We start from the raw sequence: 72,089 nt of genomic DNA, 5'->3' as shown, positions 1-72,089 counted from the left end.
ATATCGTTAATGGTAGAACTATTTTTTTTCCTGAGAACATGCAACAGCGTCCCTTTCCTTAGAATTGAGTTTTGGATATATGTCTTCATCAAAGTCATTTTCAATTTCATGTTGCAACCTTATGAAATAAAATAATCATAAATCCTACTTATTAGAAGTCAAATGAACCGGCATAAATTTATGCTAAATGTGATTTTCTTTCCATAAAAAAGTATAACAAACAAACTATAGATATTATTGAATTTCCGAAACAAAGTACCAACAACAACGTAGAATTTGTATTAGTTCATTTTCGGCATGTTCAATGTTCAAAGTCATGTTTTTCTCATAGTCTATTTTGTCACTCAAAAATTTATTTACTCGTTATCAGTTTGTACTTGCTTTGAATATATTAAAAAACAAAACATACGCATACATATATAGCATATGGAATTACTATGGCCACTGTTATGTGTCGCGGAATTACTCTTCCATTCATTTTAGTTTTAGGTATAATCTCTACTTTGATAAATAAATAAAAAAACAATAACATAGACTAATTTAATAAAGATATCATTTCATCCAAGGCACCATATTTCAAAGCACAATTTGGAAGTGACAAATAATCGGAACAAGAATATTATTGAAAGCTACAATGTAATATATATATATATATATATATATATATATATATATATATATATATATATATATATATATATATATATATATATAATCTGGGTATAAGGCTAGTATCTGTCCATTTGATAGATATTCATGTTAAAATAATGTTAGGATTTACTAATTCCAAAGGGCATGTGCGTCATATGGGCTGGATAGTTTTCTTACTGCGAATCGGTGCTTTTAGGTATAAATAAAAAAGTAATATGGAGACTCAGTTCTGCCAAACTTTATCTTTTATACTCGGCTAAATGCCCAAGTCCAATTAATAAATAGGATTATTACCATTTTTTTCTATTCTTGTGCATATATGTAATATGTTTTATCAAAAAGACATTTCTACATAATTGATAAATGTGTACTATTACCTTAAGTGTGTTTGTAACTTTGGTCCATTCGAGGTAATTATATAAGTTTTCATTTAAAGATTAGAATGTGTTTGTATTACTATTAGAATTACAATCGCACACAATTCTTGTATCTTTATATTGCAGAATTAACAAAGAGTAAACTTCTGCGAATGAAAATTTTAGAGTTGTCAAAACGACAATTTTATACACGCACTTAATCAATCTTGATGTTGGATGATAAGACATATGTGATCAAGAAAGTGTTTGTTTATTCTGCCCAGAAATTTGTGTCATGTTTGGCTGTTAATTAGTTCCCAAAGCACAAAAAATCTTTGCGGAATCATAGTGGCTATCAATCCATTTAGTCAAGATTTTTGTATCACCGCAATCCTTAAGAAAAACTAAGGAAAAGAAGAAAAAAAAAAGACGGCCAGAAATCATTTTCAGACAAGAAAAAATTTTCTGGTGGGGACGAAAATATTAATCGGTTCTTACGCACTATGGTTGCAAGAGATGCCATGGCATTGTGGCAAATGCCCTAGGGAGAGGTCAACGGATTGGTGAGTTAGTTAGAGGGATTCCACTATTCCTACAATCAGGTCCACCATCACTAGTTTTTTCTCACTATTTTGAATTGTGTAAATATTAGAAGCATTGTGAAGAACAACAAAATCAATTTAATGCAAAAGAGAGAACGAGACAAGAAAGAAGTTCATTAAACGGTGATACTTGGACAGATTTAATAATGTAGAGATAGACAAGATCTCCCATATAAGTAACTAAAAGTCAATCATATTAATTTGAGAGTGGTTCCTTTGACAATGATAAATGTTTGTATTTCCGTTTGTTTCGCATCATCTTATTTCTTTTATGTTGAACTATTTTGGAAAATGAACTTGCAGAAATCAAAAACATTACGAATGTGTCTAGAAAACTGTTGAAACCTACACATACACGGTACTTACCTTCAATCCAACAGTGATATCTCTTTGTTTTCTGTTTTCGAATTAGCAAACAGATGATTTTTTTTGGCTTTTAAACAGTAATCTAAACGCACTTTATATGTACACTTTTTCCCACCACCCCATTATGTATATGTAACTTCTTTTTTTTTATCAAATTTGTCTTTTCCTTCATTTATACCACCTTAAATTTTGGTAATTTTTCTTTAATTTTTAATATTTACTTAAATAATTTTTTATTTTTTTGTTTTAGTGTTTGAAAAAAATATTTATTTTCAGTCCCTAAAATTTATAAGTCAATTCACTTTTAATATCTAACAAAGAACTAGAACATTTGTTAAATGTAAGAATTAAAAACAAATACATTTTCTATATAAAAAAATAAAGCTTACAAAATGTATTTTCAAATACCAAAAACATATTTATGTCTCTTTTATGAGAAACATATATTGACTCTTTTAAAAAATTCCATGTGTTCAATATCATTGATAAAAAAAATAACAGTTCATATTGATCAGCTTAAATAGAATTATTTTTTACTTGTAAAGAATATATATAAAGAAAATATTACTAGTTAGTTCTCTTTGTTTGTTCAAAGTATTTATGCTATTTTAAATTTGTCAAACTGGGTCCAGATTTACGTGTACAACAGAACGTTGTGATCAAGTCCCCACAATGCTATTTTGCAGTTAAAAGAAATATTTATATTATTTTCCTCTGTTGTTGATGATAACTCTCACGTGCTCCCAAATCCTTTTTCGGCCAAATACTCGAGATCCCTGTCCCATGCACAATGAAAACTATAATTATGATTAGTTCCCAACTTGCTGGGTGTATATATGTCAAACTTTTAATTAAGGCCAGGATAATGAAAGGAAAGGAAATGCTTTTGAGTTGGACGTTGAAACATCAAAAATCAAAACTCAGTGTTTGTTTCATCTGTTTGTTTTGTTTTGATTCTTTTCTTGTTTTTAATCTTCTTCTTTTTTTTTGCCGAAGCCAAACAACAGGATAACTGATGTGCACGGTTTTTTATAATAGTATGATGAATCCTCGTAGATTCTTTACGCATATTTCTGTGAATTGAGAAATTAATCATATTATTGTATGACAATAGTTTAAAGAGAATTTCTCGAATTTAGCATTAAGATTAAATGCAAAACCTTTTTATATATGCCCCCATTCGACTCCTTATTTGCATTCTGTGCTCATCTCTACAAGTGTAGAAATATACAATATTTGAGCTTTAATTTGTACTATTAGCAGAAATCAATTGAAAAAGGACGCAAATTTAGCTATACTACCACTTAAAAAGTATACTTGCACAGATTACCATTAAAATTATAGTTAGATCACGATATTATCCACTCAGTTGCATGAGAAGGTTAAGTGTGTTGAAGATCATTTCCGAAGATCAATATTCCTTCAGTTTTTTTTATTTGACAGATTTTGAAAAAAAAAATTCTATTTATACGTGGTTGGCATATGTGGTAAGTAAAGTTTAAGATTACATTAATTATTATTTTCTTAATTATATTTTTATTTTATCTTATAATATTTAATTAGTTTACACATGTATTTATTGTGAAGTGAGAAAAAAATGAATAAAATAAAAAATCATACAACTATTTTAATTGAATCAAGAAAATTTATTGTATTTTATGATTTCTATCGAACAATCTTAGATGACAAATAAAAAAACAAATATAGTAGTTCAATAGTCTCATTTACTTGTGATTGCATGATTTGAATGTAAATATTTTTTTAAAAGGTTAAATTCATTTGATCCTTATAGTTTCACGATTCTTATCTTTTTTGTTCATATAGTTTAAAAGTGATGTTTTTAGTTCCTATAATTTATATTTTAATTCTCTTTTAGTCCCTATAATTTTGAAAGTTATTTTTTTAATCCTTATAATTTTTATTTTAATTCTCTTTTAGTCTCTATAGTTTGAAAGTAATCTTTTTAGTCTTTATACTTTATATTTTAATTTCATTTTAGTCCTTATCATCAAAATATGAGTAATATTATCAATTACAATTAACTATAAAAATATTAGCAAGTAATTCATAACTAATTTATCGTAGGATAATTTGTAATAAAAAAATAATTGATAATTTATAACTAATTTGTAGCTAATTATTTTTATATTTTTTTTCGTAGTAAGAACTAAAAGGTAATTAAAATACAAATTATAGAAACTAAAAATACTACTTTCAAACTATAGGAACTAAAAGAGAATTAAAATACAAATGATAAGGACTAAAAATAACATTTTTAAACTACAGTAACTAAAAAAGAATTAAAAAATAAATTATAAGGACTAAAAAAATGACTTTCAAACTATAGAGATTAAAAAGATAAGAATCATAAAACAATGAGTAATTTAATCTTTTAAAAAAAAAAAGGAGAATAGGAAGAATCAAAATTAAAAAGAAAATTAATAAATTTTAGATTATTTCAACTTTAATGACAAATGTTAACCAACATATCTATACTTTATACGGGCTATATGTTCTAAAAACTGAAAAGTTAGCTTTTTAAGTTATCAGTATTTAGTAACTAGTTGTTTAAGTAACTAAAAAATGTAAAATAAAAAATAATAATAAAACAATAATTTATATAAACAGGGTAATCAAGAAATTGAAAAAATATAGTAAAAATAAAAATCGAAAAAAATATGAAAAGATAGAAGTTACAAGCTAATATTACTTTAAAAACATTATTTCAAATAACATTTCAAAAACGTTAAAAACTATTAAATTTTTTTTTGCCAAACAGTCAAACAAGTCTTTCAGAGCTAGTAAAAAAGTTTAAAACTAACTAAAATATCTTAGCGGACATAATCACTATATACATATGAAAATATTTTAAAAAAGAAAATTGGCACATGACTTTCTTAGGATTTCTATAAAATAAATTGTTTTCAAATAAAAAAAAATACATGTAACATTCTCAAAATAAATTGATTTGATTGAAATATCCATTTATTATGTAATTATAATAATGATTGTTAAAAATAATTGATGTAATAATTATAATGATTAAAAATTATTAAAATAATTATTATTATATCTCAGTATTGATTATAAAATAATCACAAACAAATTATATATGTTAACGACATATTATCATGAAAAACAAAATAATATGTATAAAAAGAGAGTATGGGATTTAGTAAGATATACGATGCTAGCTGCTTCATTTTTGCATATCCTTCGTTTCTGCATCCATTTAACCTCATTCTTGAAAGGAGCTAGGTTGTTCATTTGCATTTCATATCTATTTTATATATTTTCTCTCATTTTTTTTCAAGTGTATTATGAGTTAAGTTTTTTTTTTTTACCATTGATCGGTTTTATCATTTTTCTAACACTGATTTTTTTATATTATTGATGTTGCATGTTTCATTTGCTTATAATTTAAATTATATGTATATTGGTTAAATACAAACATATAATAGTCTCTTCATTGTTGAAATCTCTTTGTACAAAATATCTGCTTTGGAATTACAAAATATTATAATAGAAATAAACTTAATAAACCTTATTGATGTTTTACGTTGAATTCTTTATTGGTATGACATGGTTGTTTTTTAAGCTTAACTTCCAAATTAAACAGTAATGGAAAGTAATATAACTTTCTTTGAAAAAAAAACATACTTATATCTTTATTATTTAAAAATCACACAATCACAAGATAACATCATAAATGAAAAAAATCACAAATTTATTTAACGTAGTTAAAGTTCTTATTCCTATATTCACAAACTTCTCATAACAAATTTTTAAAATAAGTTAGACAAACTTACAAATCTTTCCTCCACGTGATCTCATCTCTCACCTAGGATGGTGCCATTCCTTTTACGCTAAGTAATTCTTTTCCATTTTAAGAACTTTTATATATAGACCTAACATCATGATCTTAAAAGATGAAAAAAAAATATAATTTATAGAATTTATCTTTAATTCTAAATAATATCATAGAAATAACACTATTTTTTTTAAAATCTAAACAATATCTTAGAGATTTAAAATTGCAAATTTGAATTATTTCTCAACAATGCTTCCCTCAATTAATTTTTTAATTTCATCTTCAATCTTCTTGGATATTCATCACGTCCCTTTGCACAAAATCTTGTATTTTTCTCTATCCACATGATGACACTTCTTTGTATAGTCAACTACCTCTATTGAAACTCGCCACTTGACTATCACATTGTCAAGTAGACTTTCGACACAAGGATCCCGCACAGATTCACCATCAACTTTCTTAAGCTTCTTCAATACTCTTCTCTCTCTAGTTACCAAGCCACAAGATCATTAAGCTCTAATGTCAATTGTTACAAAAACACATTTATATCTTTATTACTCAAAAATCACACAATAAAGAACAAGAAACAATACCATAAACAAAATAAAAAAATATTACAAATTTGTTTAATATGTTTTGAGTCCTCATCCCTACATCTACCATCTCCTCACAACAAATCTTTAGGACAAATTGAATAAACTTGCAAACCTCCTTCCCTCCCTCCATGTGACCCTCCTTTCTAGTGAGTTCCTCTTCTGGATAATTTGGAATTTAATTTGAAAGCCATATTTTGACCCGGACGTTACGGCTATATCGGGAGTTACTCCACATCTCCCTCCAAGCCGTACATACAACTTTCATAGACTATGACTTTCCATAGAAAGCTTTCATATAATATTCACATAAAGCCCACATTGAAAAGACGTTTCTATAGAGTGGATAATGTACCATGTAATCAATTTTTTAATTCATTATTTGAGTTTCCTATATTTCAAAAAATGATTAAGGAAGGCTAGGTACCATGGTTCTTGAAGTAAGAAGCATACTCTTTTATCACTACATCAAAATGTTCATTTAAATATTTGGTGCAAAATATAATATTAATATAAGTTTTATGCAAAAATAATTCAAAATTCAAATTTTATTCTTTTTTAATTTATTATATTTTATAATCTCATATAAATTCTTTTAAAATATAATATATAAGATTAAATTATATTTTCACACAAATTATAATATGTATACTTAGATAAGCTTTATTTTAATTTTATATATTATATTTTTATAATCTTATATATTTTTATCACTCTATTCAAAACTTATTTTATAAATTAAATATATAATATAATTTTATTTTCAATGTATATTTTTTTACATAAATTATAATTTCATAAAATGATAATATTTTATTATCTTTTTAATATTTATATATATGATTTAATGACAATATTTTTTACCTATATTAAAATATTCTTGTTATTTATTATAATATTATTTTTTATTTATATTTAACTTTATTTGATTAGATACAATTTTTTTAAAGAATTAAATTATATAGTAAAGATACACAATTAAATAAAATGAAAATATTTTCTATTTTTTAAAATATTTATGTATGTAATTTATTGATATTATTTTTTATCTATATTATAATATATAAAATAAAAATAAAACTTATATAAATATGTATATTCTAATTTATGTGAAAATAGAATTTAATCATATATATTATATTTTAAAAGATAATATATAAGATTATAAAAATATAATAAATTAAAAAATAAAATTTAAATTTTAAACTATTTTTATAAAAAAACTTATATTAATATTATATTTTACACTAAATATTCAAAAGAGTACTTGAGTACACTGGTAGCAAAGTGTATTCTTTACTTCAAGGATTAAGATATTATATTTTAAAATACAAAGGATACTCAAATAGTAAATTAAAAAAAGTAAAAAGACATAGTACTATAATAATAGACAAATTAGGAAAACGAGTTTTACAATTAAGCGTTAAAAAAATATCAAATATTCAAAATTTATACATATAAACCTCAAATTTTTTATTTGTTTAACCCGCTACCCGATTTCATTCATCCAATCTCTATGTTTTCAAGTTGGGTTTAGTGCTTTCGGTTTCGGATGGGTCGAGTGATTTTGCTCAGTCCTATAAGCATATATATTAGTTTCCTCACAATGAAGATGACTTGGTCACAAAGTTTTGGTTTTTCTTATCATATATTATTGACTTGTATCTATATTTAATTTTGAGCTATATTTAATTTTATGCATATTACAGTGATATCTCTAAGATTTAATTATTTTACGAGAATTTAATTTAAGCTTTTCATAGAAAAATAAATATTGAGAATTTTTATTCCTTTAAATAAGTATAATCAACTAGTCTCTCTTGAAAACATGATAAGATAATGAAGCAAAATCTAAATTAACATATATAGAGTAATTCGTATCCTTTATAAATTAATTTTATTAAAATACTTTAACTTTATTATTATATACTTTTAATATCTAATTTAAAATATAAATTCAAATAAAATATTTTTTTGTTAACCATGACATTAATACGAAGTAGTTTCTGTTTTCGTTGGAGATTATGAGCATACATAAGGTAAATAATTTTTCTGAATCACCATTTAATTAAAAAACACAAATCATTATTACCCGTATTAATCATTATAGATATATACTCACTCCAGACTTAAATATAAGTAAATTTAACTAACAGACATATATGGATTAAGAAATTCAAGTAATAATGTTTAATTCAAAAAATTTCTTTTAAAATATTTTTTTCTTCTTAAAACACCCTTCATAGTAATGTTTGTAGAATAAATATAAATGATTCACGATAAACAAAATTTTATTAAATGAATGACAGAGTAAGAATACTATTATTAAATAAAATAAAAATTAGTTATTATTTATTTATATTAAGGTCTAAAATTATTATTTTTTATTGCTTATATTTAGATCGGAGGAAATATTTCTTATTTACTTATAAAAGAGAGGTACCCTAGTCTAAGCAAGCTAATGACCATCAATGGTTTGTAGTGCCTATAAATAATGGGCGGCACTTTTCACTGTGATTTGTCGCAAGTAATTTCCTTCTCATCTTGTATCTTAAGACTAGTCTATATTTGTTTGAAATTATTTTCCTTTAGAATCTGTAAAGGCCGGGAATAAAGAATGGCAAAAAATTTATATTAATAAATGAAGAAAACAAAATCACATAACGAAACCAAATATCATCTACAATTTTTAGATTATTTTCTCCCTAATTAGGACCTTTGGTAGAGTCATCACTTTTTTTTTTATATCGGTAAGAACCATGAGATTTATAATATTTACTCAGACATCCTATTCAATTAAATGACTTAGGTCTCCTTGATGGTAGAGTCATGACCTGATTATGTACTAGGATTTTCTCATAAATAAATTAAAGCTCTATAAAAAATATTTTACGGTTGCTGATTTGTGAATTCAAAGATAATAGAAAGTGGTAGAAGGTTTTCTTTTAACTTTCCCCCAATAACTTGTAAGGTGTTGATTGATAACAAGTGGAATCTTATCTTTGATAAGAACATCTATACTAATTAAAAACTTTAAAGGTTCTTGATAATTTTTTGATACTTAAACATATTGATACTTAAAAGAATGAGTATATTATGCTTGGCTTGGTTTGGAGATGGTAAGCATGGTGATCTGGTGCAGCACCTAATTCAAAATGTATGTTCATGGTTGGGAAGAAAAGGTACAAAGGCTCGGAGAATTGTTTGGTATCTCTGGCAGCTTAGGAATAGGCTTGTTTTCAACGATGAAAGACTGGACTCTGATTGGAAAAAGGATAAAAAAGAGAAGTTACATTTTTCAAATCTTTCGACTGACATTTTTAATAAACATTAACAAATTAATATTTATCAATAAAAAAAAAAGTGTCGAGCTCATCAAATATTGGTCGTGGGTTTGGATTTCATGCAAATTCAAAAAACTGCAGCTTTTCTACCAGTGGAGTCACTTCCCGAAGATATATATATATATATATATATATATATATATATATATATGGTGGTGTGGTCTTTTGTTATATTTGGTTTATGCTGTTATGCTAGCTTTTGCACCATGGCTACCTGTTTGTTGTTGCTAGTTCTGCCTTGTATTGGGGGTTGGGGTACCCTGGCATGAGGGGTATCCCTTTTCAATGATATTCTGTTTAGCTTTTTTTTAAAAAATGCTTGTGAGAAATAGATATAATTTGAAATGAAGATGAAATTAGAAATTTGACCCAATTAAGTTTAATATTAGGGTGCCACAAACGACTTATTATATTTGTCTTCTCCATCTTCTATTTAAAATTCAACTTGTTGGACTATGAAGAAGTAAAAAAATCTTGGTGAAGATTAAAATTAACGCGTAGCATATGAAAAAGAAAATCAAAGTATTACATTTAATCTAATTAGGATTTATTATTTTTTTGGTCATTTTTTGAACTTCCGTTTTTAATCCTCATAATTTATTGACTACCTTTACTCTCTCAAAATGATTTTCACTCCATTTTTAGTTCCCCAAAAGTTTATATAATACGGTAATCAATTTATTGAATTTTATGGATTTTTTTATAGTTAAGGAAGCTGATTTGAACATTTAATTTAAACTTTCATTTTCTTATAATTTTTTTGAGTCATATATAAATAATTTGTTCAATGAACAAACAAGGCTAGCGACAATTTCTTTCTTTATGGTGTCAATTTTGTCTCCAACAGTCCAATGTAAATATTGATGTCCAAAATGATTAAAAGTATGAGAAATATTAACAATCGTAATACTTTTTTTTTTATATTTTACTTGATTCATTTTTATTGTTATATGTCTATTTCATTATTATTCAATTTGCTTGTTTTTCGTCCTATAGTTTGGCTTTTTTTATCTTCTTTTTCTAACACTTTGTTTGTTTCCACCCAAATTAGCCAGAGGGAGATTATCCAGCTAGCACAAAAAATTATTGACTTAAATAATTTGACATTTGAGTTTAATCAAAGTTTGTTCAATTTTTAACAATGAGTGACAATAAAAATATCACTTTATCTAAAAAAATGATCCGACCTACGAGGAGACATCCTCTTGATTATATATAAAAAAAAATAGGGAGACTATCCGTAGAAGACAACCTAAATTCGATCCATTCTTTGTTTGTCTCGTCATCCAAAACAAATATTCAGATGCTATTTACTCATTTGAATTTTGTACTTGGAAGTTTGTTATATCTTTCGATAACGCATGGATAACTTTACCCTTTTTAGATGAAGGTTTTTTTTTTTGGTATTCTTTTAGATGAAGATTTTTACTAACCATGTAAATGAGCAACGGACCATCTATCCAAAACCTATACAACCTGCAGCAGACTTAACAAAATCCTACGAGATTTACCGCATAAATACGAATATACGGATACAAAAGTTAAAAATTAAAGTAGTCTTTGACAACAGAGTCATTATACCAGATTTCATACAACACATAAAAAGAGTTTTCATGTTTTGAAATGATGAGTACATATCATCTATATTGTTACGTATTTGAAAACATAACTAAATAAAATAACACTCCAAAATTCAAAATTCAAAATTCAATCAAACTTAACATTTGAATTCAAAAATTACATTGTAGAAACGACTTAACCAAATTCACTTCCGATCTAATAAAATCAATAACACGAGGTAGTTAACAATTGAATTTCAAAATTAGCCTTACGACCAAAACACTACTCATATAACGAAAACAATAACACTAGGTAATTAATAACAAACGAAAAATTATTAGACCAAAATTTATGATAAAGAACTAATGACATTCGACTACATATAATCCTGAACTATGAAATAATTTCTCTCGTGTCATCATCAAGATAAATCGAACCATTCAGGAACTAGCTGGTTGCAAAGGCCAATGTAGGTAGAATAAAGAAGGTGATCTTTGGAGCCAGTTCGATGGATGTTGGAGTGCTTGAGAAAATATTTGAGATGATCGAGCGTGCAGCAACCGATCATTTGACCTAGCAGCAAGAACAACCAATTAATGGCCCTTTTCTTTGTCCCTGCAAGGAAGGGTTGGGCACTGTTTTCTTTTCCGCAGTGTTGGCATTGTGGCAGCACAGGATTCATCCAAGCCTCGGGTGCCCTATCATGCATGCTCTCTTTCTCCCTCCGAATAAAGTTCCACAATTCAGAAAACTTGCTCTCCAGATCAAGAACCATCTCGAACTCGTTCTTGCACCTCTTGCACTCCAAAATCCCTGTGATGGACACAATATTGTTCTCCAAGAGGTACTTGCGGCTGTGCACGGTGGCGCGCCGGTCCGTGGCCCAAGGAAAGGGTGGAGGAACGGTTTCGCTCTTCTCTGATTGGGAACGGTGGCGGCGACGGCGAGAACGTCGTCGTGACACGGCGGGTGCAAGAGCATTCACACGCACGTTAAAACGATATTCTTCCTGCTGCATGCTGTTGTGGTTAGAAGCAGAAGGGTAGGGCACAAACATAGGATTAGGGAATGGAATTTGCATTTGCGTATGCATGGTTTGGGGAGGAGGGTTTGATGGGGGAGAGTTTCTCGCTCTCTTTGGACGATTGCATGAGAGAGACAAAGTGAGCAAATCATCATCATCGTTGTGGTTGGGGTTCTGCATTTCTCGGCTTAGGCTTGGAACAAGAATCAGTGCACAGAAAAGGAAAATGAGTGGTTTATCTATGACTTGGAGAATATATATATATATATAAGGACGAATTAAAAAGTGACTTTTAAACTTAACTTTTCATTATAAACTGTACGTGGCTACTTATTTGTTGTAATAGTATACTACCTCAATTCCCTGCCATAACCTTTTTAAATATTTTAATTTGTATAAACCTATCAATTAATTCTTTGTTTTTTTAAATAAAATAAAAAATAAGTATACATTAAATTTTTAAATAATATTAAGAATTATAAATTTAATGTCTCTATAAAGGCACGGGTGACGAGTTAGTACACTGGGTCAATCTCACATTATTTGTAATTGATATTTGAAAATATAATTTAAATGACATATATAAAGACATTTTTTTATTAATTAATATTTTTTACTTTTTCCCTGGTGAGAACATCTTATGTTTTAACTAAAAGTTGTTGTGCTTCAAATATTTGGACCCAACGATATCCTTACGAATTATAAGAATTTTTTGAAGTTAGCATGTTTAAACTAGTAATTCAGGGAAATCTTATTATTAGAATCTTGAACGTATTTCTCTGTTTTAGACATGTTCTAAGAGTGGCTGCATTTAGCTTCATATAAACCTTAGGTATTAGAATAATTTGGATTGCATGAAACACTGAGATTAATACCATATATGTGCTTGTTAACTTCACTTGTTTGAATCTGTTTTTTTTTTTTTTCATGAATGCTAAAAGTATAGTCTGACCTGATACCCTTCTTAAAAATCTTCTTCATAATAAATATTTAATATTTAATATTTTATGGGGTAGGAACGTAATAGAGAAAGTTAAAGAAAAAAGAAAGTCAATCAAAAGAATGAGGAATATAAAAAGGCACATGACTCACACCATGGAGTTATGGAGCAGTAATGTGTAATCAAAGTCTGATAGTTTTAAAAAAAATTAATTGTATCCAAAAAATAATATTATATATTGGTATCCAAAAAATAATATATATATATATATATATATATATATATATATATATAGGTCGGCCTATCAGGCTTATAAGGCTTTTTAATAAGCCTAAGCCTCGTCTATTTAATTTAATAGGCTTTTAAAAAAGTCTGAGCCTAACCTTTTAATTAAATAGACCAGTTCAAGCCGGACTTTATGTAGACCAGGTCGTAGGCCCATGTAGGCTGACCTGACCTATTCTCACCCCTAATTGTGATGAGTTTTGTTTGCGATTTATACTTGACAACAACTATGATTTGTGAATTCTACATTTTTCTGATTATGTATGGAGCCTTGCATTTTTAGATTGAAATAGACATGTTAACTGAATTATGAGAGTTGGAATCATTCCATTTGCATTTTTAGAAATTTTATTATGAATGTTGAAAGAACGAGGTGGGTGATGAACATGGGTGCTGAAAACTCTGTTTTAAGCTGTGAAAAAGGAACTAGATTTGAAGCCTTTGTGTTTGCTGTACAATATTGGAAAAATTTCCTTATGTTTATGCACGCAAGAAGTGAGCCTCTCTCAGTTTATGGTCTCAACGACTCAAGTTTTTATTTTTGAATTTTTCCCCCTCCTAGACTACTCAATTGAATTATGCTTAATTCTTAACTAGTTATTCTGTCAGATACACCAATTGTATTTCTCAATTAAGCAATAAAATTATTGCATTCTCCTTGATAAAGTGTATTTGTAAACCCCCATTCCTTTCCTTGTTGTCCTATATTCATGCCATTTCATAGTTTTGCCATTCTTAAGATACTATTGAGTCTGTGAATAATTTTGTGTCAATGTTGTATTCTAAATTTCAAATTCTATGATTCTTAGAGTGACTCTCTATATATATATATATATGTTTATCTTCAATTGTTAAGTTTCAGAATGTGGGAAGAGAGAACAAAAAGAATGTTGAAAAATACCCAAATCTCACATCGACTGTCTCACTCTTTGGAGTGTAGTAACTTCACTTAATGCTTAATGTCAATTGATTTTAAGATGAAATGTAACATGGTATCAGAGTCAGATTCTGTTCCTGGGACCTTATTTCCGTTGCGCGCATGAGGGGGTGTTTTTAAGTCCCACATCGGCTGCCTCACTCCTTGGAGACCAATTGGTTTTGTTCCTGGGACCTCGCTTCCGCTATGCGCGTGAGGGGGTGTTTCCAAGTCCCACATTGGCTGCCTCACTCCTTCAAGACCAATTGATTTTAAGATGAAATCTAACAGAGAATGATGTACAAATGAGAGCTTGAGTATATGACAGAAAGGAGGGTCATTTTCGGTTGTGATCCATATCCAATCCATCTCACCTTTATAATAACGAGATAAAAGACAGTGGAACGAGGTTACTCTCAAGATAAATGCGTGCTAATCCTTTTATGGAGAGACGTGTCCCTCATGAGAAAAATGTGTTATTCCTATATAGATGCATACCAACCCACGTATTAGAGAGATGATGTTCCCAATAAGCTAAAGGTACCAAAACATACGTAAGTATATAGAAATTGAAAAAAAGAAGAGTAAAACCATCAAGTATAATAAAGTAACATACAATGCATGCATATAAAGAGAGGATTGTCTAACCCTCTCATGTGATTTGTGGCTTGTTGTTGATTATGGTAAATGGTTATAATACTATACTTTTGTGAATGATATGACTACCCTACTTTTCTTTTGTCGTGCAATTCATCTCCTTGTTGGTTGGTTGTGATTATCTAAAGTAGTATTATCTATATAACTAATGCCATCGTATATGTGTGCTATTTTTCTTTCATCGTTCTTGTCATACTCTCACAAAAACCTCATGACTCCTCTCTTCGATCTTTCTCTATGTTGCTTGGTTTACTTTCATGATGAGTAGCAAGAGGAGTGGACAAGAGTAAAGAAGTGCAGTCTAGTGGAACTGTCCTATCAGGTATCCGAGAGCTTTAACAACTTGTTTATTGTTTTAAGATTTCATTGAACCAATATTTTTCTTTTTTGAAATTATGTACTTAGAGACACAACTGTTATCAGGTACGGCAAACAACAATTCGACTTTTTATACTGCCAACTGCATGCATTTAATTTAATTTATTTTTATTTAATTTAAACGCTATTATTTTACTACCACAATGTTTCTTTCTTTCACAGGAATTTTGTACATATTTATCAATCAGACAGGTGTTCTAGCTCCTGACATGAGGAGTCCTTACAGCGTGCACGTTTAATTTTTTCTAAATATTTTTATAACATTTTCTAACATATATTTTGTAAATTAATTTTTTTAAAATATATTAAAATATTATAGCTTATAACAATTTGTAGATGATAAACTTAATTACTGGTACAAGACACATGTTATTAGATTAGTAAACATATAAAATGGTAATTTCCAAAGTCTAAATTTGATCACTTGTTAGGAAAAATATATTAAGTCATATATTAAAATACACCAATCAATAAATAGAAGAGTAAAGAGCATGTCAAAAGACAGTTTATGCACCAAAAGATGTCAAAAGAGCATGTCACGAATGACTCTCTCTCTGTTTCTTTTTAACTGTCGTTCTTCTTTTCTTTGGTTCCTTAATTTTTAATACCATTGCAACAGTGTAGTTTCCTTAACATTGTAGTTTTGACGTTTGAGGCATCCTCTGTTCGTTCTTCTTCTACTTAATTCCAATGATTTAGGTGTGCCTCAATGATTTATGTTGAGGAAACACTAAAAGGAAGTTCCTTAATTTCAATTATACTTCATCATTTCATAGTTTAACTTTAAATAACTAGTACTTATTTGTTCTCTCTCTGATACAGTGATAATGCAACGAACTTAGGAAACGTTTCATGTTTTTCTTCTCGAAGTTTGCCATTACTCATTCTATATCAAACCCATACAAACTTATTTTTGCTCAAGGTTAAAACCTCCGATGATTAATTTGTTTCACCGCCATTAAACATTAATTTTTTAACACTTGCGGTTTAGATTTGTTAATTACAAGTTTGGTAGTTAGATGGGGCCTTGCCTCATTGGTCTAGTGCCAAACACGACCCCTGGATCCAACCATTTCTGGTCAACAATGTCAAGAGAGTTGTGATCATAGTGTGGCGGTAAATCCTGCATTCAGTTATTACACAGTGATTTTGCTAAGTTTCAGGCTTATTCATCGCTCTGAAGTCTCAAGTTCTAAACTTATAATGTTATAGAAGAACCAATGGACTTTTAACATTCCTGTTGTACCTCGTGTATTCATCTTGGCCATTCTGGTCTAATATCATGTCCGGTGGTTACTATGAAAATGAGAGAATTATACATGTATGACAGGTAATAGAAAAAGAGAGATAAAAAGAAACAGATGGGTGTAAATGTGATGATTGGAGTAAAAATGTTTCCACCAACCGTTACTTTTTTGTTTGAGAGGAAATTCAATGAAAAAAGAAAATTTTAAATTTGAATTGAAGAAAAAATTGGAAAAAAATATTTTTGAAAAGTCAACTTTTCACTCATTTTGATTTCTATTTCTCTTCTGTCAAATAAAAGAAAATGTGTCTGTTAGAGAAAGCTTGATTTTTGTATTGCTTTTATAATGTTGAAGTATTCTGTGTTCTGTTTAGGAAAGTAGATCAAGTTACTCGAGGGCTAAACATGCCAAGCTGATTCATCTCTTTGTGGGAATAGGATTTTCCAGAGAGAGTGATCAAAGAAATTGATGAAAATGGTGTTTTTTTTGCTCGTTTAATATATTCAATAACTATTACTAGTTTTTTTTTTTTTTTTTTGCTGAATACTATTACTAGTTTACTACTACTAGTACTTGTCTTGAAATGATAACATTTTTGGTTTTTGTCCGTGGTAGGAGGAGATAATGAGGAAGACTGGAAGACGTTATGGAAACTCTGCTAGCATTTACTGCTGTGAGTAAATACTTTTAAGTCAACCAACGGGTTTCCAATTATTTCAATTTTTAAAGTTATTTTAGTTTTCACTTCCAGCACATCAGTGCATTATATATGTTGATCCTGTTGAAGTAGAGCAAATGCATGAACTACAAGTAATAACAAATTGCCATTACAGAGAAGAATGTGAAGTGCATCAGGGATTCATGGTAGGAAAATTATAAGAGTAGGAATGTATCTCATGTCATTGGATTACCAACTACCACTATTGCATTACCAGATAAGGTCTAATTTAATACCGTTCATGTCATTTCTCTTAGTGGGTAACATATATTGTATCGATTGTGAAAGTATAGAAGTTTGCAGCTAGAGGATAGATATATTATAGGTCGTGTTTGATTATATATATATATATATATATATATGAAGCATTTATAATAGTAGGCTCTTTTTTACAAATTAAATGCCACATGAATAGAAACTAGAAAGAGATGTTTCTTTGCAGATACATATTGAATCTGGATGGCCTTGTTTGTTCTGCTGCAGATCGAATTAACAAAATCCAACGATTTTCCACTTGAATATGAATATAGATACAGACACAAAGGTTAGTAGTCTTTGACAATAGAGTACTCAGTATAGCACTTTTCATACAATACATAAAAAAAAGGTTTGAATTAACCAAGCTATGAAATGATAACGATGTCATAGGCTTTTTCACCAAAATAGACGAATTTTTTACACAAAATATATTTTTGGGTTGGTCTCAAAACAATGTATATATCTGTCATGAGTGATTCTGAACACGTAGTGTTGGGGTAGCGTCAGTCATAGAGGCACTTTCAGGTCAACTAGCCACCCTAACCTTCTTCTCCCCTTTTATTTTTATAACATTTTTGTAAATTAATAAATGATATTCGGGTAAAAAAATAATTAGAGACTAAGTCTTATAAAAAGGAATAAATAAAACCAATAAAAATTGGTATATATATTTATGGACTTGATCCTTTAAATTTTAAGAAACACAATCACGATACTACCAAATCGACAACATCATTCAAGTATATTCAGAGTGACCCAATTATTGTCCACGAAATTGATCTCACATAAATCATAATAATTAGTCAATGTAGTTTGCATGCATTTTCTGATGGTTAGTTTTCGCATTTAAATTTATCAAATTTTAACAACCTATAATATATATCTTCACTTGTTTCACATATACATATAAATTATTAAATATAAATATTATAATTTGTAACAGCACTACTTAAATACTACAAATAAAGACAACAAGATTATAAAAAAAAAACAGGGAAATGAATAAATTAACGAAAAACAAAGAATGGACAAACCAAAAAGTAGTGAAAATACCTATGAAGCACCGACACTAACACGATATAGACACATGAATACGTGTACACAGACACGATATAAACACGTGAATACGTGTACACAGACACGATATAAACACGTGAATACGTGTACACAGACACGTGGATACCTGTTAAACACATTAAACTCAATCCGGACATGGGCACCTGTCAAACACATTAAACTAAACTCAATCCGGACATGGGCGTCGCTGAGGGACTAGAGTGTCCGTCCGGACATAGTCGGTGAGGATTGGAGTGTCCGTACTTTATAGAAAAATACAAATAATTAAATCTAAACTGAAAAAAATAATACTTAAATAATTTCTCAAAAAAATCAGACAATTATATTTAATTTTAAATATATTAAAAAATAGGTAAATAGAATGAATTATTGAAGAACAATGAAAGTTAATATTGAAAAAAATTATATAAAAAGTTAACTAAGAAAATATCTAAAAATTAACTAAAATTATCTAACCAAAAAATTAACTAAAGGCTATGATTGTTTCGACCTAAAAAATTATAAAAAAAGATTCAGACAATTATATCTAATTTTAAATATATTTTAAAAAAAATAAACTTTCAATAAAAAAAAATCACTTATCTCTTACAGGCGAGAAGGTGGAAGCCTACATAATGGCGTCTCCCGGTGAAAAACCCCAATGTCGTATCATTACTTAAAGCATGGTTTTAAATAGGATTCCACAATTGTTAAAATCAACCAATTTATATGTAATTATGGCAACATTAATCGCATTTTTGTGCCCGTAATTTAAAACCATGGCTCAAAGCAAAAGTAAATAAAATAACACGTCAATCAGACTGAAAACAGAAAATTATCATCTGAATTAGAAACTTACAAGGTGGAAATTAACGACTTACATTCAGAAACAAATTCACTACTGATATAACAAAAACAATATAGCAGAAGGTAAAAACAACTAGAAATTATTGGGTAGTCTCTAATTAGAACTTATGAAAGAGAACTCAATTATCACATTCAACTACTTATTAGTTTGTTGAGATTAGTCGAAATGGTGATAATCCTGGATTTATTGATCGGCGACAAGGACGAGGATCAAGAACTGAAGCACTCAGGAACTAGCTGCTGGCAGAGGCCCATGTAGGTAGAATAAAGATTTCGATCCTTGGCTCCAGTTCGATGACGGTTGGTGTGCTTGAGGAAATATTTGAGATGATTGAGAGTGCAGCAACCGAGCATTTGACCTAGCAGCAAGAACAACCAATTAATGGCCTTTTTCTTAGTCTCTGCAAGGGAGGGTTGGACGCTGTTTTTTTGTCCGCAGTGATAGCATCTTGGAAGCACAGGTTTCAGCCAAACGTTGGGTGCCCTATCATGCATGCTCTCCTTTTCCTTCTGAATGAAGCTCCACAATTCCGAAAACTTGCTCTCCAGATCAAGAATCATCACGTACTTTCTCTTGCACATCCTGCACTCCATGTCCCCCCTGATTTTCAGAATCTTGTTCTCCAAGAGGTACTTTCGGGTCTGGACCGTGGCGCGGCGGTTCGTGGCCCAGGGGAAGGGCGGAGGGATGGTTTCGCTCCTTCCATCGCGGCGGCGAGAACGCGACAAAGAAGAGGGTACATGAGCATTTGCTTGCACGTGATCAACAGCAGCATTCATGTTGTTGTGGTTAGAAGCAGTGTAGGGTGCCAACCTAGGGTTAATGAATGGATTTTGCGGTTGCGGTTGCATGATTAGGGTAGGAAGGTTTGATGCTCTAGTTGGATTCCAAGAGAGAGAGAGAGTGAACAAATCATCATCATCATCATTGGGGTTGGGGCTCTGCATTTCTTGGCTTTGGGTTTGGGAAGAATGAGTGTGCAGGAAAGGAAAATGGGTCACAAGTGATTGATTGTTGACTTGGAGAATGTATATATATTTATAAGGACGAAGAAAGATAGCATTGTATTAATTAGTTGTTAATTTTTTTTTTTAATTTGAATAAGATCTTGGAGCTAAGTTAAACTAAGATGTGTGGTTGTGATCGAATTATGAAAAATTGAAATCTTTCCTTATATGTCTCCGCTCTCTCCGCTAAATCTTAACAGTATATTTGAATTAAACCACTTTGGTTAAAATCAGATTATAACAGCTCATTAATTAACTTAACTTCCATTCGGTGTATGCATGTAACCCTACGATCTTGTTCTCATAGACTCAGTCTCGTCTTAACTCCTATTTAATTTTTGGTTCTAAAATAATTTTAGTATAAATACATGCAATGCACAGAACAGAAGGCATACATACACTATGTAGGGCTGTGACATAGTCACTCGTAATATTGTCTGTATGCTACGGGTTCAAATACACATTACACCACATTATGAAGTATTAGTGTACAATAAATATATACGGTTGGTATGCTTCACTTTCCTGACATGCACCTACTGTATTTTTCTTTGTAAATTTAATATATATCAATCAAACAATTTAAATGTAGCTGAATATCAAAAAACTAATTTTATATATATATATATATATATATATATATATATGTTATCTTCAAGATTTAAATATCTTCCCTATCTATGCTTTTAATATCAACAAAACAGATTAACGAGGTATGATTGAATATCAAATATTAAATATACATTTATCTTTAAAATTCAAACATATATACTTTTAATATGTATATGATATATTCTCTTAATACTTTTAATATCAACTGAGTTATTTAAATTAACATCTTATCTTTTTTTTTCAATGTATCAGTTTTTATATCTTTAATATCAACTGAATATAATTTTGACACCAACACCTATTTTTACCAGGAAAAAAAAATATTTTGTCTACCCTCTTCTATTCATGCTAACAGAGGCTGACTATTGTTCTTTTCATTACCTCACTTTATTCAAATTATGTTGTTCATCAAATTCCAAAAGAGATTATGTTATTGCACCACTTCTCAAGCGATTCGCCTCAATTGATTATTTCTCTTCGAAGCTTGGCTTTGAATGGTTTTCTAAAAGTTCTCAAGTAACTACACATGTAATCTTTTCATCTTCCATGGTTTGTCTCCATCACGAATTCATTGATGAATTTAGGCGTCCTGGTTCAAAAACAAACCACAAATTGATGATACACACAAACCAATTCGCAGTTCTCTAATTGAGAGAATTATGTTAGTATGGAATTTAAACTAACTAAATGTAATTGTAAATTAGAGGGTCCAACTCTTTAGCGCTGACATCTAAATTATTTAAGAAAAAATAGCATATATATATCATTAAAAGTGATCATCATCAGATTTTTCAACGAGAATTAATCATTAGTAAATTCGGTGGCAATGGATACGTCACACCAATAACATGAAGGCTAGGAGTTAAGCCGCATAGTGCAGCTTTTGTCTATGCTGTATCTTTTTCTTAGGCAGTTGTAGTATTGTTATTATAAGAGAAATGCTAGTGATATTCTGGTGGGATATTATAATTTTTGTATCATGGTGGTTGGGCCGCTTTGGACACATCTTGTACATGAAATTGGCCCTTTTCAATAATAAGTAATATTTATTTGCTACTAAAAAAATTAACTGCAAATCAATGACAGGCATCTTCTGGTGGTGAAAACAATTTTCACTTGACGTGCTTGATAAACCAATTCAACATGTCTTGATGCGCCTCTTTTGCACTCTTAACAGTTGCTTCATCATCATCATTGTACCGCAAAGTCCATCCATGACTAACACCAGGGTATAGTTTCACAAAGCTCTCAAACTGATAAAAAAAAACATTAACAATTTGGAGTCAATATAGTGCAAGTACTGATTCTCTCGACTAGTGCAGTTACAGAAATTTGAGAATGAGATGAACATTTGCACTAAGAATAATATAGCTCAAATATTGAGAACACTGTAATTCATTTCAGTTGGACAATTTTCTAATTAACAAATCATCATTGTAGCTACCTCATCAAAAAGTTGGAAATTTAATTTGTTCACGGGTTAAGTTTTGAGGAAACATTTTTTTAAAAGGAATTTCAACAAAGTAAGATTGTTCCAGAATTTCTCACCTCAGCTTTTACAGACAACATTTCTTCAATTTGCTTCAACCTTTCTGGTGGGAAAAGATGGTCGATTTCAGCTCCCAGTATAGCAATAGGAATCCTGACCTCTGAAGAAAAACTAAATAAAGTTCGTCAACAATCTCTATAATAATTTCTATAGCTAGAAAAACGAAAAAGCACAAATTTACCATTAAATTCATTATCTGCGATTAGACCAGGATGCAGAATAACTGCAGCCTGAATATCAGTGGAAATTGCAAGTTTCACAACCACAACCCCTGGAACAAATTGAAGCTAATAAGTTACGGGGATTTGTTTTTCAACTTGTAAACTGATAGGATGAAGTTGACTAAGCAAAAAACTGAGTTACCTCCCCAGCAAAAACCTGCAGCCCCTATGGATTTAACACCTTTACTCTTTAGAGCAGAAATTAGAGGTTTGGTGTCTTCACATGCCTTATCCTATAAATAAAATATCCAGCATATATATTTGCATGAACATATTGTTATAAGAATAATACTATAAAGAAAACCTCCTGGCTTATATAGTTCAACAAGTGATGAGGTTGAATGGTATAATATGAATTAGTAAATTAGATGTAGGAAAGTACAAAAAAACAAAATTGCATCTGTAAGCACTAACTATTTACAAACCTTTCCATGAGCCTTTCGCCATGACTCTCGATCAAATTGAGGATTATTAAGGTCAACAATGTAATCACCATACAGAAGATCAGGAACAACAACCAAGAATCCAGCTGCTGCTACTTTGTCCGCAAGTTTCCTTTACAGTGAGAGAATGTCAAAGCTCATCATGGCAAATAATTAATTTCAGAGGCCGTAAATCTGATGTAAAATGAAGCATCCAAAGTCTAACACTACAGCTAATTAACTTGGGAAGCCAGATATATAGTTGTCACATAAAACTTGGTCATTCCTTACAATAAAATAATGAGTGGTTTAAACTTCTGTTAATCTTGCCATGCAAGTTCAAAGTGGAGATCGTGGAACAAGAGACTCAATATTTGTATTTATATGGCATACAAATGAACCATGTAGTGAAAATTTCATTTACCTTAGTTTTGGTGCTTCATACCCTGAAATAATTTCAAAACGAGTTACAATTAGATTTATATCGTAAGTACATACAAAATGATGTTTTTTCAAATTTCAATCAATCTTGAAATTCCTTTACTTTCCTTATGAGTGAAGCTTTTATAAAATCAATGCAGATAGTGCTTTAGTAAGGTTTTAATTTGCCAATTTCTTATAACTTTTTCAAGGTTTCACGAAGCATATGGTTCAACAATATAAATGACAAATTAATGAAAGATTATAGTAAAAACAAGTTGAAAGATAAGAAATTGGAGATGGGTTTGTTACCAAAAACATCAGAAACCAGGATGAGTGCCAATTTGGAATCGGAAGATCCAGTGACGTAGGAATTAAGTCCTCCAAGTTCTTGGACAGTTCCTGCTCCATGGATGTCCGAGTTAAGGTTTGGTGGATTCTCAAAACACTGAGGACTTGACATGGCTAGAATATGCTGTTGATGAGTCACTAGTTGCAACCAGGGATAGTTAGTGGATACTGAAGTTGCCTTGAGTAACACGGAAGATAAGGGACTAAAAATGCATAAGGAATCGATGGAAATGGGAAAGAGTTGACTGAAAATGGCGTCGCCAAATACGTTTATAAGGAAACATTATACGAGCGTCACTGAGTACGTCAGACAGATATATATATATATATTAAATGAAAGCATTGTAAGCGTGTGAAGTATCAAAATCTACTTCCAAAATAAAAAAAAAACCTTAGGAATATGGATAAATATAGGAATAATTACAAATTTATTCTTTATATTTATCTCAGTTTACGAATCCTGATCTTCTTATATTTTAATTTACTAAATGAGTCTTTCATTTTTTCAACCTAGTTATTTTATTGGACGTTGTTTTGATGCACCATTAAAAAAATAAAATTAAACGCTCATTTCTCTCTCTGTTGCCCTCTGCAACTCATTTCTCTCTCTTCTCTCGTATCTGGCATCTTTGAGCCTTGTCCGTCGACGACGCAAACCGTGTAGCGGCTGTGAAACCCACGGAGACGACACAAATGGCAGCGATCTCAGCGTGAGCGAGACAGAGGGCCGCGTGGAGGAACCCATTGTTGACTGAAATCAACCCCAGTCGCAACCGAGGAACCACCGTGCATCACCATCGTCAACACCTCCGTGCCCTCTGTGAAACCATTAGCCATTATCGTCCGCAAACCGAGTGGAAATTATATTTGGCTTGCGGTGGAGATTGGCATCGGTAATGTGGTGGGGAAAGGCGTTACACTGTTGCCGGGATTGCCAGATGCAGGTCTGGTTTCTACACAATTTGCAAAGTTTGAGCCAAAAATCTCGGATTAAAGACTAAAATAATAAGATTATAAAAAATTCAAATTCGTGAACTAAAATAAATAGAAAATTAAATTTATAATTAAGTTATAAATATATACCAAATTTTGAGAATGGATTTTGTTTGTATGATAGAAATTGATTTTGGAATCATATTGATTTAGTTGTTTATATATGAGAGTTCAAATAATCAATAATCAGAGTAAGTTAAAATTACACGAAAGAAAAAAAGATAAATAATCTATTTAATAAATGAATCATGTTGACAATTTAGTCTTTACATTTTCTAAATGATTAATTCAGGGCAGAAGTTTAAAAAGGTGCATGAAATAATTATGGACCCGCAGAAAGTAATTGCCATTTGTGTTTATTACTGGGCCACGGGGTCTTTGCTTTTGCATTTGGGCCTCCTACTGTACTGTTGACCCGGAAAAAAAAAGGTGAGCAAATAGCTGTTACTTTCGTTTTATCCTGTTATACAACAAGTTCTTGACTGCAACGAATCAAATGTCATAATGGTAATTAAATCATAATTCATAACATTACTCTTTTAAATTATCATTCTTTCCTGTTATATACTCCTACTTCTGTTGATATATAAATATATATTCTTTTATACAAGCTTGCATAGTACGGATAATGTTTGAGGTGGTGATGCATGCCCTTTTAAGAAGTTTCTATTGCTCCTACTTCTATTAAGAACAATGTCATAATCACTACACAAGCTTGCATTGTGATTGTGACAATATTAATAGGGCTAGGATAAATGTGTGGTGGTTCCCTTTTAAGAACAATATCATACATACCAATGCGGAAAATGACATTAATGTATGGAAAATTAAGGGTGCATTCAATCTGGAAAACTTTATAAATTTCATCGGTAGAAAATTTTCTTAGATTTTCAGAAAAACTTCCTTTACTGAATGCAACCATGTTACGCTGTCTGATTAAAGAGTAGTAGAGTTGAATGATTTGTATAATATAATACTCATTTTGCATCAGGTAAGTGGGGCCGGGTGAAACCTGCGGCTTCTAACTCTCTTATTTTCATATTTTGTAGCATATTTTAGCTAAGCTAATGCATCTGTAAGGAGATATTTCATATGTTAGTGTGATGTTAAAGCCTTCAAGATGGGAAAAACTTTGTATTCAAGCTTGATGAAGACTTCTAGTCACGATTACGTTATTACTGCTTCAAGTATTATAGATATATCAAATGGGGCATCAAAATTTTGTTTATTATTATTCTGGACCATCCCTAGCATGGTATCTTTAATTAATCAGATCTTATATATTTAAAACTTAAGTTAGTGCTATGCATTTTTTAAACGACTTGCCATAATGGCCAAGTTATTCTAATCATTAAAATTAAAGTTCTCCTTTCATGAATATATATAGTTTTTCCATCACGCTTCCCTTCCTTTCTCTCGGCCGAAAGATAAACATGAACTGAAGCTTACGCGTCTATCTGTCTGATTCAAAAATAGAGTATGATCCTCTTGTATTCCTTGTCATCATGCTATAAAAGTTCATAGTAGATCTTATGCAAATAATAATATATTTTATTATAATTATATTTGCATATGAAAAGATAAAAAATATAAGCACGTGCAAAGCCTTGCCCTCATTGTGAATTGTAAGAATGGATTTTTTCGGGTCTAACTATAACTTAGCTAGGGTCTAGGGTATTACATAGTTGGTAGCCTATAACGGTGGAAAAGATTTCACTCCTTTGGACCACCTATTGCTAATTTGCTATTGTTTATTGTTTCATAAATTATAAGCTAGCTGAGTTCAGTAAACTTGTAGACTTTTCTAATTTCAAGTTTTCAACTCAATATGGACAACATTTTTCACATCTAGTAATGCGTAAAATCAATTTTAAAAATCAAGTCAAACCAACATGTTAAAAATTAACTAATCAACTCAACTATTCGTTGTCTACTTATATAACTCAATCAAATATTTTATAAAGGACCACTCCTTAAATGTTCAGCATATTTGGTCTTCCCTTTTAATTTAGGGGTCCCTCCATTCCTCGAATCGGGTTTTAAACAGAAGTTTACGACATTTATATGTCGTGAATTTTTCTTCTTCTTTTCTTTTCCATGCTTCAAAAGCTTTTTTTTCAAGTCTATAAATAATTAAAGTAACCTTTTATTTTTTTTAATGATTCGTCATACACCTAAGTAAAAATTAAATTCTACTTAGCATGTTTAAGAAATGGAAATCTAAAATAAAAGATCCTAGCAACATTAAAAAAAAAGGAATTAAGATATGCTTGTTTAAGTTGTTTTAAGTTTAACCCTCGAGACTGCAGGTTGAAATCATTTATCAATTGGGTTTGTTTTTATGACTTTGTGTAGTTTTTTTATAAGCAAATAAGAAGATTTCATTAAAAAAAATATATTGATTATTGAATCGGATGACATGGGTACTCGCTCCACCACTAAGTGAATGGAAAAGAAAGTTTATTAAATAAAAATTTTATAACTTCAATTTGATAAAAAAAAAAATACTTTTGTCATTTTAATATAATATGGTGATGATACTTAAGCATTTAGATTAGCTTATATTTCAAAAAAATTATTTTTAATGATTTTCTAAAAGAAATTAAAGAAACATTGTTTTTCAACAATTAACATGCTTTCAGTACAAAATTTAGACATCTCTCGCTCTCCACAATTCTCTTAAAGAATAAACTATTGTGTTTATATTAAAAATACAACACTCGTTACAAATATTAAAACCAAGGAATTTTTTAAATAAAAATGTTTATATTTTGTATTTTTTGTACGCGTGTTTTTAAAACATCATACTTTAATATTGTAGATTTACTTTGTTGTACCCATAAGGAGTTAAGCATTAGTTCCATGTCCTAACCCCTAAGGGACTATCGCCCTAACTAATAACATTTTTTAAAAACTCTAATTTGTTATTAATTTAAATTTATAAAATTATGTGTCAAATTTAATAAATATAAAATACGGCTTATATTATTTTATTAGTTTCAATAAAATCTTGTTATTTAAGTATATTAAAAATACATTTAAAATATGTGAATTACATTTCTTATCTCATCACAAGTTTTATATTGCACTTTATAACTCTTCTTTCACATCTTTGAAGTTTCAATTATTAATAGAATGCCACTAAGTCAAAGATAGTGAATCTCATCTTTAATTGTGAAAGAACACATTACTCAATTTCAACAATGTCCTTGCCAAATCTCTACGATAATTAATGTCGTACCCAAACTTGTAAATTAGTTCCGATCGAAGACATCCACTTCCCAATCATCAATCAACCTCTTAGCAAATCAGCTGACCCAACTCTTATCACTCCCCTTTTTTTTGTTGATCATATTGACCACACTAATGGATGAGCTTGTTTAATTATTTTTTAAAGAAAATACTTATTTTAATAAAATAGTTTTATATTTTATGATGTGTTTGTCAAAATTGTTTTTATTTTTTAAAAAAAATATTTTTACTTAAAATAAACAATTTCCTATTTATTTCAATAAGTAAATCCTATCTATTTATTTAAAAATACTTATTTTTAAGTTGTTTTTTATTTTTGTTTAAATAAATTCCCCGATATATTGAAAGGATTACTGATAAGACATCACGAGCTTTCACTTTAGGTAAGCCACTAGCTTCCACGCATAGAAATTTGAAGGGCAATGAATTTTCTTACATATTAAATTGGGTTGTATTTGACATCACTCAATTATACTTGCTTGCATTTGCCGTCTTGGCTTAGGTATCAAGGCTCATTCCGCATTTTTTTTTTTTTGCACAGCCATTCCGCATCCTTTGAAAGTCATCTAATAATGGATCCAGATAGAGTTAAAAAAAAAAATCGTATATATATATATATATATATAAAGCCATTTTGTTTTATGTTCCTCCTAATAAGATGGGACAAGGAATCATGAAGACTACTTTATAGTACATGTTCCTTTTTTATATCTTCTATGATCTTTCTTGTATCTAATCCAAAATTGCTTCTCCTTCAAATCTGAGCATACCAACTTTGACGTGGAGATAATGGTGCAGTTAAGGATGATATGAACTGTTTCATTAAATTTTTTATCTTATTACATTCACACGTATGATTCTTCACCAATAACTTTGTATTGAAAACCTAGTTTAACCATACACATGGACATGTTACAACCCAAGAATAAAACAAGATGGCACATTTCATCTCAACATACTACTGATACTAGCTTATATTGGGTGGATTTCATCTCAACACACTAACTTGTATCTTTCATTTGCGTGAAGCATAAAAAAAATCATTAAAAGATGTAATAAATATTTTTTAATATAATTAACTATTTTGAAAAAGCTTATGATTCGATTTTTTGGGATTTCCTGTACTATATGTTGGAGAGGTTAGGGTTTAGTGAGAAGTGGGCCAGATAGATAAAAAGGATATTGAATCGGCAACAATTTCAATCTTAGTCAATGAAAGTCCTACCATGAGTTTAAAGCACAAAGACGATTACGGCTAGGAGATCTTATTGCATCATTCTTGTTTTTGTTGGTAGCGGAAGGGCTAAACAAGTTGATGAGGCAAGCAAGGAGACAAAATATTTTCAATGGTACTTGGTAGGGGAGTAAAACATTCAAATTTCTCTTTTGTAATTTGCGAATGTCACTTTGTTTTTTGTAAATAACGTCATGCAAAATGTATTGACCATCAAGGCTATCCCTAAATTCTATGAGCTTGCTTCAAGTTTGAAGGTAAACTTCTTTAAAAGTAAGGTGACGGGGATTGGGGTGGATGAAGCTTCCATTAGAGACACCTTTCATTTATGATCATGCCGAAGTACTTAATTGTGAAATCATGAAGACATATTTCATCTATTTAGGCATTCTGATTGGTGCGAATCATAGGAAAGCCTCTACGTGGGAGCTTATTGTTCAAAAGTTCAAAAGCAATTTGTCAACGTGGAAGCAAAGATCACTATCCATTGGTGGAAGGGTGACTTTAATAAATTCCATACTTTCTTCCTTACCTTTATTTTTTCTTTTGTTTTTCAAGATTCCAACTTGTGTTGTAAATGAACTTGTTCATTTACAATGTGAGTTTTTGTGGAGAGGGGAGGAAGGAAGGAGGAAAATAGCTTGGGTAGGTTAGGAAGATATTTGTTTGCCAAAGGATAAAGAAGGTTTGGGTGTAAAAAATATTCGGTTATTTAAAGTTGCTCTTTTAGGGAAATGAAGATGGAGGGTATATAGTGGTCATAATTGCCTTTGGCAACAAGTGTTATGTTCTAAATATAGCTAAGGTAATTCGTTGCTTGTTAAGAGGATATCTAGGAAGGATTCTTTGTAGGGGCGTGCGAGGAAGAGACACATGACCAATGGTCCGACAAAAATTTATGTTGGAGGGTGGGTGATGGAAGGTAAATCCAATTTTGGAAGCAACCATGGATGGAAAAATTACAAGCTTGAGGATAGGTATGGGAGGGTGTTTATGAACTTGAACCAAAAGGATGAGGTGATAAAGGTGATGAGGTCATGGGTTGATGGTAGTTGGGAGTGAAATTTTCATTGGAGGGGACAATGGTTCCAATGGGAATTACCCATATTCACTAGTTTCATGAACGAATTGGAAGGGGCGAGTTTGGTGGCGGATGGGCAAGATTCATTGGTGTGGAAATTGGCCTTAAGTGGGTGTTACTCAGTTAAAGACACATACTTGTTTCTAATTGGAAATACAAATCCTGTTGATCCCCTTTTCAACAGGTCATTTTGGAAGCTTGTCATCCCCCACAATGTTGCTATCTTTGTGTGGAAACTGTCAAAGGACAGATTACCTATTAGGAAAAATCTGCAATGTAGGAACATCTTGTTGGAAGAACAACACCAACTTTGTCCATTTTGCTCAGGGGAAGAGGAGGATAACAACCATTTAATATTCACATGTCCATTTTCATATCAAATTTGGCAAAACTGTTATAAATGGATTGGGGTTCAGATAACTCAACATAGGAATCCCAAAAGAACATTTCTTTATGCATATAACTGTTTTTGGTTCAAAAGGAATAAAACTATTGTGTGGAGAGTTGTTTGGTGTGCAGTGGCTTGGTCCATTTGGTGTCATAGAAATAAAATTGTCTTTGAAGGGGAATAAATGGATTTTGATGCAATAGTGGAATTAATACGGTTCAAAGCATGGTCATGATTTTTTGCGAAAGTAAAGAACTTTTCCTACTCTTTTTATGATTGGTACGTGAATCTTAGTTATTGTATCTAAACTTTGACTTCTTGATGTTGGCTTGGTAATTGCTACAACTTGCAAGATCAGCATCATATATGTTGTATAACTTGTATGTAATTTCAGGTTAACACTAAGTAGTTGGAGGGTTTGAGTTTGTTGAGATAGTTATTGGATACACGTGATCTATCTTTTAAGAATGAATTATATTGTAGTCTGATGAGGGAAAATATATGAAGTTAAAATTATATATTGATAACATATTGTTGTAATAAGACTTAGGTATCACTGATACCAAGTAATGGTTATATAAAAATCTCTTTTTGGTTGTTTAAAAAAAATACTATTTTTTATAATTTTAAATTTTATAAAGGAGACTTAAATTTGTTGATAACTTCATATTATTATTATTATTTTAACTGTTTTCTCAAAAAAAAATATTTTAAATGTTTATAAACTTTGAGGATTTATGAGAAATTGATTTTTTTATCTTACAAGTGTATCTCAACTCATTAGATTAAAAATTAATCTTACTCAATATGTTAGTGTCATTGACTTAATTTTTTTTTACACAATTAGGGAATTGAACATAATTTTTTTTTATTAAATAGATCATTTCTAATGTGTGAACGCATTAGACCTTACACGATTGTATCCATCTCAAGATGAAAAGGAAAAATTATCTTATAAAATGAAAAAAGAATATGAAAGTGAACAAAAATTAAACCTAAACTCTAGATGCTTAACATTACTGCATTAAGAACGAGGACAGGTAAATGGGCCAAAATCTTGTATGAGGACAGGTAAATGTAGCCATGTAGGATCAACCTAATAATAAGAACATTTTAAATAATTTGTATGATATTTTATATTTAAAAATAATTATGCAATGTTCATAAAAAAATCTCACTATAACAAAAAACTGGCGAAAATCTTTTAATTCCAATCCCATTTGTAAGTTTCTCTTAAATTCATTAAATTTCCTAATTATGGAACAAGACAAAACTACTTTCTCCTCAACTTTTAGTTATAGTTAAAAACACAACTTTTTCTTCTCTGCTCTCAATCAGCTTTAGCTTGTTTGTTTGGATAGTTGTCGAGCTACATGGCATGGTGGTGCCAATACCCCTTTCCCCATAAGGGCCAATGAAGCTGCTAACTGATCAAGGCACTAGTTCTCACCTACCAACATGTCCCATTCAAATGAGAGGCCACATTTTCTACTTATGAATGATTGTGGAGTTTGCCCTCCTTTCTTATCTTAATTGAAGAGTGGGGAATAAAAGAGGCAACACTTTCACACTCATCTTTACTTTACCCAAACCCAACCACTTACTTGATAATATGTTGTGGACCCATTTTGTGTGGTGGGGATAATACAGCCACCATGTCTTCATCCCTACCTAACCTAACCACTTTAGTTTGGAAAGCTCCATCAACGAAAACTTCAACCTTAAACAAAATATGTATAACCAATATACATGGAATAATAGGAATTGGAAGCTACAACCAACTGAACCATTAGTTCGTCGCAGTAGTTAAAAAATTCTACCTGATGTTGAATCCCTAAAAAATATTGGTTTATATTTTAAGAGAATCTTTACACGCATCCATAACTTAAGACATTAATTAAAAAATTTAGCGAACACACATAATATTAAATAGTAAATTAAAATATAAGTAAAGTAATAAAACAGCATATTTAAATTCAATTATAAATTTATAAGTTTATAATATTGAGAAATTTACTTTAGTTTAGTAAAAAATACGACAATATTTATAATGGTAGTACTTTTCAAGTTTTTGTTTTTTCTCTTTCAGAAAAAGTTAAAAGCAATATCTTATGAGCCAATCTTTTATAGTTTTTATAGCTTTGATGGGATATCTTCTAAACAAAGTTTGGAACAGTTTCCAAGACAAAAATCTCAAAGAAAAAACTAATTGTTGCCAAAGAAATAGAATTTGAACTTTGAAGTACAACTATAATACAAACAGAAGCTTAATTGGTCCTCTACCTATTCTTTTTTATTAATCCACATTTATAAAATAAAGTTTATTATTTTTGTTTCAAAAAGGCTGGTCAGTGTAATCCCATTCCCATTTTCTTCGCGTTAATGATTGTCAAAATAGCATATAAACTGCTCTATTCCCTCCCTACAAACTCATAATTGCCTTGGCCATACCTACCTACTAACGCCGAGAATGAAAATTTTCCAATCTATGAAATTACAATCCAACCCTTTTTCAACAACGTAAATCATTTCAGTTAGATAGCGTGGATATGAATAATGTATACGCCTTCGATGCTCTCATCAATATCAATATATAAAGACATCAAGTCTTTATATTTATCATTTATTTTCTATAAAAAAATTAATGATTAAGATTAATTATTCCCTGTAAAATAAATGGTGTGAACTAAAAATAAAATTTTAAAAGAGTTATTTTTTATTTAAAGTAACATGATCTCTTTTAATATATATTTAATCTTATTTAAAAATAAAGATATAAGATTAATTGAGTCGTTAAAAAAGAAAAAAAATTAATACATTAACCATTAACATTTACGGTTAGAAAAGAATCTTGGTTTAACCACTTATTTTAATCTTTATCATGTATTCAACACACTTGTTAGAAATACAAAATTACTCTATCATACACGAACTTGGATGCTAAAGTCTTTGCAAGTATACCTCCTTCAATGCACCAAGCTAATTCACATGGACGGAAACTAGATGGAGATCTTATAACCAAACACTATAGCGATTCCTTCAAAACATTAGGCAATTTATTTGAGTAGGATTACAATTCACAATAAGCGTTAAAACTCTTTTTCTAAATATCAAATGCAACTATATATTTACAATACAAACTAAAAATTACTATCAATTAAGTTGAAACAAGCACAAGTAATAACCAAAGATATAGTAGTGTTAGTGTGTCAACCTAGGTGGAGGCCTCAAAACGACCACGCAGTGGTGCAAAACTGAAGGGTATTGTGTTGTTTAGTGAGTGGGCGTTTACTTTTTTGTCACGATCCCCGAGGAACTAAATACCGGAAGCCGAAATTCCCGAAACACCCCTCCCTGGTTTGACTTAAACGACATTATGCCGATGCATAGATACACATTGCAGGAAGGGTAACGAATCTGAAGTCGAAATTATAAGTTTCTTTGGATGTTGGGATTGTGGGGGATGGAGTGTGTGGCGGAGATGACGAAGGTGGCGCAGCAGAAGGGGAGTGATCCTCTGCTTTGGGCCGTTCAGATGTATTCCAATTTGAACTCCGCCGGAGAGTCTCTACCCTCCCTCCAACTCGCCGAGTTTTTGGTCTCTTACATTTGCTGGGATAACAATGTCCCTATTCTATGGAAGTTTCTCGAAAAGGCATTGACGCTTCAGATCGTTCCTCCTATGCTTCTCCTCGCTCTCCTTTCTGTCAGGTCCCTTTTTCCTTTCTCAACTCTCTTCTCTTCGTATTTCAATTCTTAAGGCTTCTTCCTTTTCTTACACTTTTTCTATGTTCTCTCTTCATGGACCTCTTTCTTCTTCATCTTGTTTTGTTTACTTTATTCCGTTGCGAAACCAACCTCTTTTCACGTTTGGTCCTATCGCCATAACTTCTTTTTTTTTTTGCTTTTATGAGCTCTGCAGTGCCTTTTGTTTTTTTTCCAAAGATTTTAACATGGCAAGTCCATAAGTGTTGAGGAATGAGGAGTGAGGTTTTTGTAGTTATTTAGCACTCATTTGTCCTTGCAATATCGGATCGGACTTGGGGTGTTACGAAATAATTATGATTCTGTAAATGGATGTAATTATCAATCTCCTCCGGTTTCTATTAACGCCTTGAAAATCATGGATGGTACAATTTTTTGTCATATGAACGGACTTTTGATTTGTTATACGCTACTTAAAAGTGATGTTTTTCTTCTTCAAGTTAATTCTGCATACAAGGAAAATCTAGCCACTTTTTTTTTCTTCACTTTTTCCATACTATGACTTTCGAGTCATAACCAACTCGCATCTATTTATTTAATGATTTTTGCAGTGTAATTTCTCTTAACAAAAACTACCAAACCTCGCTCCTGCTACATGGGTTTCAGTACACTATTGTCTGTGTCATAGACTCATGTAGTTCCATGTACCCTAAGTACTTCTTAATAGTCTGCCATCTTGTCGGTTTTTGTCTCCCTTTTTTCTCTTTACTGGAGCATTATCTGAATTTTTTTGTGTAGGTCCTCTTCTTTCATGACCAAACTACCTTAAATGGTTTTCCATAATTTTTTCTTTTCTTTTTAGAACCCACTTCAACCTTCTCCCTGATAATCACATCTTAGTCTTATCCATCCAGATATGCCCAGTAATCAATTGCAACATCCTCATTTTTGCAACCTACACCTTTTGCTCATGATTCTGTTCACTGCTCAGCATTTTGATCCAGAGCTTTAGGTTGTTTAATTGTACTACATCATGAACAATAGACCATGATTTTTTATAGTTTTATTTTTTTATTCACTATTACAGTTTGGTGTTGATAAAGACATGTTTTTTCTTCACAGTTTGGAACAAAATCTATATGCTTGTGTTCCCTGATGAATTGCTATTGTAATCTGGTTTGCCATGGTATTCTTTCCTGATGTATTGCTGTTTTGGTGTGCTAATGTATCATGTATCTTTATTCTTTTTGGCAGGGTTATTCCATGTAGACATGTCCAACCTGCAGCGTATAGGCTATATTTGGAACTTGTCAAAAGACATGCTTTTGAACTTAAATCTCAGATAAACAGGCCAGATTATCAAAAGTAAGCTTTAATTGATGTGATGTAACACTTCTGCTTCAATAAATTTTTGCTTCATCTTGTTTATACCTTTCAAGTTACGTATGGTTTTAACATCTCTATCACGTTCTTTTCTTTGACAATTTATATGATTTTCTCTAGTACATTAAGGATTGATTACTGAAAACTGTTCTGTAATTGAATATGCTACTACACTGTATCACTATCACATTAGATCCTGAGTTTATGTTGATTAAAATTATCAGCATTTGTACTTCCCTAATTTCTTTATGGTAAAAATGAATGGTTGAGATACATATGAACTGTTAATTTTAATAGTTTATTGTGTTAGTGGTGTGCTTTGGTTGGTCATTTGTTAATTCTGATGCTTATACTTGGACAGGGTCATGAAATCTATAGATGCTGTTCTTCATCTTTCCAACATATTTGGCATGCCACAAAGTGAGCCTGGCATTCTGGTGGTTGAATTTATTTTTTCAATTGTCTGGCAGTTGCTTGATGCATCATTGGATGATGAAGGTTTACTGGAATTTACTCCTGACAAAAAGTCTAGATGGGCTACACTATATCATGACATGGAACTGGATAGGCATGATAATTATAGTGAACAAAGGACTGAACATCATGAGAAATTGCAAAATGCAAATACACTTATGGCTGTTGAGATGATTGGGCAGTTTTTGCAGGATAAAATATCTTCAAGGCTTCTTTACTTGGCTCGCCAAAATTTGTAAGTATATTGCTATGTTTTTATTTGTTCTCCGCATTTGCTGTCAACTTTTACTAATAACAATGTCAATCAGAATATATCTGTTCATTCCAAAATTTCCCATAAATTTGGTTTGGCATATCATTTCCTATTTTTTTTATTTCATTTCATTTTTTGGTTTAATAAATGATTTCAAAGTATTCATGAAATTATGTATTCTATAATTATAGTGGGAGTGATTTCATGTGTTTTTTAATGATATGTCAGCCTATCACATCTGATGGGATAAGGCTTGGTTATTGTTGTTGTATTTGCTCAGTATCTTTCTACTGTTTTATCAGGCCTGCACATTGGCTTAGTTTTACTCAGAGGCTGCAGCTGCTGGGTGCAAATTCATTAGCATTGAGAAAATCAAGAACTCTAAGTCCCGAGGCACTTCTGCAATTGACTTCAGATTCTTGTATGGTCTTGTCTCGGGAATGCAAAACAAATTCACAGAAAAAGTTCCAAACAGTTATGTCTTTTGAATATCTTTCTTCTTCTGCCTCACTATGTCATGGTGCAAGTCATTCTGCTCTCTGGATTCCTCTTGATCTGGTGCTAGAGGATTCCATGGATGGCTATCAAGTTAGTGCAACAAGTGCCATTGAAACAATTAGCGGTAAGACTGAGAATAGTTATTGGAATCTGACTGAAATGTAGATATTGTCTTTTCAACTTTAATTTAGGTACCTGTCACATGAAATTTTTTGTGTAGGTTTGATAAAGACCCTGCGAGCAATAAATGGCACCTCTTGGCATGACACATTTTTAGGCCTTTGGTTGGCAACTCTTCGTCTTGTTCAAAGGGTATAACTCTTTCTCTGCAACTCAATCTGTTTTCCTGTGAAGTTGTGGTTTTAAATTTATCTTGTCATCGATTGCTTCTGGTATTCCATTACCTTACACTTTGTAATTAAAGAATTTGCATAAGTGGTTTACTTCTCCAATTTACTTGTTGATTTGTTTATAGGAAAGAGATCCTATTGATGGCCCAATGCCTCATCTTGAAACTCGCTTATGCATGCTCTTGTGTATCATACCTCTTGTTGTTGGCGATCTTATTGAGGAGGAGGAGGAAAGGACACCGGTTGATGAAAAAGACAATGGTCCTACAGGTTGCTGGAAAGAGAAAAAGGTTGCAGGAAAATGTCGTGATGATTTAGTCTCAAGTCTCCAGGTATTGGGTGATTATCAAAGCTTGCTCACTCCACCTCAACCTGTTCTTGCTGCTGCAAATCAAGCTGCTGCAAAAGCAATGCTATTTGTTTCTGGCATCACAATAGGGAGTGCATATTTTGACTGTCTCAACATGACAGAGATGCCAGTTGACTGTTGTAAGTTAGAACAACTTTTCTAAATTTCCGCAGTGCATTATTGAGGATGTTGTTTGCATTTTCTGATTCTCTGTGTGATTTTCTTCCAAATTTGGAGAAGTATATGCCTCATATTTGATATTTCACATGCTGTAATGAAGTGTAACAACCAAAGATGTGTATGATAATGTTTCTGATAGCTGCAAAAGTAATCTCTGTTATCTAATTTACATAAATCTACACTTTAAAAATTATACTGATTATAAAGCAGCTGGAAAGTATAAAAGTAGAAATGATCTTATTTTGCTAAATATTGTAATAAGCAAAATCATTACATTGTAGAATTATGTAAAATCATGACCCGCTCTCTAAGGGTTGTCCTGTTCCTGTAATCCATCGAATTTTTGGTTTAGCAATTCACTTTTCCTGTAATTGTTGATTCTGTATTTGATATTTGGTGGTTAATTTGGAAAGAACATATATTCTTCACATGGTGCTTCATTCAGAAGCTAAATATTTTTGCAAAGATAAAAATAAAAATTCTTGGTAAAAGTATTTCACATTTAGGAACTTCTTGGCGTCCTACTGATAACAAAATTCAAAGAGCAGTTAATGTGTAACCACATATTGACCTAATTAACCATTTGAGTAGTTACATCTTCCAAAATTGTAATAATTTTACCAAGAATTTCTTGTTTGTAATTTTCTGTATATGTGTGTGTAGAAAACTAAATTAATTAAACTATTTATTCTTCTTCAGCTGGAAACATGCGTCATCTGATAGTTGAGGCTTGTATTGCCCGCAATCTACTGGACACATCCGCATACCTATGGCCAGGTTATGTAAACGGACGTATCAATCAAATACCTCAGTGTATGCCAGCTCAAGTACCTGGCTGGTCATCATTTATGAAGGGAACCCCACTTACTTCAGTGATGGTTAATGCTTTGGTTTCAAGTCCTGCTACAAGGTATGATCTAATTTTGGCTTATTCAGTCAATTGGTTCGCATACATTTGAAAACCTGCAATGTTCTAATTTTTGGCAAAGGTGTTCCAGTATAGTATTTATTGTGCTCCCTCTTTGTAGGTGCATAGCCACAATGCTATGACCTTTACCAAACTATTTTTTTGGAAGTTTTTATATTTTAAACAAAGTCCTAAATAATGCTGGCAGTTGAAAATTATAAGCTTTTTCATGTGGCCAACCTCTACGAATTTGTTTTGGGGATATCTATCATACGGGGTGAAGTGAAGGTTTTGTTTCCAATCTCACTTTTAATGCATCCATCACTGTATGGACAAATTAAAATGCTGAAACATGAGATCATATACTAAATGCAACAATGATTCATCATAAACTGAATTTTATAACATAACAAGGGTGACTAAAAGTGGGTAGAATTTAAATTCGTAAAATTTTATTGCCTGGTCTTCAGTTTTTCTTTTTCTTTCCTGAAGCCAGGTATGTCAGATGCTCTTTTTTGTAAATTTACCAAAAGGTAAAGCAACTGAATTTACGCTCCTGGATTTGATGGAAGCTTAGCAGAACTGGAGAAGATTTTTGAAATTGCAATTGAGGGATCTGAAGATGAAAAGATATCTGCTGCTGCCATTCTTTGCGGGGCATCCCTAATTTGTGGATGGAATATACAGGTAGTGAAGAGTTAGACAGTAGAGCATATAAAAACTATCATTTGTTCAGTTGTGTAAACTGCAGAGCACATCCTTCTTTCTAACCACCTTCCCATCCTAATAGAATTTGGATTTCTGTTTAATGCAGGAACACACTGTACATTTCATTCTTAGGTTGTTATCTCCACCAGTTCCTGCAGAAAACACTGAAGGAAACAACTATTTGATTAATTATGCTCCAATACTGAATGTACTCTTTGTTGGAATTGCATCTGTTGATTGTGTGCAAATATTTTCACTCCATGGCTTGGTAAGTTTAATTCAATCCCTAATTTAAAATGTTATTTTCGCTACTACAACAGAAGAAAACCTTTGCAAACACACCAGAATAATAAAGTTAAAAACTTCTGCAGAAGATAAGATGGCCTAGAGGACTGTCATACACAAACCCTAGTAGGCTAGTACCACTCTCAACCTTTCCACTAATTACTTTAATTTTTTTCAGCTTCCTTCAATTGTCTCCTTTTTTTATTCCCATCTCTGAGCCTTGGCGCAACGGTACAATTGTTCCTTAGTGATCGGTTGATCATGGGTTCAAATCTGGAAATAGCCTCTTTGCATAGGCAAGGGGGAAGGGCTGCGTACAATGACCCTCCCCTATACCTTTGCGAAGTGAGGAGCCTCTGACACTGGGGTACATTAGGTTTTTTTTCTCTCCCTTCCCTCTCTCCATTCATCCCCAAGTCTTCTCCTCATTCACACCCAAATATTTAGTCCCTTTACTTTAGTCTCATGCCAGAGCTTTGTAATTGGTTACTCCCTAATCTTCTCCTCCAACTGCATCTGGCCTATACCTAAACATCCCAGCATGCTTAGCTCCCATTTTCCTACTATAAACTTGGTTAAAAGGCAGCTATTTAAGAAACATTCAGTAGACAAATTTATTGTGTATGTCTTATATAGATACACGGGCTTGGATTATTATTATTATTATTATTTGAATTAATGCATTTCCCTATTCTCCAACCAGGTTCCACAGCTTGCATGTTCATTGATGCCAATCTGTGAAGTTTTTGGGTCATGTGTACCGAATATCTCATGGACACTAACATCAGGGGAAGAAATATCTGCCCATGCTGTGTTTTCAAATGCATTTATTCTTCTTTTAAAGCTATGGAGATTTAACCGGCCTCCACTTGAATATGGAATTGGAGATGTACCCACAGTTGGTTCTCAATTAACTCCTGAATACTTACTATTAGTACGTAATTCCCACTTAATGTCAGCTGGTAACATCCACAAAGATCGCAACAGGAGGAGACTCTCAGAAATAGCAAGTTTATCATCGCCTAATTCTGTATTTGTTGACTCCTTTCCAAAATTAAAAGTGTGGTATCGGCAGCATCAAGCATGTATAGCTTCAACACTCTCTGGTCTTGTCCATGGAACCCCATTTCATCAGATTGTTGAGGGGCTTCTTAACATGATGTTCAGAAAGATTAATAGAGGAAGCCAGACTACTATTACATCTGGAAGCAGTAGCTCTTCTGGACCTGCAAATGAAGATGCCTCTATAGGTCCAAAGTTGCCTGCTTGGGATATTCTTGAAGCCATTCCCTTTGTGGTTGATGCTGCTCTTACAGCCTGTGCTCATGGAAGACTGTCTCCACGTGAGTTGGCAACAGGTATGTGTGTTTTGATCAGATAAAATCCAATGAAACACACCAAATAGCTAGTAGAACTCTTGATCTCTAAATTACCGAAGAGAATTCAGTTTCAAAATTCTTGTTGATGTATTTTACCTCTAAACATAGAGCTAGAGCAACCAAATTCATGTTCATGTAGAAGTTCCTTGATGTACACCACAATATCATGATACCAAAATGCCTTTCTTTAATATCAGGGCTTAAAGATTTAGCTGATTTTCTTCCTGCATCTCTGGCAACCATAATAAGTTACTTCTCTGCTGAAGTAACTAGAGGAGTTTGGAAACCTGTATTTATGAATGGAACAGATTGGCCTAGCCCCGCTGCGAATCTACTGAACGTTGAGGGACAGATCAGGAAAATTTTGGCTGCGACTGGTGTAGATGTGCCTAGCCTTGCTTCAGGTTTTCCCATTTTTATGACCCTAAATTTTATATACTTTCTAAAATCCTGACTTAATGCATTTTCAGGAGGGAAAATTACGTTTACAACTCGTGATTCATTACAAATTTTTGTATTAAATTTATCTTTTACACAGCTTGAATGAGTATTCAAACGATTTCCATTTAGGAAATGTCTTCCTCCATCTTCCTATCTCTTTCAACATTATTATCAAGTTGTTATTTAGTATTGTGACCAATGGTCATCATTTTAACAGGAGACAGCTGTCCCGCAACACTTCCATTGCCCTTGGCTGCCTTCACAAGCCTTACCATAACCTACAAAGTTGATAAGGCATCAGAGCGTTTTCTTAATTTGGCTGGCCAAACATTGGAGAGCCTCGCTGCAGGTTGTCCATGGCCTTGCATGCCAATTGTAGCTTCCTTGTGGACCCTGAAGGCAAAACGTTGGAGTGACTTCCTTATCTTCTCAGCATCTAGAACTGTCTTCCTCCACAACAGTGATGCAGCAGTTCAACTTCTAAAGAGCTGCTTCACAGCTACCCTTGGCATGAATAGCTCTCCTATCTCAAGCAGTGGTGGTGTTGGAGCCCTACTTGGACATGGATTTAAGTACCACTTATGTGGAGGGCTTTGCCCTGTTGCTCCAGGAATTCTCTATTTACGTGCGTATGGGTCAATCAGAGATGTTGTTTTCTTGACGGAAGAAATTGTTTCCATCTTGATGCACTCTGTGAGGGAAATTGTATGCAGTGGCCTGCCAAGGGATCGATTGGAAAAGTTGAAAGCAAACAAAGATGGCATAAAATATGGACAGGTTTCCCTCGCTGCTTCAATGACTCGGGTGAAGCTTGCTGCTGCCCTCGGGGCCTCTTTAGTATGGATATCAGGAGGGTTGATGCTGGTTCAATTATTAATAAAAGAAACTTTGCCATCCTGGTTTATATCTGTTCAGAGATTAGACCAAGAAGAAAAGTCAGGTGGAATGGTTGCAATGCTTGGTGGATATGCACTTGCTTACTTTGCAGTTCTTTGTGGTGCTTTTGCTTGGGGGGTTGATTCATCATCATCAGCTTCAAAGCGACGTCCGAAGGTTTTAGGTACCCACATGGAGTTTCTGGCAAGTGCACTTGATGGTAAGATATCACTAGGATGTGATTCAGCTACTTGGCGTGCCTATGTGTCAGGTTTTGTGAGCTTGATGGTAGGTTGCACACCTAACTGGGTGCTGGAAGTAGATGTGCACGTGTTGAAGAGACTGAGCAATGGGTTGAGGCAGTTGAACGAAGAGGAGCTTGCTCTTGCTTTGTTGGGTGTTGGTGGAGTAGGTACAATGGATGCTGCAGCTGAGCTCATCATAGACACTGAAATATAAACATTTTCACTATTCTGAGGGCACCTTTGCCTTTTAGGATGAGTTGTACATTAGTTAATTTTCATGTTTATAAAGTTGTGCAGCATGTTGAATTAACAGTTTTGTTGAAAAGTACCACGTATTGGAATGGAAAATTTTGTATCTATAACGTTCATCTAATGTTAGCAACTTGGTATATCCATCCCCAATTCGATGAATGTCCTCTGTTTTATTGTGTGTCAGTACAAGTTATTTCATTCTTATAAATTTTTTTATTATATGTTTTACAATTATTTATTTTTTTGTTTATCTCTATTACATCACTTATTTTATTTTATATTTCTTTCTTTTCTCTTTCTATATTTTTTCAAGTTATTGAAACAGGAATAGGAATAAAATTGTGTAATAGGTGGGCAATTGATAAAAAAAAACATTCCATAATAATTGTAAAATGTCTATTAAAAAGGGTCATCAATTCCTTTTAGACAGGTCTTATATTAAGAAACAAGAGTATTTCCTTACTTTAAACATTTATCACTTTACATTAAGCTAATACATTGTTAAATATTTTACAAATCTTTGCACGTGATGCAATTTATGGATAAATCATAAAAAAAAAACTCCCTAATAAAAACTTAATGGATGATTAAGATTAAGTAACCATCAGTTGGTTAAGGTGCGTGAACTTTTTGTACGTTGTGTGCTTTTTCTTTTCGAAGCATCTCCCCTTGTTTTGATAGACGGAGACAAAAGTATGAGCTGATGAACCTTTCCCAAGGGTAAAATCAAAATACAGTGTAGAGCAAGTATAAGTTGAATATGTACACGAAGATGAATTCATGAAAACATAAAAAATAAAAGGCCATAACATAAAAGAAATAAACAAAGGCTAAAGAAATTTTTTGATATTTAACATGGAAGAGTTAAACTCAGCATGCAGAAAGCAACAATGAGAAATTCTCAGACATGATTTATCGCATCAGCCATTCAAATAATTAAATAATGTGTAAAAATAATAGAAAAATTCCACATTTGTAACATATAGACCCCACACTCTCTTCAGAATGAAGGCAGAAACAAAATACTAATTTACAATTCATTCAACATTAAACTAAGCAAGAATAGCTTTGTTGTTCCAGCAAGAAGAAGACAATGACATCGGTTTTCAAGCAAACTTGTTCTGTTGTTCACATTCATGATACAACTAACTAAGCACATAAAATAAATTTAAAAAGAAGTTAATTTCACATGACCCATCTCTCATCTCTGAACACCAACAATGATATCAAAACCCCCCAAATAATTTACTCTACTCCAACGTTACTTCACCATCGTGATTTCAAATCGTTTTTTTTTTTTAAAAAAAAAAAAAGAAGAAGCAACCGTGTGAAATTATTTATAAATAAACAGTTGCAAAATTAAAAAAAAAGGAGAATAATCAATCACATGGAGTGTGAGGAGGAGGAAGAAGCTGTTGCTGTCTTGAGATAAATCTGCAGAAAACTCTGGAGACACTTCACTCTCTCCTTGATCGCTTGAACGTCAACCTTAATCGTTTCCAAGGTTCCTTTCAGGGATCGAATCACCACCAACATGTTATCCAACTGAGCCAACTCGTTCACCATCGAACGCGCTTCTTCCTCTTCCTCTTCCTCTCCTTCTTCTTCTTCTTCTTCTTCTTCATTTTCTTCTTCTTCTTCTTCTTCTTCTTCTTCTTCTTCTGGTTCTGCCAAGGCAGGGGCGTAATTGAGCTGCAATTGAAACGCGTTCATGTCCTCCATGGCTTTGGACGCGAGATCCGTGATGTCCGAGAACGATGTGTGCAAATGCTTCTTCACGAATTGGGGATCCAGTACTAGGGATTTCCACCGCTTGCACACGCACCTCAATTGCAAGGGGTTGCTAACCCTAACCCTGGCAAGGATCTCGATCATCAGATCCTCCGGCAGGATTGCGGTCACCGCCGCCGCGGCTTCCTCCATCATGCGCCGGCGCTTCCTCGTCATCACCGCCATGAAGTGCAGGGTTCGATTCTCTCTTTATCGTTTCTGGATCTTGCTTGCTCGGTTTCGCTATTACATCGTTTAGGTGTTTGTATTTTTGTTTCGATTTGTTCAGAACTGCTACTGCACTCTCGTTCGTTTTGGGGCTACTATTTTGATGCTTGCGGACTTCAAATCGTCTCATTCAGTTACCAAATAGCCTAATTATTAAATTAAATTCCTCCTAATCACTTGATTTTCCAGATCTTGAAAATTAATTTTATTCATTATATATTAATATTAATCTTTCAATATGAATGTTTACCATTATATTAAAATGGAAGACCATACTTGAAAACTGGGACTGAGTACCCGGAAAATAGATATGTATACTAAAAAATATATTTTAAGAGATTAAATATAATTTTTTAAAACTTGGAGGGCAAACTAAAACAAAAAATTTAGACAAGGGATTAAAATCATATTTTGCCTAATATAAAAGTTGTTATTATATACGATCGTTTGTGAATGAATAATAATATATCTACGTATATAATGAGTTGCTTCTATTTATCCGACTCTATAGGGAAGGAAATTAGACCGAATGTGTTGGAAAAAAATTTAGGAAAACCTAAAATAAGGGTGAGATTGATTTCAAAACGATAAGATTGTTTTATTTAGCCTTACTTACAAAGCAATGGTGGTGCCTACTGGATAAGGAAGATTGAAGACTTGTTGCTTGCTAAGTGCCTTGAAGCTAAATATTTTTCCACAGGTCCATCCACTGTAGGCAACAAAAGGCCATAACCAAAACTACATTTGGAAGAGCATAATGGAGGTGAAATGGGTACTTGAAGAAGGATATGCTTGGTTTGGCAAATTGGAAATGGAAAATCTATCAAAATATGACAAGATAAGTGGGTACTCCACGTGGGTGGTTTCCCTTGGTTGTTTTAGTAAGAAGGTTTCAAAGGTACTAAGAGTTAAGCAAAATCGACCCAAAAATAAAATAACAAGGTCTACCAACAAAAAATAATATTTATTATTAATATTTATAAAGAAAAGGGATCTTATATGTTGACAAAAAAAGTCATAAGTTAGTAAAAGAATCTAACATATTTAAAGTAAAAAATTCTATTTTTAAGTCTCACTTATCATAAAATTCAACTTAAAATTAAGATTCTCTTAGATTTGAAGGATGTATAATCCTTAGTGGATATAATTAAAATGTTTAATGGGGTCTATTCCAAGATGGTTTTTCAAGGTGGATTTCTTTGAACTACTATAAATCCTTAAGTACTTTCTTCTATCCCTACTATATTTATTGTTTTACTTCGGTTGCTTAATTATGGGTTTGCTATGATAATTGAAGTTTTTATATTCGCCTTTTTGGAATCTATCCTTCACGATTTGGGAAAATTGTTTTTACAAAATGTTTTTGAAATTCAAGTCACCCACTCTTAAGTTTTACTGATCATTTAGTTAACAACAAGTTCAAAATTATTGGTAGACAATAGAAAAGAAATGTCTCGGCTAGAATAATCAAACAAAAAATGAAACTTTTTCCCTTGGAGAAATGGCGAACTAGATCCTCAATATATGAATAAAAATGCATTAGTGTCAAAATTAAACAACAATGGTATGTTACATGGTGAAGTTTGGCTATTGGGTAGTCTTAAATAATTACCCAAATTCTACTACATCCACAAAACAAATTGCTTAATGGTATGTTTCTAGCCTTCTTGTTAATGACGAGAGAAAAAAAAAATAGAATAAGAATTGAATAAAATTGTTTAGATTATTTTTCAAATATTTGGCCTAAAGGACAGACCATATTCAATGGATGAAACATTTTACTAGGAACGGAAGTCATGTCGAGAACAAGGAGTTCCTGTTGTAATGGTTGTAAAGGTTTGTTTTTTCCTACTAGATCACACAAAATCATTTTAAAGTGTTTTTGCTTTCTATTGCAATACATTAGCCTAGAGAAATTAAAATAGCTCTCGCACTTGCTATTTGATGACAAAAAAATTGGCTCTTGAAAATGTTTTTTATAAGGTGAAAAATAAAATTCTCAATTGTAGATTTTTTTTATGTGGATCGTATGTAATTTAGTTTTTTTTAAAGGTTAATTACGTTTATTCATTTTTAAAATTAAATAAATTTTGTTTCATTGCCAACTTTTTTGTGCATAGAATTCTTAAAATATTATGTAGTATTTAAATATTCAGGAGTTGCGGTAAAAAAAATCAGGAGTTTCTGTTAATTTAGGATATAAAATAAATTTGAAAATTTAGAAGTAAGAAATTTAGTGAAAATTTGATAAATTTAAAAGATTTTGCAGGACGAATGATTAGGATTTGAAGAGGAAAAAAAAGATAGATATATATTAATTTGGGTGATATTTGATATTTTGGTTGGTTGGTTTTGAGTAGAAAAATGCTTAATATAAGTTAATTATTTCCCTTTGTAAAAAAAATCAATAAAATGAGAATTTGAAACAAAAAATTAGTAAAATCAAATTTACTATTTTAAAAAAAATAATTAATAAACTAAATTAAAAAATAAAATTACATATAATTCAAATGAAATAATCGAAGAATGCTGTTAAGCCAAAATAAAAATAAATATTCTGAGTAGTATTCAACTGAGTCTGCAATAGACTGAGTTCAATAAAACTATGTTTATTCAACAAATTATGGGTCACAACACCATTTTATTATTGCCTCCATAGTAGCTTTGAGCAGAAGGATAAACATGCCATGCCGGCCCATAAAAGTTGCAATCACCAGCAACAAGCTCTACGTGATATATCGTTAAGCTATAACCATTTATTTTTGCAAAATATTTGTTGCAATTAGATAGAAAATTATTTAAGACCTTGAATATATGCTAACATTTTTACATTCTAGCAACCTGTTAGGTGCTGGGTTTGTGGTTGGTGGTTTCGAGGGTTCAGCACCTCCAGAAGAAGAAGATAAGAAGAAGACAAGTTCAAGGTAAGGAGGAAATTCTATTTCTCATATCCTGCTTGTTTATTTACATGGCTATATATAGAGGAATTCACATAATAGATTTGTGTCAATTCTTATCCAAAAGGAATATTCTAATAAAAGATTTTGTTATGCATGTATGCCTATGAGGGAGCAAACACCCGAGCAGGATTTGGTGCTGATTCTATAAATCCGGTCTTCCAATTCTGCCCCTTAGACGTCATCATCAAGGTATGCTGGCTTCACCACTCTTCTCTTGGTCTCTTCTTCTCTTTGCACTTTTGCTGCTGGTGCTTCCTCCTCTGTTTTCTGGGATTATAAGCTTGCTCGTATCACAACCTTCCTTGTAAATTGTCCTTTCCACATTAGTTGTTAAATAGGTTACCACTTACCAATCATATTCCCCTAGACTTTTTTTTTTTTTTTTGTCACAGACAAGTAAATGAGTATTGTCAAATGTCTACGTTAAACATTGAAATGTAATCTTTATCCAGAAGCACTCAGCATTCAGAAACTTGCTATCTGAAATTACTCTTCTCTCAAGTCTCAACAGTCACATTACTGTCCAATTAGATAATGACCAATTTGGACCGATTTCTGTATGCTTTTGTGTCATCCCGATCAACAAAATTGAAATTAACATTTGATTTGGAAGTTCAGATTATTTGATACCATACCATTCGACCAATCCAGGCAATGTAAATTAAAGGGTCTTCACTTCTTCAAGTTTTGTAAATATAAGAATAAGTCTTAGTTTTTTTTTATCATTTTATCAAACTCAATTTAAATTAGATTACTAGTGAGAGTACAACTCTAACACAAAAATGTGCACCTTACAAGTTTAATCTTTTGTAGGTGCTGTTAATATACGATCATTATTTTAGAAGAATTATTTCAACTTATTTAAAAATAAATAAAATACTACTTAAATTTTTTAAAAAAAATAAGAGAACAACTTGAATATAATCTAAAACATAAATAACTAAAAATATAGTTTAGCCTTATGAATATAAGTTTTTAATTTATTTATGTGACTCGCTATCTTATTAAAAAAAAGTCAAATTATTTATCATATAAAGAAACATGAATTGATAAACAACATTAATTTAAGTACAATTGAATAATAAATAGTTGTAGTCGCAAAATAGTATTTAGTCATATCTCAGTAGTACTGAAATAAAATTAGCTAATTAAAAAAGTAAATTAAATGGGTAAAACTCAATTGACGTAATTAGTATGAGGCGGCCAAGAATGAAGTCAAATCCAATCATGCAATTTTTCTTTAAAAATTAAAACACTCAGCAAAGCGATTCGGTAATCTTATATTACGTCTTTGATAATGGACTATTCACAAAGACAAGAAGAAAAACAAAAGCTAGTCAGCTTCAGCCACGTAGATTAATGTCCGGTCAAAACAGAAAAATCCCAGTGAATAGGCAATTTAGTCCCTGAGATTGTAACCACTTTGCATATTAGTCCCTGACTTAAATTTTAATTCATAATAGTCTCTAACTTTACATAAGTTTTGCAAAATAGTCTCTGTCGTTAATTTCTCAGGTGACGGCGTTAGTGAGGTGTATAGGTGGCAATTCAGTGCCACGTAGATTGTCCAACGTGGCACTGAGGTCTGCATCTATAAATTCTCTCTCACATGCAAGGTTGCTTCTTCTTCCCCAAAAAAATTAGGGTTTACGAAGCTGCTGGTTGCTTCTTCTTCTTCTTCTTCTTCCCACGCTGAGTTGCTTCTTCTTCTTCTACTCTGAGGCTCAGTCCTTGCTGCTTGTTCACTTGATTTGTCCATGTCTGCAAGTGGCAGTTGTTGTGCATTTTCTGGTAGTTTCATTCGGCAATGCCACCATGGAAGACGTGCAGCTATTCGAACTGCAAGAACAAGGAGAAACCCAGGAAGGTTATTCTATACTTGTGCATTACCCCAAACAGATCCAGATAACTGTCAATTTTTTCAATGGGTTGAAGAAGAAAACCAACTTTCTAATTCGTCTTCTGTCTCAAGAGAAACAATGGTAGTGGCTGATTTGAGGCTACAAATTGAAGCTTTGCAGAAGAAAATGAGAAATTTAACAAACATTGTGTTGTTAGGTTTTTCATTTTTAATTGTAATGTTAGTTTTAGGGGGAATGTACTTTAGGTAAAATGTGTAATAGCAGCTTTTGATATTGTAATTGTTGTTTTGCTGAAGAATTTGTAGTAGGAAGTAGCTTTTGTAGTGTAATAGCAGCTTTTGTTGCTACTGTCAATTGTTGTTTTGCTGAAGAATTTGTAATAGGAAGTAGCTTTTGTAGTGTAATAGCAGCTTTTGTTGCTACTGTCAATTATCCATTTCAATTAAATATAATTTGTTGGTGAAATTTGTTGCTGAAATTTGCAGTTTATTAAATATAATTTAATAAAAGAAAGAGAATTAGGTAATAAGAAGCAACTCATAATGTATGTTGGGATGGATTGTACTACTCCAACTCCAAATCCAACACAGTGTATAATTTATAAAAGAAAGAGAAGAAACATGACTTTAGATCAATTTCACATAATATTTGACATCCCAAAGCATGGTAGTTAGAAGCAATTGTTCAGTAGGCCTTCAAACTATACAACTACACATCCTAATATTTGACATCATTTCACATGCCAGTGAAGCTTTCAAAATATACAACTACACATCCTAATATCAAAATGCAACAAAAAATGCTTCTTCAGTTTTCTTCATCAGCAACAAAAAATGGGTCTTCAGCAACCTTCAAAATGCAACAAAAAATGGTTCTTCAGTTTTCTGCATCATCTTTATCAGCAACCTTCCTTTTTTTGGCTCTTGTTATGGCTAGCTTATTCCTTGCTATTGGTGGAACAATAGTTGCAGGGACCTCCATGTCACTATCTTGTGACAAATGAGGCTGAGATAAATTAATCTCCACCGGATCTTGTTGAACATGAGCAGCAGCTTCTTCAGCCTCATTCAAAGCTTGTTCATCTTGAGATAATAGGTGGTCATCCTCATTGGAAGTTGATGGTGCAACATATTTCTTTGGCCTAACAGGAACTCCAATATTTTTACAGCTTCTAATGTTATGATTGGTTTGGCCACACCTTCCACATGTAAACTCAGCCAATTTCCTCTTTAGCTTATGTCCTGTGACATTGTCCTCATCTACAGATCTCCTTCTATTTTTCTTTGGCCTTCCTCTTTGGACCTTTTTATGTGGTGGAACAGGGTGTGTATACTGTGTCTGGGCCCAATATTGTGGTCCTTGGACTGGTTCAATAAAATGCTGGTATGTCTTATTATAAGCTTCTATTGACAGCCACTCATGACACATGTCCTCAGGCTTCCCTCCTTTGTGAGTTATTGTTGCAATGGCATGTCGGCATGGCATCCCTACATCAAAGTTGTAAAATCAGCACACATGTAGGTTAGGAATGAAAAAAAACTATAAAAAACACAACCTGTTAGTTGCCATACTCCACAAGTGCATGTCCATTCACCTAAATTGACCTCAACCTTATTCCCCCACATGTGGACCTCATATCTCAGGCCCATGTTATCACCACACCAAATGGGAGTCCATTGATTAGCAAAATGGAATTCTTTTTCTAGTCTTTTATACTGCACTGGACATAATGGTCCAGGTTTTCCAGAAAGTTTAACCTTGCGGGCAGCCATGGTTCTCATGATATAACTTCTAATTTCTTCAAGCATTGTGATAATAGGCTTGCATCTATACTGCAGAATTCTGGAATTGAATACCTCACAAGTGTTGTTGCATATATTGTCCACCTTGGGTGTTGTACTGAAGTGGGCTTTTGTCCATGCTTGTTTGGGCCATTTATTCAAATACTCCCAAGCCTGGCAGTTGATTGTCTTCAAATGGGCCATATGGCCTTCAAACTCAGCAACAGTAGTGGATTTTGCACATTGCCACACAATTCCTTTAAGTTCCTTGCTTTTCCATTGCTTTGTAAAATTTTTCCAAAGATGCAAGACACAAAATCTATGAGGTGCACCAGGCATGACTTCCTGTAAAGCTGGAATAAGTCCCTGAAAAATTGCAGCAAAGTAGTAAATACTTCTGGACTAGTCCCTAACTTATGTCATTAACTTCAATTAAATACCTAACTTATGATAACAATTGCAAATCACACCATGTCATACCTTTTGCATGTCTGACATGAAATTCCACCCATTCTGTATGTAATCCCCAAGATCTTCATGCAACAAAGTTAAAAACCATTTCCAATTGTCTTTGTTCTCAATGTCCACAACAGCATAAGCAATAACATAGATGTGGTTATTGCCATCAAGCCCAACAGCAGAGAGCAAGTTTCCTCCAAATGCACTCTTTAGGAAACATCCATCTAGACCTATGAATGGTCTACATCCAGCAACAAACCCCTTCTTACAGCCAGCAAGACAAATATATAGCCTCTGAAATTGTGGTGGACCTTCTGGACTTGGCACTGTGTTGATCTTAACTGTTGATCCAGGATTGCTCCTCAACAATTCATGTGCATAATCAAATACTTTGGCATATTGTTTCCTCTCATTCCCTTCCACTAATTGCTTTGCTTCTTTCATGGCTCTCCACATCTTTGTAACTTCAATGTGCACTCCAAACTCTTGCTTGAAATATTCCAAAGCTTCAACACATTTAAGGGTTGGCTGCATTCTGAGTTTGCCCTCAAGTTTACTGACCACCCACTGTCTATTTGCTTGTTTGTTGTTCACTTCTCTGCAGCAATTATGGTTATGCTTAAATGTCTTTATCTGAAAAGAGTTTCTAACTTCATTCTTTGCACAGTAGATTTCCCAATCACAAAATGCCTTCTTGCATTTTGCTCTAGCCCTCTGTTTATCATTCTTCTTCCACTTGAACTCCCTGCCCATCAATATGCTATACTCCCTCAAGGCAGATTTAAATTCATCTAGAGTACCAAACTCCATCCCTAATTCCAACTTCTGTTCACCAACTCCACTACTTTGACTATATTGAGGATAAACTTCAACATCCTCATCTTCATCATCACTACTAATAGGGATATTAAGCTCCTCTGAATGATAACCATCTGTCTCAACTTCAGCTTCAACTTCATTCAACATACAAGAGAAATTTATAAACCACTCAGCATCTGTCTCATCACTGTCAACTTCCCTTTCCTCCTCACTATCAGCAACATCTCTCTCTTTACCATCAACATCTCTCTCCTCACCAGCTTCAGCATCCCTCTGCTCACTACCATCTCTTTGCTCACCAGCATCAGTATCCCTCTGCTCACTACCATCTCTTTGCTCACCAGCATCAGTATCCCTCTGCTCACCACCATCCCTCTGCTTACCAGCATCCATCTGCTCACCAGCATCTGTTTGCTCTCCAGCACCAACATCTGCATCAATGGTCATAAAGTAAAAATTAATCATATTAATTAATTATGGTAACCATGTCGGACCAAGTACAGATGAATTAAAACTTACCTTCCTCATGGCCAGCAACAGGTACATCATCTAAATCATCCTCATTCTCAACAGCTTTTCGAATTGGATAACATTCCAAGTACAACATTTGTGGGACTTCTTCTAAAATTGGATCTACTTCATGATGAAAATAAACATTTATCTCATTCTCATTTTCAAAAGCATCCCTAACTAAGTGTAATATATCTCCATCAGTTGTACAACTCCTTAACCCATGATTAAAATCTAAGTCCTTATCAATCAACCAAAAACATTCTCCTATATTACTATACTTCTTACAAGCTTTCACCAGATCATATAAGATAAATGCATTCAGGCAATCTGCAGATATATCCTCCCAAACGTCAAATTCTCCGCCTATATATTCAACCTTTCCATCACTGGCACGTGGAGTGAATCTTCCTCCATGGTGCAATACTAAAGTTATATTATCATTCATTCTACACAATCAGAAACCGCAAACATGGTCAGATATTAGGAAATAAAAAAACCTACCTCAAAAAGCGCGAAGACATTGACATTGTCAAAAACCGCGAAGACACAATCAAAAACCAAAAACATTGTCATCTATAAAAACAGAGCATCATAAACGAAAATAATAAACGATCATAAACCTCCCTACGAAGCGCGAAGACAATGCCGCAAATGAAACCCCTCGAACATGTAAAACCCCAAATCAAACCACCAAAACAATGCAAAAGAATTGAATGAAACCACCAACCTGACAAAAAGCGCGAACCCTCAATCACGAGAATGCAGGGGAGGGAAGAGCAACAGTGAAAGGGAAAATGGGTTTACTTCATTTTTGATTTCTTTTAAACCTAATTTTTCAATTCAGTCCTTGCCTTGCCACATAATATTGCTGACTTGGACTCAAACCTGCCACATTGGATGCTTACATTTGCCAAATAGACATTTGACTAACGGAGGAAATTAGATTTTAACAGCAGGGACTTATTTGCATAACGGAGGTAAAGTTAGGGACTATTATGAATTAAAATTTAAGTCAGGGACTAATATGCAAAGTGGTTACAATCTCAGGGACTAAATTGCCTATTCACTCGAAAAATCCTTATTTTCTCAGTGAATCAAGGATATTTCTGGTAGATTAGACATATAAAATCATTATTAAATATATTCAAGTGATTGACCTTTATTAATTATATATATATATATATATATATATATATATATTTAAAAAACGATGCATGAAATAGGCTAAACAAACATCACTCTATTTCTATACATGATTTCATTTAGATGTTCCTTCTCACTTCTTTAGAAAATAACTATTTTCTAATGCATTACTTCCTAAACAATGCATAAGTATGGGTAATCAGACCACAATCAGCAACAATAAAGTATAGAAAATAATAGTAAAAACCAGACTTGCATTAAATAGATAGTATGAAAGAATCACATTACAAGAGTTTGACCGCTTGACTCCCAACAATGGGGGTTTAGACTCTCATAATCATGAGAGACTTTACACTTTAGAAGTTGATGGGAATAGAAGAAGAAGAGGGATGGATAGAGGAGGAGAAGGGGATAATGGATATAGAAAGTGGGTTTTTCCTATTTGAGATACTTAGGCTATTAGAGAGCTTTGAGTCTCGGTGTGTCTCTCTCCTTTGCTTCCTACTCCTTTTATTATAGGCTTAAGGTATTTTGAAATTCACGCGACCTCGCGCTAAGTGCGCCCTTCTAGGCTTAGTGGGTATGACAATGATCACGCGCTTAGCACGGGATTCGCGCTAAGCTTGTGCTGGCCGCTAAGCGAGTTGATGTGTTGGGTCTGTCTTGTGTGCTAAGTGAGTTACCCCAATCTTCAACTTTTTCTTGAAGGTTTTTTCTTCACGTTTTTGCATCAATTTTCCCTCAAAAGCACATGTAATTTTCTTCCTTTAAATCCTACTAAACAAAAATTAAAATGATATTAAAATCCTCATTATTTCCTTAAAAACAATAGTAAAGTAAAGAAATTTTAATCATGACATAATCAAAATTAACTATCAATTAAATTCAAATTTCACAGTTATCGATATTTATAGAGCAAGCAAAATCAATGACGATAGTTGAAAAGTACTGTATCATTATTATTTGAGTTAGTTTGATCGTAACACGCAAAATTTCAAGCATTTTTAATGTTGTTATTTTTATTTAATTTATGCAATATATATTAATATTACACCATCCTAGAGTTAGTGGAGTACTCATCATAACCTTGATGCAAATTTGGAGATATAGATGAGTTAGCTAGCATCCTCTCTAAGTAAGTAGGTTGGAATTACAAGTTCTTTTCTCAATTAGTTGTACACTCATAACTGTTAAATATGAGTTATTTTTTATAATGAAATTAACCTTAAAAATATTTATTTAGCAGTTATTTATGCTTAATGGTTAAAAATTGATGTTTTTTCTATTTATGGCTTGCAGATATGAAAAGAAAATATTAAAAGCAAAAAAGATGTCGAAAATATCAAAAATATGAAGAAGGAAGATTTTGGCATCAGACTCAATCCAAGACACGTTCAGCGCTCAACGCGCGCTTAGAGCGAAAACACGCACTAGCGCTAAGCAAGAAGAAGTGCGCTAAGCGCAAATACAAGCACCCGCGCTAAGCGAGCAACGCAGACTTAACGCAAATACAGGAATTCTGCGCTAAGAGAGCAGTGCAGGCTTAGCGCGAGTAAGCAGACCCAAGTCTACTCCAGCAACTATAAAAAGGGAGTCAAACCAAGGAAAAAAGACACACTGAGTCTCAGAGCACTCTAATATACTCATAAAACTTGAGAACTTTTCCTTAGAAAATTCTTTCTTCTCTTCCATTATTTTTTATTCCCTTTTTCCATCCCTTATTCTCCATCAGTTTCTATAACCCTTTTCCAGTGTAAGACCCTTTATGACCATGAGAAACTAAACCATTAGTTAGGGTCTGACAGGCCTAAAAAGCCAAAAGATGTATTGTATTCTTCATATCTATTAATGCAAACAAGTATTTTATTTCCTATTATCCTTTCTTACTTTAATTTCATGTATCATTCATCTTTGCATCATCTTTAGGGGTTAGATGCTCGATAGAGGGTAATCCTTAATAGAAATACAAGGAAGGTCTCACATGCATCAATTTTAGGGATTAGTCGTTCGATAGAGGGTAATTTCTAATAGAACTAAAAAGAAGGGATATCTTAATATAATTATTGCTAGACATAGAGTGATTGCATTATGTCCATGCATCAAAGCAAGCATCTAGAATTAGGACTTCATGCATTTTTTCTATTGAGTCTTTGCAAAGACATTTGGAAGATAGATAGGTAAAATAGGTTTGTCATCATAAGACATCAGGGGCAAGTATCCTAATAGATGTAGGTAGGGAAAATTCACCTAATTGGTAGAAAAAAATATAAAATAATATATCTTAGACAAATAAGACATGTTAGGTCCTAACATTCTCATCTCATTGAATTCCCTATTATTTCATTTGTCTTCTATTAAAAGTTATTATTTTATATCTTGTTCTTTTACACTCATCTTTTATACCTCATCTCATCTTCTATTTTTATAAATTAAAAATTATCCAACACAAGTATATAACAAAGTTCATGTGAAAATCGACACTCAAACTTTCAAGTCTTTACTACTTAGAGATTTTAATACACTTGTTAAACGGTTAACATACACTTGATGCAAATGTTAGTGTGTAATAACCTTAATACATAGATGAAAGCGAGATGGATGAATAAGAGGAAAGATATGAAATAGCACTTAAAAAGGTTAGCTTGATAAAATAGTTGACTTTTAAACAATAACCACCACAGCACAATCATCAATCACCTCTCAATATCCTTTTCTAGAGATTCAAACACAATAATCGCCGCCTCCGTCTTTGATTCAAGAGACTAGGATACAAGGTCCTCATCAAGGTCTCAAATTAAAGAAAATTGGATTGATGAGATGGCTATATATGTGTTCCAAAAAGCTATTACCTTAGTCATTCAAGGTGTAGAGATGAGATGAGGACGTGCAAACGTGCAAATGTGCAAGTGCAAGTGCATGTGTTTGGTAACAAGGTGTGTTGAACTTGTCATAATTTTTTAAATAATAAATAGTTGCTTTTGTGATAATTTTATCATAATTTTGTGTTTATTATGATTTTTTATTTTCAAACCAAACATTTTATCAGTCTTTTTGTGTGTGTATAAATCACTGAAATTAAAACTTATGAACTGATGCTTATTGTTCAAATTAACCCCACCACTCCTAGTGGTTATTATGCACTAACATTTAGTGTTATTTAGGTTTATTTGAGTTGGTCATTAAATTTTTAATGGGCGTAAAGGTGATATAGAAAAAAGTTGAGTAAAATGAATCACCCATATCAAATAAACATGGTTTGGGTAATAAAGCTGTGCATAATTTTTTAATCTATATGTATTAACTTTAAATATTAATAATCATGAAAAAGAGGTAGTATATAAATTATTTTACTTAATAAATACAACATTTAACACGTTTATGCAATTTACTACTTTTACTTAATTTTTATTTTTGTGTACTACTTTTTGCTTTTTGATCCCTTCCTTTATATTATATGCACAGATAACTTTTGTAATGAATATTAAATGGATAAGCACAACACAAGAGCTGCCAAGCGTAGTAGTAGTCTTCCTACTCCTCCTGCCGTTTTGTTATTTAGTCATCTAGAAAGTCAGCTCTACCTCATCCCACTCGTCATCTCATGATTCATATTCAAATGGTCATAATATGAAACAAATTAAACACCCTTATTCCCCAAGGCACCCATCTTGGACTTCAAATCCTTCAAAATTCACTTCTTCCATAGAACCCTCTAGACCTAAAACTAAAAGCCCAAGTAATATAAATTTCCCCCACCCTTCCCTCTCTCAATGCCAACATCACCAAACATCAATTAACTCATTCACACACAATTATTCCCTCCAAATCAATTATGGGCACTCTAGTAGGACACGTAGCTCCAGGCATGGGTTTCATGCTAATAGGGCTATGGCACCTCTTCAACCACATAAAGCTCCATGCCCTAAACCCAACCTCCTACACATCACCACCATGGTTCCCAACCTCCAAACACAAGTACCTGGAGCTCCTCCTCATCATGTTAGGCTCAGCAGCCTCCATCTCCATGGAACTCTTCATCGGCCCCAACCGCCACCAGCCCTTGGACCCTGACTTCACCATCCCCTCCAACCACCTCCACAACTTCGAACACTCTTCCATCTCCCTCGCCTTCCTCCTCTACGCCGCCTTCGCCCTCGTCCTCGACCGCCTCCCCTCCCCCGCCAAACGTGCCCTAACACAACTCCTCGGCTCCATCGCCTTCGCCCAGCAACTCCTCCTCTTCCACCTCCACTCCGCCGACCACCACGGCCCCGAAGGACAGTACCACTTGCTACTTCAGCTCCTTATCTTAATCTCCCTCTCAACTACCCTCTTGGGAATCCCCTTCCCCAAAAGCTTCTTAGTTAGCTTCGTTCGTTCTCTAAGCATTTTCTTTCAGGGTTTATGGCTTGTGCTTATGGGGTACATGCTTTGGACGCCGGGGCTTATCCCTAAAGGCTGCTTCATCAACGAAGAAGAAGGCCACCAAGTTGTTAGATGCTCCGACCATGATTCTCTCCACCGCGCCATATCGCTGGTTAACATTCTCTTCAGCTGGTTCATCATTGGTGTCACCGTTTTTGGTGTTGCTTTTTATTTGGGTTTGGTTAAGTTTTACGGTGAAAAAGTTGACTATGTTGCGTTGAGGGACGAGGAAATTAGTGACGATGTTGAGTCTCAAAAGAGAAGCATACTTGGCAACCCCACGAGTTTTATTCGTGTTGGCAAAAACTTTTTACCTCTTGACATAGAAAGGTAGAAGAATGACGAACGAAAATTTGAACGGATTAATTGGAATTAATTGTGATTACTGGTTGGTTGGGTTTAAGTGGGTGCGTGTACAGTGGGATTAATGGTAATAGTATATTAGCGTGGTGGGGTCCTTTGTAAATTAATTAATTGAACCAGCAAGAATGAAGTTAGCTCATGGAATTATGTGTTATACTATTTTTCATAGGAGGATGATCTGTTGAGATTGTGTGTACTTGGATCATAATATATAAAGGATTTTATTTAAGGAATTTAATTTATTTGATTGAGAAAGAATATGTATGAGTTTTATAAATTTTTTATATCGGATTTAATTCTCATACATTAAAAAAAAAGAGTATATGTAAAAACTATTTTTGCAGTGGTGTATTATGTAAAAAAATTCCTTCATACTCATACATTCAATTCAATTTGGGTTAATTATCACTTGTATCTATTACTTCTGTTGGCTTTTGCAACCTGCCAGGGGAGGAAACCGGGGGGCGTTGGTTCTAGTACTATAGTTTATCACGTAATTGATTTATAACTTGTTTGCATTTTAAATGATACTAACATGTGGAAGAGGCACTAACATATTGACAGATATTAATAATGATTGATCTTGAGGCCCATAAATCTTAGTACTTTTTGAAAGAATAGTTTGTTGCTGTCAATTGTGGATACAAGCCAGCTCATAAAAAAAATGTGTGGTAAGTGACTCTCGTAAAATGATTGTAACTTGTAAGGCTGCGTGTACGCTAGCTTAAAAAAAAGTTGAGTAAAATTTTTTACTTACATATTATACAGTGAATGAATTAAAAATATAGAACAGCATAACTCTAAACACTTAAAAACAGTATACTAAGTTACCATAGTTTAACCATCCATGAATAATATTTGCACGTTTAAAAATTTATACTACTTTTGTATATATACTTTTTATTTAAATGATAATATATTCTCTAATCTAAAAATGTACGTAGTATATAATAGTTCACGGAAATTTCTATAAATATAAATAGCAATTTTCTGATAGCCATCCGTATTTAGACTAATTTCTTTTGCCATCAAACCAACGTTGCTTTCTTCCTTAAAACGTACTAAAAATGGGTGGCACTGAATAATCGCTGTAGCAGCGAAGTCAAAAACAAGGGGCGAAAAGAAAGTAACGTACTTTATCTTTATCGTAGCCGATGCATGTGCAATTGGAGAAACAGAGGGAGGGGGGCATTCTATCGTGTTAATGAAGCTCACGTCAAGAACTACAAATGCCACGACTGTCACTTCTCAACCATATTACAAAAGAAAAACTTTACAACATCAAATTTGAAAGTTTGGACAAGTATTTTATTAATGTTAAATAAGTTTAATCATTATTAAATTCATTAAGTTTATGAGTATCAATATTGGTTAGATGCTTGTGACCTAATGCATGTTTTGTTTACAGTTTTTATATATAAAAAAAAAAAAAAAAGCAATTACCTTGTTAGTTTGTTTTCTAATAATGTAAAAGAAAGTTATTCTTTTAAGTAAACTAATCCAAACAAGTATCAAATCTTACTTTTTTGGATAAAGTAAAAGTTTAAACATTAGAAAAGAAAACTATTAGAAGTGCCTCCAAAACATAGACAATGTAGAAGAGATTAATCTCATCTCCACAATTGTTGTACCGATCCCTTAAACTCAATTGGAAAATGCTTAAGGTATTGACTAAGGAGTGAAAAATATGAAGTTTTTATTGAAAAATATTGTTAATATACTTTAACTACGATTTCTAATTATTATTATTTTTTTACAAATGACATCCATTAGAGACAATCTAACTCAAATTGGGTAGAATTACTATAAAAAAAACAAAGTTATTCTTTATCTTCAATTTCATACACATGCTAACAAGACAAGCTCTAATGAATAAGGTACACTGCGTCCAGATTCACATTCTTCCTAATTAAGTTAAATTTCAGCACAAAATAAAACTACCAAGCCTTCAAGCTAAAGCTTGCAAGTCCTCGACAACTTTTGTACAACAGTTTGTTTCATACTTACTGCCTTACTCATCTCTGAACTTTTTAATCATATCTAAGAGGGTGTAAGTGTAACTAACCTTTTAAGTGCCGCTGCAAATTGCCACGTGTACAGTATGTAAATTTTAATACAAACTACTATATGTACCAGATATGCAGGGCAGAAACTTGAAATGTCAATGGTAAATTTATTCAGATCTATCCCTTCAAATTTGAGCTTGCGCGTTGAAGGTAGATTATACTAGTCTGATTAATAATATCTTAAAAACAAACATATACTGAAGACTTGTGCAAACAGCAAGAAACGATTACTTCATGATCTAAAGGGATCTCGTAAGCTCGTGGAAGTCAACCAATGTCCAAGGTTAGTTTTACACACTAGACAAATCGACAAATTATGTTTCACATACATCTATCTAAACTCCATAGCTTCTCAACATATCAAAAGAAACAAAAAAATTACTAAACGGTCAGCATTCATATACTCTACCTATGATCTTAACAGATATATTAAATGTAAATCATACATTACAGGACCTATGTATTGCATAGCAATTGAAGATATCCTTGACCGTTAATAACATTTCTATTAGTTACCCATATCTAACGAATGAAATTGGATCAGGATCCTCCTCATTTTATATCAGCAACCTTGACCATTTTATATTTGGACTAGCAGATAAGAACAGGTACTCCCTTATTTCCACTATGCAGTTTCAAACAAATTATTGCAAAGCTCATATAAATGATAACTGATAAGTAATAGTATGTTTAAAGCACAACTAGTAAAGAGTATTTCTGAATAATTTACCAAATCTGAATGCAAGATGATTCTCAAAAAACATTTCGTATGAAAGATCAGCATCTTCATCTTTAAAAAATTAGCGAAATAATCTAAGCGAATTGAAACTCCTTTAGCTACCTTACAACACCACTGCACCCAGGCATTCTCTCCATTATCTGATTCTGCATGACTCTTCTAACTATTGATACATCCTCCCACCTTCCTGCATCTGCGTATATGTTTGATAGGATAACTTTACCACCACCATGCGATGGTGCCAACCCTGCCAAACCCTATGCAGTCCTCTCTCCTATATTGACATTTCCATGAGTTCTACATGCTGCTGATAAAGTTCCCCATATCACAAAGTCAGCCTTCATTGGCATGTTCCTAATCATTTCCTCAGCTTCTTCTAATAGCCCAGCTCTGCCCAAAAGATCAACCATACAACCATAATGCTTGATATCTGGTTTGACATTATATGCACTCTATATGATTCTAAATATTCTTTGCCCAGGCTCCACCAACCCAGCATGGCAACAAGCACTAAGGACTCCTATAAATGTAGTTGGATTGGGTTTAATATTATACCTCTGCATATCAGAGAAAACCTCTAGGCACATACTTGCATGTCCATGCGAGGCTAACGCACATATAATTTCATCGCTGCCAATTTGTTGGAAGGATACGAAGACTTTCAAATCTCTACATGATGTCACTAGCAATTTTAAGCCAATAGCACTGAGGTTCACAAAATCAAAGAATTCCCTGCTGCAACTACAACCAGAATCTTATCTAATTGTCACTGTGAGCACCTTTTAAGACTATGATCAATTGTCTTAAATGTAAGGAACAAAAGAAATTATGTGTCTATTGTCTAACCTGCTGCCCTTTTCCAGAAACATGGCAAAGTCTGCTTGGGGATTCTAGATGGCACTGAAATTGGACTAGGAAATACTAATATAATTGGAGGTGAGAAAAATTTCAGATACCAATAAAACATGAGGAAATCTTTTTTTTTCTTTTTTAATTTGATTGTAATACATTTTATTTTGCTCTTGACAGATATCTCTTTTCAAGATAAGTTAGTGATTTATGACAACGAGAAACATCAGTTGGATGGGCCTCTGCCAATTGTGATAGATCTTCTCTAATGTAATTTTTTTTTTAGTTGAGTTGACATAGCCGATAGGGCTTTCTCATAAGGAAATCCTAGCTAACTGGCGCCCTGCAACTTATGATATTATAGATTGTGAATGAGTTGTTAGGCAAGGAATGTTAGGATGTAAAATGGTTGGGATAGCATATATAATCCCAGTTGTTAGGCAAGAAAAAGATGAATGAATATACACAATAGTATGGCTATGCATATTCATAAGATAGGTTGTGAAAAAATGTGACGAAAAACTAAAATGAAACAAATCAAAATAAAAAATGTGTTTGAAATAAATTTTAAATTTAATTTTAAAATATAATATAATCAAATTTAAATTAAATTTAAAACACTTCTAATTTCTAATATTCATGATTCCTCATAATCATATTTTTAGACTTGAAAAGAAAACTCCTTCAACTAAATGCATTTTGTAAATAAAGTTCACTTACGGCCAAATTTGATTTTGCTATAACTAGACCCTACTGGATAGAAATATTTTTTTTTTTTTTTTTACGAAAGATGAATATTTTCATTTTTTAACCAAGTACCTCATCTTTTAGTTTCAGTCTACTATCTATGGTTAGTCGCCTTCGTTAAGTGATAACGTGACATACAAATCTCATTGTCACGTCATCACTTTCAATACGTGGCAATGATGTATCAGTGATGACGTGACACTCCATCTGTTACTTCATCACTTAACGGAATGAGAGACTAACGACAAATAACAAGTTAAAACAAAAATTCTTCATGTAGTTATTTGACAAAATAATTTTTTAGGTAGTAATCTAAAAATAGTTTATTTTTTCAGGTATGAACGCCAATTTGAAAAATAATTTTTTAGTTAACAAACGATAAGGAGGAGTTTTATCAAAATAAATAATTTAATTTTAGATAAAATGATAAATGATAAATTTTATTATTTTATTGAAAATAAAAATAAAAATGATAATATTAAATTTAAGTTATATTTAAAAGTAAATCTTATAAGTAAATAAGAAAAAATCGTTTCTTAAATACTTTTATTTGATCAAATATTTGTAAACTTGTGGAAAAAAAACTAAAAATAAATTAAAATAAATTGATGAACATATATGTAATTTAATTTTATATAGACTTAAGAAAATTTATTTTATTTATTTTTTTAAGATAATTTCTCATTCAAAATAAGAAATACATTAAATTAATAAGATATTTTTATTGGTAAGAATAAAAAAAACACTATTTGAAATTTACAATAACTTTCTTGTCAATTTATCATGTTTAATCAACTAAACTAGATTAATAAAATAGTATTAAAGGTAAAATTAAAGAATTAAGATGCGTAGATTTAATAGCTAAACAAAGCTAAAAGAGAACAAGATCAAATGTTAAGATATATATTTTGGGTCGAGAGAATAGTAAAGGAAGAGTGGAAGACATGACATGTTACATATGTACATTGATCATAGACCGTAAAACACTAATTATATATGATTTAAATAAGTTTTTCATACTTGAAAAATAAGTCGTTTTCATATTAATACCTAAAAATCCTTTTTTTGTCAAATATTTACCAAAATAAATTTTCACTTTTATTTTATTATCTGTCGTTAATCGTCTGTCACAACATCGCACCCATTGACACGTTATTGTCATTTCATTGAAGGTGATGATATGACAATGAGGTTTCTGTGATAAGGTGATGACGTGCTACTCCACCTATCACGTCATTACTTAAAAAAAAATGATTAACGATTTTAAAATTTCTTGAACAAAAGTTTCTAAAGATTTTAAAATAAATTCTTACCCACTAAAATAATCATTAAGACTCTATTAATTCTTATTAATATTATAAAAGTATATTAAAAAATTAGATAAATTATAGTAGAATTTTAAATGATAAATTACACAATAAATTAGTTTTTATACTTAAATAAATAATATATTCAATTATAATATAAAATCATACATCATCATCTATAATAAATTTATTAATTTTTATAATACTTAAAATGTAATATCAACAATTATTTCATACTAGTTAATAGTTTAAAAACTTACAATTACATTATTATTTTTTAAGAGTGTGTTGTTAGTATTTTTTATATAAGAAAAAAAAACTCATTAAAGACATAATTGTTAGCGTTTATTTAAAAATTTAATAAAATTTTAAAACTTATAAAACAATTAAAACCTTCTCTTTTTTTCTTTTTTGTTTAAGATTTTAGTATTACTTTTTCTTGCTGAAGGTTTTTTTTTTCTGAAGGAAGATTTTAGTATTCAAACATTACATTAAACATCTATTTAATTCATTATAGAATGCATATATCAACTAACATAGAGTCTTCTTAATTAATAGTTTTGATTTCAAATCTTGAATATATTATACAGTTATGTTATATATTCAGAAGAAAAAAATAATCCATTTAATTCAGTTTGAATTGTACAAGCCTATTATAAGCGAAGATTTTCTCTTTATTGAAATTTATCACCCTATGTTCTTTACATATGTCAGCCAAATTTTACTTATTCATCAATAACGGAAAAGGTTTGTCCATTTATTTAATGTTTGTTATGGATAAATTAATAAAGAAAAATGCAAACAATACTCTCTATAACCTCTACTCCTAACACACTTTTTTCAGTTAAAATCCATGTAAATTTCACGAATTTAAAAATGAGACCCGGCATACATTTCACTCAATTGGAGAAATAGCCGAGTTGGTAAGTAAAAACACGGATTCTTGCATGATAGAGGGTCCACATACGGTAATGAAACACAGAGGGTCCACATTTGTTTCCTGCAATTCCACTATCAAATCCAGCACCTCCCATTTTATTTTAGAAAGTCCATTCCGAGATGAACATTCTCAAATCCAATCACCTCCCATTTTGTTTCAGAAAGTCCATTCCGAAATGAACATTCTCAAATCCAATAGGAGATGCAGAATACTAATAACGGAGTGCATGATTCAAATGCCTAAAAATCTACATTGGGTACAATCACGTTATTCACACCATGAATTAGTCCATCCATGATCCATGACTTAAACGACCATTTCAATCCATAATGTATAGTATTTTCTAAGGGCTTAGGTGAAATGATTTAAGAGAAAATGAAGTCAGCAATTTTAGGACATCTATAATAAATGAAATGGCTCGATGACGAATCACATATTTATTGCAGTTAATTCTGTACGATCCTTCCAAAGTTTATAGACTACTAGATAATGCAGATATATGAGGAAGGATTTTTTAGACCTGATTGCTATTTTTCTTTCTTAAAAAATGGTTCTGATCAGAAGTTTTGCAGTAAATGATGAGAATGAGAATGAGAACGAGATGCCAGCGGGGGAAACATGACAGTCAATCAACGATGATCTCCTCCTCCATTAAGAGTCGCACTGGGTGGGGTCCTGCTCAAATCATTAAAACCAGATGTTCAGGTTTACCATTCAAAAGTTTACTCAAGTCCATCAAATAAAACTTCAAGTGTACAACAAGTGCAACAAATTCCACTGGGTAACATTTGGCCCAACTTTTTCTTAACCCCTTAAATGCAGAAATTCCCGTAATTGGCTTTCTTGGAAGCTCTGTTGTTTAGCTTTTTCTTCATTATAAAGGGTACTTTTATATTCTAGAGTTCTTTAAAGTACTTTTCTTTTTAAGTACCTTAGTGGATAAAACAGGAAAGGTTATGACAGAAAAGAATATCACTACGACAATTCCAGAGAATAATTTACCAACAAAGTTCAGAGTCAAATGCACTGTGAGAAAACAATTTGAGATAAACTACATGGGACGGGATGATAGTCAGTTACATAAGCACAACAGGTTGAAAATTGGAATTTATATATGCTTTTACAGATTTATAAAACACTGATAATTGAACATGGGAAACACAGTTAAGGCTTCGTGCTTTTGTACCAAAGTATCTGGCGTCACCAACAATTCTTATTAGTGAAAAGATAAAAAGATTCAAAATTGTAAGAATCACATCAAATTTCTGAAAAAAGTTGTTCACGGTTGAGGTTACTACATTTACAACTGGGGAGGTAATAGTGGCAAAGAGATCAGAGTAGCATTTCATAGATGGGTCAAAGCCTCCACTTCTTCCATGGGAAATGGAAAATAGCTCTGTATGACATCCACCTATGCAATGTACAATCTATATATATATATATATATATATATATATATATATATATATATATATATATGTATGTATATAGCTATAAAGCTAAGTTGGGCATCACAAACAGAGCAAAGTAGTTTTATTATCCTTGACATTTAAAGCAGTGCTAAAGTAGATATCTCCTTGGACCAGTCAAGGTCATCAAAGATAGAATTGTAAGATCAAATTGACAGATATAAGATCCTAACCTTTTGAACATAAATGTATAAATAATAATAGGACTCATAAAATCACCATAAAATCATCAAAAAATTCTAAAAGGTTATAGCAAAACACACAATAAGTTAATATTATGTAGCATATAATCATACCTAGGAGTTGGAGCACACTTAAAAAAAAATAGAATTTTGTAATTACCACAGACAAAGGCATAGTTTCTGTAAAATGAGCTATAACTAGGTTGAAATCTTTTGTGGCAAATTTGGTCTAGTTAAAACATCCTGATTGGATTTTCTTTTGATATAGATATTGAGTCCACATAACTCAAGCCCATTTATACCACCGCAAGAAACTCAATCATTCTGCGTATTTTAAAAACTTAACACTAAAAACAGATTTGCCTCTTCCTATTGTGCATATCCAGAATCCAGAATAAAAATATTCCAAGCTTTAGTAAAGGCAATCACAGACCCAGACCAGACAGGGACACAGATCAGGGATAACTAACAAATGATGCCGTTATCTCCCCAAAAATAAATATCACAAATAAAGTGACAATCAATCTCAAAATGCATTGTTTGCTCGTGAAAAAGGGGATTGAAGCAACGTACAAGGTTGCTTGTTTATTACAAATGAGACTCGTGGGGCCTACCTAACAAAATTGTAACTCTTGGAGAAGTTGCTTCAAACATGTGAGTTCACATGTGATAATGGTCATAGCTCGATACTCTATCTTTGCACTAGACCTAACAACAATGTTATGCTTTTACTCTTACAGGAAATAAGATTACCTCCAATTAGAACAAAATAAACAGAAGTAGATAGTCTATTAGTTGGACGACTGGCCCAATCTACATTTGTGTAAGCAACAACAACAAAATGACCTCTATCAGCATATACGAAAACTCTTTCAAGGGATCCCTTAATATATATCTCAAAATTCTACCCACAACATCCCAATGACTATCATAAGGGGAATTAAGAAACAGAATAACAACACTTACAACAAACAAAATATCAGGCCTCATCATGGTTAGGTAATTCAACTTCCCAATCAACCTCCAATATCTCCCAGTAAAAGATTAACACTCGGGTAAATAGAAGGGTCAATTGGCTTACAATCCAACATACCAGTCTCATCCAAAATATCCATTTCCTTTGAGATATAGCAATGCTTGCCTTTGACTGAGCTACCTTAATTCGAAGAAAATACTACAACCATCCTAGATACTTTGTTAAAAATGACAAACTAAGTGGTGTTTGAAGTCTTCAATAATGTCAACATAAACAACTAAATAAATACATTGGTTAGATGAACATTGTGATTTGTAGAACACAAAGTTGTCTACTTCACTATGAGCCATACCAAACTCCAAATAACTATACTAAATCTCCCTCCCAAACCAAGCATAGAGTAACAACAATTGTATGTATGGCCTATATGCTTACAATATGAGTGTCGAAGATGTTCCCTATCACATCCTCCTCGACCACCATGACCAAGTCCTTCAAAACCATGGCTTGTGAAGAAAGAAACTAAAGTTAAAGATTCGGCACCTATCTATGAACCAATTCCCGGTGTTGCCTCTAGAGCAGGAACTCCAATTAGACAATCAATAAGATCCTCTGCCAAACTGAATACTAGAGACTGTCAAGATTTGGTTAGGCAGCGTGTGGTGAGGATGTCACACAAACCTGAGTGTTATTTTGGACACCCAATAACCACACAGAACTGTCAAGGACGGCAGCGGCCGAAAAACCAGAAGGTGGATTGAACAAGAGAAAACTTTCCTGGGAATGGGAGTTAGTCTCCCAGCCCTAATATATATAGAAAGAATCTGTACAAAGGGTTTCTCATAATTAGGGAAAGAATATTACAAGGTCGACAAAGCATTCAGCTTAATTGGCCCAATTCTGTACAACAAATAAAATGAAACAATTACAATGAGGTCAATCAAATATTCCAGTGCAATTTCATCCTACATCTAATCCTCTATAGTGAATTCTAAGAACTCACACGGATCTTTTACTTAAATAAAACCCTCCATAAGGCAAAACAAATATCCACAAACTGGAAAATCAAGCACTCGAAGAATTCATTACTTCAACAAACAATCGATTTAAAAACTTTAATTATAAGTATGTATGTATGAATAACTTAAAAGAAAAATCAGAAATGGCAAAATGACAGAAAACACCATCAGGAACTCAAACTCGCCCGTAATAACAGATCTGAAACTCGATTGAAAAAAAATCATAAGAAGAGAAACAAAGAAAATCACCTCTTATGGCGTTTGCCCTTTTTGGGACCGGAGGCCTCGAGTTTGGCGACGGGGCAGCCACAGGGCGCCCGGAAGAGCAAAAGCGCACGGCCGTTAGGGGGAGCCATCTTCCTGAGCTCGGACCTGAGGCAGTCGTAATCGGGGTTGGCCTCAGTGCCGCCCTTCCAGGGGAGCTTATCGATTTCGGCGGAGGAGGAGCCGAAGCGCTGAATCTGCAAATCGAACTCCATGGCCTTCTTGAGGCCCTTGCATCCCTGGCGCTGGCAGCGGCGGGATCGGGAGCCGCAGAAGAAGGCGGCGAGGGAGAGGGAGAAGAAGAGGAGGAAGGGGAGGAGGTAGGAGAGGGGGAGGGAGGGGAGGAGGAGGGAGAGGGAGTTGAAGATGTAGCAGAGGTAGGAGGAGAGGAGGAAGGCGCCGGAGAAGAGGACCAGGAGGAGGATTAGAAGGTCTAAGGTGGCCGAGGGAGAGTGCTTGCAGTTGCACACGTTGTTATTAGTGTTGTTGCACTGAACCATCATCCCTCTGCTCATGCTCATGCTCATATGCCACCTCCTCCTCTTGCATTGCACCATCTTCGTCTTTACCTTCCCCCTATACATTCTCAACCCCTCTAATTATTATTATTAATATATGTACTAAACCTTAAACTAACTCAAATTAAATAAGGGTTTTAAATTCATATTTTAAAATACAAACGTTGAATGATTTAATTATAAAATACTACTTTTTCCCGTCCCCTCTCTGATTATAATATTTTTTCAATTAATTCACCTACTTGACAAAAAATTAATTTAGTTCATCGTATTAAATTAAATATGTGAATTATTTATACTATTATTTTAAAATTATTATTTTTTATTCCTATATTCATTTAATTATTTATAATTAATGTTTAAAAAATTAATTAAATAAGAATATGCAGAAAAAAGTAATTAATAAATTTAGAAATTAATAAAAAATATTATAAAGAAAACAAATAAATTTTTAGAAATAATCTTATTATTACTATTAGGGATGTTTGGACTAATCATCAAATTTTTTAAATTTTTTTATTCAATCATAAATTATTACTACACCGTCATCCTAACATAAGTGTTACATTTGATTTTTTAATGTACCATTAATTTATTTTTTTATCAATATTTCTAATAAATATTATTTTATTTTTTTAATCTAATATTAATAAGATTAATTTTATAAAATTATTATTTTTTTACCTATTTATTAATTTTTCTTGATATTTATAAAATAACTTGGAAACACACTTATTTTTTATACTGAGGAAGTAATATACAAAAGAAGTTTTAAATGTGAGTAAATCATGAATAAAAAATTAGCCTCACATTCACTTCAAAGGAGCAAAGCTTCTAAAAATATCTCCCGGATTTATAACATCCTAATAAAATACACTTTAAAGATTGTAAAAATTGCTTTCAACTAATTAACGATATCTTTTATTAATAATATATTGAAATTAAATTACTATGTTGATTTTACTTAACTATTGTGTTAAGTTCGAATACTAAGTACATAATTATGTTTTTTCTTCTTCTTCTTTTCTGAATAGTACATAATTATGTTAAATATGTTTGAATAGGATTACTTACATGAAAGATACACATGTAATCTGTATGAAAAACATACTGTATATCAAAACTTAAAAAGAGAAGCGTATGATATGAGATCACATTCAATGAAATGTTTTATTTTAAAGTTATGGACCAACATAAATAGAAGTTATAAAAATTTAAACTTAACGTGTACTTGTACTCCTCCCT

The 72,089-nt window shown here is 32.3% G+C and overlaps 8 protein-coding genes and 1 long non-coding RNA gene across 10 annotated transcripts; 3 read left to right on the top strand and 6 right to left on the bottom strand.

Annotated features, from left to right (window-relative positions):
• Positions 1-11,704: 11,704 nt before the first annotated feature.
• On the bottom strand, positions 11,705-12,487 carry LOC114373290. The gene has a single exon (XM_028330788.1). The coding sequence runs from the start codon at positions 12,485-12,487 to the stop codon at positions 11,705-11,707; it is 783 nt and encodes a 260-aa protein (XP_028186589.1).
• Positions 12,488-19,839: 7,352 nt separating this feature from the next.
• LOC114373289 lies at positions 19,840-20,577 on the bottom strand. Its single transcript, XM_028330787.1, has one exon. It carries the CDS (start codon positions 20,575-20,577, stop codon positions 19,840-19,842), a length of 738 nt encoding a protein of 245 aa, XP_028186588.1.
• A 1,456-nt stretch (positions 20,578-22,033) lies between these two features.
• Positions 22,034-24,454, bottom strand: LOC114373857 (endo-1,3;1,4-beta-D-glucanase-like). Its single transcript, XM_028331412.1, has 7 exons — positions 24,174-24,454; positions 23,866-23,887; positions 23,445-23,574; positions 23,162-23,252; positions 22,980-23,069; positions 22,798-22,898; positions 22,034-22,502 (listed from the first exon to the last, which is right to left on the bottom strand). Exons 1-7 carry the CDS (start codon positions 24,322-24,324, stop codon positions 22,362-22,364), a joined length of 726 nt encoding a protein of 241 aa, XP_028187213.1. The 5' UTR covers positions 24,325-24,454; the 3' UTR covers positions 22,034-22,361.
• A 117-nt stretch (positions 24,455-24,571) lies between these two features.
• Positions 24,572-26,439, top strand: LOC114373859. Its single transcript, XR_003658480.1, has 3 exons — positions 24,572-25,156; positions 25,498-25,634; positions 26,255-26,439. It is a non-coding gene; the product is annotated as an uncharacterized LOC114373859 (long non-coding RNA).
• Positions 26,440-34,421: 7,982 nt separating this feature from the next.
• On the top strand, positions 34,422-43,628 carry LOC114373817 (mediator of RNA polymerase II transcription subunit 33A-like). Of its 2 annotated transcripts, none has more exons than XM_028331358.1 (12): positions 34,422-34,871; positions 36,120-36,230; positions 36,610-36,957; positions 37,278-37,597; positions 37,694-37,785; positions 37,949-38,312; positions 39,052-39,262; positions 39,832-39,946; positions 40,074-40,235; positions 40,956-41,610; positions 41,829-42,035; positions 42,290-43,628. In XM_028331358.1, exons 1-12 carry the CDS (start codon positions 34,606-34,608, stop codon positions 43,405-43,407), a joined length of 3,969 nt encoding a protein of 1,322 aa, XP_028187159.1. In that variant the 5' UTR covers positions 34,422-34,605; the 3' UTR covers positions 43,408-43,628. The 2 variants fall into 2 exon arrangements, with proteins under 2 accessions (XP_028187159.1, XP_028187160.1); XM_028331359.1 differs by lacking the exon at positions 34,422-34,871 and adding an exon at positions 35,514-35,877.
• An 823-nt stretch (positions 43,629-44,451) lies between these two features.
• On the bottom strand, positions 44,452-46,238 carry LOC114374123 (ryanodine receptor 1-like). The gene has a single exon (XM_028331724.1). The coding sequence runs from the start codon at positions 45,399-45,401 to the stop codon at positions 44,829-44,831; it is 573 nt and encodes a 190-aa protein (XP_028187525.1). The 5' UTR covers positions 45,402-46,238; the 3' UTR covers positions 44,452-44,828.
• Positions 46,239-51,094: 4,856 nt separating this feature from the next.
• LOC114373287 lies at positions 51,095-53,931 on the bottom strand. Its single transcript, XM_028330785.1, has 4 exons — positions 53,844-53,931; positions 52,527-53,755; positions 51,821-52,412; positions 51,095-51,752 (listed from the first exon to the last, which is right to left on the bottom strand). Exons 1-4 carry the CDS (start codon positions 53,929-53,931, stop codon positions 51,142-51,144), a joined length of 2,520 nt encoding a protein of 839 aa, XP_028186586.1. The 3' UTR covers positions 51,095-51,141.
• A 4,690-nt stretch (positions 53,932-58,621) lies between these two features.
• On the top strand, positions 58,622-60,010 carry LOC114374839 (transmembrane protein 45A-like). Its single transcript, XM_028332544.1, has one exon. It carries the CDS (start codon positions 58,813-58,815, stop codon positions 59,737-59,739), a length of 927 nt encoding a protein of 308 aa, XP_028188345.1. The 5' UTR covers positions 58,622-58,812; the 3' UTR covers positions 59,740-60,010.
• Positions 60,011-66,792: 6,782 nt separating this feature from the next.
• Positions 66,793-70,925, bottom strand: LOC114374698 (uncharacterized protein At5g19025-like). Its single transcript, XM_028332371.1, has 2 exons — positions 70,312-70,925; positions 66,793-67,091 (listed from the first exon to the last, which is right to left on the bottom strand). The coding sequence occupies exons 1-2, from the start codon at positions 70,908-70,910 to the stop codon at positions 67,046-67,048; spliced, it is 645 nt and encodes a 214-aa protein (XP_028188172.1). The 5' UTR covers positions 70,911-70,925; the 3' UTR covers positions 66,793-67,045.
• Positions 70,926-72,089: the final 1,164 nt, after the last annotated feature.

The sequence above is a fragment of the Glycine soja genome, chromosome 11 (genome assembly GCF_004193775.1).
Source record: "Glycine soja cultivar W05 chromosome 11, ASM419377v2, whole genome shotgun sequence".
NCBI classification, from domain to species: domain Eukaryota; kingdom Viridiplantae; phylum Streptophyta; class Magnoliopsida; order Fabales; family Fabaceae; genus Glycine; species Glycine soja.
Note: the sequence above shows the minus strand (reverse complement) of the source record. Positions and strands in the feature narration are given on the sequence as shown.

Coding starts and splice junctions, on each gene's coding strand:
- LOC114374698 (XM_028332371.1), bottom strand. CDS start 70,910: ATGTATAGGGGGAAGGTAAAGACGAAGATGGTGCAATGCAAGAGGAGG. Junction 67,092..70,311: donor AAGGGCAAACGCCATAAGAG/GTGATTTTCTTT, acceptor TGATTTGAGCAG/GACCCCACCCAGTGCGACTC.
- LOC114373290 (XM_028330788.1), bottom strand. CDS start 12,487: ATGCAGAACCCCAACCACAACGATGATGATGATTTGCTCACTTTGTCT.
- LOC114374839 (XM_028332544.1), top strand. CDS start 58,813: ATGGGCACTCTAGTAGGACACGTAGCTCCAGGCATGGGTTTCATGCTA.
- LOC114373817 (XM_028331358.1), top strand. CDS start 34,606: ATGTTGGGATTGTGGGGGATGGAGTGTGTGGCGGAGATGACGAAGGTG. Junction 40,236..40,955: donor TATTTTCACTCCATGGCTTG/GTAAGTTTAATT, acceptor TTCTCCAACCAG/GTTCCACAGCTTGCATGTTC. Junction 42,036..42,289: donor TGTGCCTAGCCTTGCTTCAG/GTTTTCCCATTT, acceptor TCATTTTAACAG/GAGACAGCTGTCCCGCAACA.
- LOC114374123 (XM_028331724.1), bottom strand. CDS start 45,401: ATGGCGGTGATGACGAGGAAGCGCCGGCGCATGATGGAGGAAGCCGCG.
- LOC114373857 (XM_028331412.1), bottom strand. CDS start 24,324: ATGTCAAGTCCTCAGTGTTTTGAGAATCCACCAAACCTTAACTCGGAC. Junction 23,575..23,865: donor TATGAAGCACCAAAACTAAG/GTAAATGAAATT, acceptor CTCACTGTAAAG/GAAACTTGCGGACAAAGTAG. Junction 22,899..22,979: donor CGCAGATAATGAATTTAATG/GTAAATTTGTGC, acceptor GTTTTTCTTCAG/AGGTCAGGATTCCTATTGCT.
- LOC114373289 (XM_028330787.1), bottom strand. CDS start 20,577: ATGCAGAGCCCCAACCCCAATGATGATGATGATGATTTGTTCACTCTC.
- LOC114373287 (XM_028330785.1), bottom strand. CDS start 53,931: ATGTTGTACTTGGAATGTTATCCAATTCGAAAAGCTGTTGAGAATGAG. Junction 53,756..53,843: donor TGTTGCTGGCCATGAGGAAG/GTAAGTTTTAAT, acceptor CCATTGATGCAG/ATGTTGGTGCTGGAGAGCAA. Junction 52,413..52,526: donor TCATGTCAGACATGCAAAAG/GTATGACATGGT, acceptor GCAATTTTTCAG/GGACTTATTCCAGCTTTACA.